The sequence below is a fragment of the Centroberyx affinis genome, unplaced genomic scaffold (genome assembly GCF_046629955.1).
Source record: "Centroberyx affinis isolate AG114_WGS23_722 - 3 ecotype Tasmania unplaced genomic scaffold, CSIRO-AGI_Caff_v1 ptg000718l_1, whole genome shotgun sequence".
NCBI classification, from domain to species: Eukaryota; Metazoa; Chordata; class Actinopteri; order Beryciformes; family Berycidae; genus Centroberyx; species Centroberyx affinis.
The window spans coordinates 535,946-596,893 of record NW_027279335.1 but is presented as its reverse complement, the minus strand read 5'-3'; the positions used below and the strand labels follow the sequence as shown (position 1 = coordinate 596,893).

Sequence of the window (60,948 nt, the reverse complement as noted above, 5' to 3'; positions counted from 1 at the left end):
GTGTTAATGGATTGAGCAAGTGGCCATTGACCCGGTATTGTGCATTATGTGTGTTTAGATGCGTGCGTCCCGCTCGGGGTGAGGGGTGCTGCTCTGGGTCAGGGGAACAGGCATCATGGTCACGGGCTACAAGGCCCACCAGGACCCCCGCGCCCCCCTCGGCGGGGACACATGGCCCGGCCCCCCCCGACAGGCCCCCGCACCACAGGGACAGAGCTCACCCACCAGCCAAGCAGCCTGACACCCAGATGGCGGCTGCATCCTCGCTCGCTGTCCAGCTTCCACCATGAAGGAGCTGATGACTGAGGGATGAACTGCCATTTGGGAATAATAAAGATCTACTCTACTCTACTCTACTCCACTCTGCTCTACTCTATTCTGCTCTACACAGATTTTGACATAATTTTGGGGGATATTCTAGACAAAATATGTTTTTTAATCTTCCTACCATCCTCCAATTCCACTGTGTACACAAGCATGTATACTCGTAACTGGGAATGATGCACACACACACACACACACACTTGCATGCACACACACGCACGGTGGCAACACTACCAGTACAATAACTTTAAAACTGCACTTGAAGAACATAGGCCTTGGGGAAAAATAAAAATGCAAATATTATGGACACAGAAACTGTACCCGCCCGGCTAAACATCCTCTGTCCTAGTGATGTGGGCAGCTGACAGCTACTATTGACCATAGGAATGTTGCAGATGGGAGAATTTGCTGGGATGCATCTCTCCGTTATTGTAGCCAAGTAAACAAGTTCCCTGTCTAGACTGTCTGGGGGCTGCGATGGTCAAATATAGTTTTACTTGGGACATCAGATGAAATACACATGGCGCACATAATGTTTCACCGCCACAAACACAACTAGTGTAAGACGATGAGTGTTCACCATCAGATGACTGCAGGCTTTTCGTCGGTAAACCACATCTCTGCACAGTCCTATTATATTTTTTGGTGCATATAAATCTTGTAAGCTGCAAAAATGTCCGTTTTAACAACTCATTTAGTCTCATATTCAGTCTCAAAATCTCGTTCCTCTTAAAAACAAGAGAAAATTTCTGCCAGTAGGGTGAGCTCCACTTTCCAATGTAGTTTACTTTTTTCTAAAAAAAAAAAAAAAAGAAATGGTAACAGCTCGAAACTAGGCAGAATAGGGGAGATCACTCCACTAGTATCAAGAAACTTCATTCAAGTAAATTCTTGAAATAAGTTGGCATTTGAAACAAATTATATTATCTCACCCCATTGGCAGATTTTTCACATTTTTATGGATCAACTCTAGACTAAATGACTTGTTAAGATATTTTTTGTAGTGCAGTCTGAAAAAGATTCCCTTCATCTGAATTTGCAAGAAAAGGTGTATATCACCGGGTTGCATGACCAAAAACATGCCACACAACTAGTCAATATTTGGTCAGTTTCTCAAATTCCGTGGGAAATTCCTGTTAAACTAATCTAAAGGTGAAGGACTTTCTCCAGTTAGTGTTTGCTCTTCTAGGGAGTTTGGTTTCTTTCTACATGGTCGATGAAAAGTTGCCCTGCCTGTCATGCCATGTGTGAGTGAATTCCCTCTTTTTCCCTGAAAGAGTTTCCCGCCCTCCAGCTCTCCGCAGCCTGGTTAATGTTTACAGTTTTATTGATTCGGCTCTTCTGAGTAATGTTAGACAAACAACTGATCAGCTCCATTAGCACATCGAGCCTCAGAAGTGGCTGTGCTCCGCTAGAGAACAATTTGGCTCTTCAGTCTCAAAGCAAAACAGAGAGCCCAAAGGTGCCATGTTTTCACACCGTCTTTGATTTATGCCTTGTCTTCAGCTGAACCTCGGGTCACGCTCCTTTCTCTCGCTCCCTCTCTTTCTCTCCTTTCCTCCCAGCCTTCCCTCCCTCCCCATTCCCATCTCGTTCCTGTTTCTCTACATATTCTTCCCTCTCCTTCTCTTTCTCTGCTTTTTCCCTCGCTGACTTTTTTTTTTTTGTCTACTTTTTAAGCACCTAAAGTCTCACAGGGCTGGAAAATGCTCCTCACACTCTTACAAAAATAAGCACAGAGCGCTGCATTTGAGAAGGGGTGTGAAACTTAAACTGCCCCCCCCCCCCCCCCCCACCCCCTTCTCTCACCCTCCAGTTCCTTATTCTATACTCTGGGGTCAGAGGTCACCAACCTACTATTCCTCAACCTCTCACCACTCTGACAGGACCATATTGATTCTCAGGCCCATTGTGGCCTTTACAAATACTAACAGCTATATCCCTAAATATTAACCACGGGTTCTAATGCCGATGCAGCAACACAGCAGGGCGTCCAAATGGAAGGAAATATTAAACTGGCTTTTTTCTCTATTAACTGATATGACAGATATCGGGTTTATATACATGACAATAGCCTCCCCTCCCCTTTGCCCCTTTACCTCTACTCTTTCTAACCCTCTGCCCTCTTTCTCTTCTCTCTATCCCCTCCTGAATTCCCCTTTTGCCCCCCAAAAACCACCCCTCTCCTCCTTTGACCCCCCCCGCCCCTTCTCTCTCTTTCTCTCAGTTTGGTGTGAAGGATCATGGGCGGTGCGTAGCGTGGCCAGTTGTTTGTTGTCACTGTGAATTACGGTGACACACTGAAAGGAGTGACAGCTCGTGCTGGGTAGGACAGGCTGGGGGTGGAGATGGGTGGGGGGGTGGAGGGTGTGTGTGTGTGTGTGTGTGTGTGTGTGGCAACCTTAACTGTGGGGCTTGCCGGGGGGGAAGAGACCGGGGAGGGGCGTTCAATGTGAACTCCGGGGTTCTCAGGCATCGGTTTACAAGGTGTGTCTCCTTGACTTTCACTGTTACAGTAATTACAAGCTGAGGTTTTCCCACAGTGCCGCGCTGCGCTGCCTCTACTTTTAATTACAGCAAACACTCTGATTCCACAGGATCATAGATTATTCATGGCTTTCCAGGCTGAAGAGGCATGTCATCCTGTTATGAGAATGCAGGCATGCTGTTACAGTTTGTTTACACTGACAAAAACACTTTTTCAGGATTTGTTTTGATGGAGTACATGGATAATGCTAGTCATTATAAATGTACTATAAGCCTATTAAAACCCTTAGAAATTATTTTTGTTAATCATTGTAAGTATATGCATGGGTGTGTGTTTGGTTAAAAGTTGCATTCAAACTTAACAAGTTAACTAAACTAAACTAAACTAAACTAAACTAAACTAAACTAAACTAAACTAAACTAAACTAAACTAAACTAAACTAAAGACTGAGTTAGAACTAAATCTTAACTCACAGTCTCTCTCTCTCACTCTCATTCTTCGTACTTCTTCATACTGCGTCTTGCAAAACAAACCACAGTCACAATCCTAATATTCTCTGCTAAAATCCTGGTCTGTTGGAACAGTGTTTTTGTGGCCAGAAAGATCCAGATCTGCCTACTGGCTTTGTCCCACATTTCCAAAGTGATTTGATCATGATTGATGGAACATGCTCTAACCGCTCTGAAAGGCAGCGTGGCGCTCGGCTTGATTAATTTATTTGTACAGTGCCGTTTTTCAACAGGGATGACTGAGGTGCACCTAAGTCCCCACATGCTCAGACACTCATGTGTGTTTACATGAAGGAAGAATTAAAAAGACTTTTCCCGGCTAGTCTCCAGGGTTAGTGTAGGCATAATCTTTTATATAAATGAATTAGTCAATAGCTCTTTTGTCTTGAGGTGCATTCAGTTCTGCAGCGTATCCTATCCAGGTGCCGTATAAGTGCCTGACTCCACGCTGGTTATTTTATAGGCCTAGTAGGAGTTTTTAATCTGCCCTGCTTTAGTTTGCACAGCTCAGGTTTTCTGCCATAGCTGTGGGCAAGAGGGTGGGAGAAGAGAGAAAATGGTACATGCTGAGAGATGGGTTTTTCATGAGATGTCATTGCACAACGGAGTGATTAAGAATTGCAAGTGCAGAACGATGTGGTAGACAACAGTGTAAATCTGTCAGTCTGTGCTCTGGAGGTAGACATGCTGCAACCTGAAGCCCGGTGCTAAGCCAGCCCGCTCACAGCCGCTCTTCTGTTGCCGAGCAGAGTTAGAGCTAGACACCATATAAATAGTTGGGCGAACGGTATGCACATATACACAGGAAGGGAAACAAAAACATGGAGGAAGTCTGAGTGCACTTTGTGTATTTGAGTGGGCGAGGGGTTATTGGTTAAGATGTTGTCTCAGGGTGTAGAGGTGTTAATAAGTCATATTTCTCTATCAGTCCCTCTCCTTTTCTTCCTCTATCTGTCTAGATGTAGTGCAGAAGCAGCTTGAGGGGTCAAAGGTCAGGGCCCTGGTGAGGAGGTTACTCCTCAGGAGACAGCTCAACTCAAATTAGGCCTCAGATTGGCGTTCACAGTCAAAATAGTTAACCCCAGCTCACCTCGTCGTCCCCTAAGAAAACATATGCTTTGCCTCAATGCCTCGGACTCATTTTAACAAACTCCTTCAAACACACAAGGGCAAACATGCTCCTCCATGCAGGACCAGTCGCACGTATCTAAACATCTCCTGGATAAACAGTTACACTCAAATAGCCTTATTGGCACATAGATAGAAAACAGAACAGAACATGTTATGCCATGTTTTCACTTGTCTGTGATCCAAGAAAATTGCACATACAGCGGTAGACATGCAGTCCCTCATCATGCATCTAACTCCTCCATTGCTGCAGCGGCCACTGTATCTCATTCAGTTTCTTAGTGTTGTAATGAAGTTAAGAGGAGAGATAGGCAGTGCAGCAGAAGTTAACTCTTGCAGGCAGTGTATGCAGTATAAATGGAAATTCTATCAAAGCAACATCTGTACAACTGTAAGATGTAAGTAATAAGAACAAATAAAACATGTTGGAGCAATTGTTTACTGCTCCCATAACTTGCTGTTTCTTGCGCTCCTGCCACTGGACACAGCAGCAAGTTGGGACACAGAGAATCAATAAACAGAGTTAATTGTGGGAGCGGGGAATGGAAAACAACACCGAGCCAAGGTCAAGTCTATAACTGCTGCCCTGTGGAGTGATTTAGGTGCTGTGGCCAGGGGCCTCGTTCAATGGCAGCTCAATAGAGTGGGTTAGGGTGGGATGGCAGAGGTGTTGACGGCCCTGCCGTTAATGACTTGCTGATGACATCAGGACATAGAGCAGAGTCTTTTCTTGGCCCTGGGGTTAAAGGTCAGACGGCCCATTCACTGACCTTGTGATTTATTCCCCGGGCCTCCCTCGATCTATAAACACAATGAAAGCTATGTGTATGCTGGGAATGCGTGGCCCTCTCTCTGAGGTGGGCCCACCAGACTAAATACTCTCGGTATGCTGCTTAGCACTCTTTAGTCCTCATTTTATCGCTGACTGCAAAAACAAACATTTTCTAAAGCTCAGCCAGACAACAGACTGTGCTCATCTTCAACTACAGACTCACAATAGGAACCAGCTGCTTTCAAAATGCAGTGAAAATCTTTCAGAAACCCCCACTGCTTAAAAAGAGAGTCCATGAGGACATCTTCAAAGATAGCATGGGTTCTCTTCATAGCAGCAGATAGTGCTGCTGGTAAGAGCAGGAGATGATACTACAAAAACGCATCCTGTGGGTCATCACTCAGTTGCTGCTGGGTGGAGGAACGGTTCGGCTCTGTGCACCATGTAATGTTTAACCTCGCTTCCTGCTGCTCCAGACAGAATGGAGTGTAGGGACCGCTGCAGTCAGCGCTAATGTCTAACTCCCTCCAACAACACGGAAACAGGACCACACTGCAAAAAAACACCCATCCTAATGAGTCATTCAAGCTAGCGCCGAGCATTAAAATCTTGTTTTTCTTAAAACAAGTGAAAAATCTGCCAATGGGGTGAGATAATTTCACTTGTTTCCAATGCAAATGAACTTGTTTCAAGAATTTTCTTGAACCGAATGCCGTTTTCTTGATAGTGGAATGCATTATATTGAAACAAGATATTGTCACTTGTTTCAAGAAAGTTCAGGTGAAACTGCACTGGAAACAAATGAAATGATCTCATCCCAGTTTTTCCACCTTTTTAAGGAAAACAAGATTTTCAAACGAGACTCAATACTAGTTACGATAGATATTTTTTTGCAGTGCAGGCTCTTACTACTGCTAATAGCATGGAGCCCTGAGTCACTGTTAGCTAATGAGTCTTTGGCTTTGCAATGACGTTGGTCTTACAGCTCATAATCAGGATGTGCAGAATTTACTTAAGGGGGAATATTGAGCTGCTGCAGTTAACTCTTCAAAGGCCCGTCAGCTTGGAGAACTAAATATCAAACTTCAACAAGGTCAGCACAGGCTGAAGTCCTGACTCGCAAAGTGTGAGTCATACTCAGAATGATCGAAGTGACCTGTTCTCAGAACCCAATGAGCTGTGCAGTGTGTGTGTGTGTGTGTGTCCCCCTGTGTGTGTAACTGTATGTGCGCAAATGCTCATGTGCTGTGTGACTGTGGAAACACGAAAAAAGAGGGAACGAAAAGCAGCATGTGTGAGAAAGAACGAGAGACATCGACAGAGAGGAGAGAGAGAGAGCGAGGCCGATCGTTGTCCCTGTTGAAACGCCAGGAAAAAGCTCTATTCATTCCTCCTTTTATATAGAGGCATAAAGTTGTCAATTTCAGTCATCATCTCTGTGTGTTTCTCCCTGGAAAAAGCCCCGTGTTATTTTTATGAGGGGTAATGGTGCCAGTCAGGTGGGAGGGAAAGCAGACATTTTGACCGGGGCTAATACAGCAAACACTGCAGCGTGCGCTATGTTTCTTAGCTACCACTGACATGTTGCTGGTTGCCGTTTCCTTTCGTCGCTTGAGGGAGTTAAAACTTCGCGGACTCCCAATTTGCGCGCTGGAACCGGCGACTTCTCCCTTTCTCCTTGTCCTCCCTTGCTCGGCCAAAGCTCGACCTGCAGGCACGCCAGCTATTTCAAACACTCCGCGGAGTACCGAGGTGGAAACATGTGAGGAATCTGGATGATTGACCCTCCACGCCCCCTCCATCCACTCCCCTGCTCTCTGTTACCTGCTGGGGGGGAGGAGAGGACGGCGGAGGCCCGGCTGGCCGTCTGGACGAGGTTTATTAAGGCGTATTAATAAAGGAAGGGGAGACTTTGCCGACTCGCTGGGGGCCGATGTCTTCGGAGCTAAAAGCGATCCGCTGTGTGAAACGGCTCGTGTCGGGAGGGTGTAGGAGGGTTCAGCAGTAAGAGCTGACCTTACAGATGGAGGGTTATTGTGGCTTAGCGGGTGAGGTGTCAGTGTGGGATTGTGTGAAACCATCCTCTCCCCACGCGATGAGAGTCCTAAGTTTCTTTCAGAACCGTCCGATAGCCAATGATTTTTCTCTCTGTGTTTGGTGCGCCCCGCCCCAAACGAACACCTACACTCTCCTCCCACTTTCTCTGTCAGCCTCCTCTTCCATCGCCACATGCTTGCAGAGAAGCTATATGGTTCAAATTAAACCCTGAGGCGCGCGTCTACTTCTTGCTTCTCTCTCCAAACCCTCCCATCCCCCACCCCACCTCCCTACCACACACACACACACACACACACACACAAGCTCCACGCATTTGTTTCATATTTTGCACAGGATATGAGTCACCCACTTTTGATGTTTTAATTATAATATGTCAGTGATATATCGGGAGGAGAGAAAAAAAAAAAGGAGGCGTCTCAGGGATTTGGGATAGAGAAGTTATAATAACATATCGCTGCCATTCACGATTAACAGCACCACCCTCGAGGAAGAAAAAAAAGAGAGATATCTTCCAATGGAGAACAAGCCTGTTTTGTACTCCAACAGTGAATATCTCCTTTAGACCTCTATAGCATTCAGCGAGACAGAGGGAGGAGTTTTTTTTTGCCGTTCTGGCCCAGTTCACTGTAAGGGAGAGGACTGTCTATGTGCCATCTCAGTAAAGAAAAAAACACAGCACCGTATAATGGTTGATTGACTCCAATAGAGGCTTACACCACAACCGCTGCCTGTGTTATCACTAATATAAGCACTGTTGGGATTAGAGAAGATGGGCTGTACTGGCTGCTCTTAAAATAGCCTCGTCTGGGCCGTGACCCTTGAGCTGCAGTACAACCGCCCCCTTAGCACCGGAGAAAAAAAGGAAAAATAGGTAGAAATGACCAGCAGCAGATAGAAAGCTATCTGGTAGTATAAAGTGATGAGGCTCAACAAGTGGGGACCGGTTAATGTGAACCAATTAGCCGCTCCGTGGACAAAGAGAAGTAACGGCCAGTTGTTGATTAGCTCACTTCAGCGGCATGTGAAATTAGCATAGCAGCAGGAGGGATCCGTAATGACCGGAGAGCGGCTCGGGCCCAAACAATGGCCGGGCCTTCAAACGTCACACGAATAACAAGTATCCTCTCTGATACTGTAAGGTTAGTGGAGAACCTTTCCAACAAGCCGCCCCCTCCTGATTTCTATCCACGATGACAAGGAATCAATATGTTCGTCTAAGATGCTGATGGCGAGCTATTAGCTTGTCACTTTCTTTCCCTCTCACTCCCATTCCCCTCATCCCAAACACCACGGCTGCCGGCGCAAGAGGGATTAAGAGAGAAAGAGGGCTAAAGAGGAGAGGAGATTGGGGGAGAGGTGGAGATGAGGACGGACAATGACAGGTTGATGGATACCACAGCGCAGGGGCATTGAGTTCATCCAATTCTCAGGCAGAAAGGCCCGTGAGACTCCCGCTTGATGAGGTTTTTCTTTCAAAAACCTGCGCCGCTCAAGCGCTGGAAAATAAATCGGGAATTGTAAATAGACTTATGTAGCGGGAGGAAAGAGAGGAGGAGGAGGAAAAAGTAGGGGAAGGGGGGGTATTTTGTACCACTCTAGAAAAATGAGTCAAACTCTCCTTCCTCACCTCTCGCTCCCTCTTTAGTTGTAGCCAAGCTGTCAGGCCGGCTGTATCTGATGGCTTTACTGGTGGAGACAGAGATGGGAGAGGAGAGAAAGAGGAGCGAAAAACGAAAGACGTAGGACTCTCCATTCACAGGCCAAACCTGCGCCTTGGGAAAAAAAAGCCTTATTAGTTCCTCTATTCAAAATGAATGGAAGCGTTTTCCCTCCCTTGTTTAAAAAAAAAAAAAAAAAAAGGGGGCTTCGCTACTGGAGGGGAGAAGAAATAAGAAGTCCGTGGAGATTAGAGTCTTCCACCCTCCCCTCGGTCTCACTCTCTTTCAGAGCCCCTGAACACCTGAACCAATGCAGGAGACAGCTTGAAGCAGCAGGGGGACGAGCCACAGGGGGCCGGTCTTCCCTCTCTCTCTCTCTCTCTCTCTCTCTGGGCAGTTGTGGATAAATCTGTTCATTTGTAGGAAAGCTGTGAACTTCTATGAATCCTGACTCAGCTATAATGCACAAGATATCATAGCAGTAAAAAACCCCATTTATCTCTTTCTTTACCTCTTATTCTGTTTCTTTTCCTAACACTTTGCTCTCATGTGATCATTCTATAGTCACAGGAATATTGTAAGGCGACCGAGGCCCTGACCTTTGCACTCTATCATATTGGTTGATTGTAATGTTTGTGATGTAGGAATTGAAGTTTATTCTACTGTTGCCCTCATTGTAAGAGCATTGGCTCAATGCCTAACATGCCAAATGTAAATGTACACATATTCCCCTGTGCAAAGATCCACATTGAATACGAGAAATAAAATGTAATAAATGTAATAAAACTTGCTCTAATTGTATTGTTATCAATGTACTGTGCAGCTTCTTGTCCCAAAACTGACTGTGGGTTAGATATCCCCTGGATCTTTATTAGATGTTTTACATAATAATACCCTGCATGCTGATATATATGTAAACATAAATACATACATGTGCATATAACATACAGATTTCTGAGCTGCTGATAATCTGTACCTACACACCCTCTGGGTCTGGGGGGCCGGTGTGCTGTGACAGGGCTTGTTGGGTGTCCCATACCCAACTATGTGGGACCCCCCCACCCCCACCCCTCCCTCTTGTGAATGCGGGTGGCGTGAGGGTGGCATGACAGCCGAATGGTTAGTGAGCCGAAGTGTCCTTAAGCAAGACTTTTAAGTCCTACCTGCTACCAAAGGTGAGAAGACAATTTCCCCTTTGTGAGATTAAATCAGTTTATTATGTCATCGATGTTGCTACTGGTTGTTTTCCTCTGTTCGCACAATATGGAATAAGAAAAATAACATGGAGCAAAGCTTGTGTATGCCTGTATGTGTGTATGTGTGTGTGTGTGTGTGCAGATGTCGTGCCTTGACCACTGAGGGGCGTCGTTACTGCGGTTTGACGGCTCCGCGGCAAGCGCGTTGAGCTGGGCCCAGTCGGGCTGATCGTCGGGCGGGCTGAGCGCAGAGAGCGGAGCGGGCGGAGGCAGAGCGAGAGAGGGAGCGCTGCAATTTGATGGGCGGGAGGAAAGGCAGGGCCCAAAGGCACTGCGGCCAGGAAGCGGCTCCGATTTCAGGGGGTGGGGTGGGGGCGGCGGGGGGTTAGTGACACCCACCGGAGTGAAGGAGGAGGGCAGTGTGTGGAGACGTAAGGAGGAGGAAAAAAAAAAAACATAGTAAACCTGACAAAGCGTCTGAGAAACAGTACCAGGACTGTCGGCGGAGTGGGGAAGAAGAAGAAGACGATCGCTAAAGACGCTCTTTGGGAGGGAACCGTATACACACTGATGGATTTTATGTCATTTTGCATCGGACATCTATCCTCTTGTACCTTTTAAAATCTCGTTCCTCCTCCTCACAAGTTGCAAGCTTTCCGTTTTAGTGGAGAAGTGCGCTGCTCCGGGAACAACTGGACATGTTTTGCGCCCGAGAAGAAACTTGGTGACGGGGGAGGAAAGTTTCGTTGTGGGGGAACAGCGGTATGGTTTTCCGAGCTGTTTTCGAAGGATAACGCGAGTAAAGTCGGATTTCTTTGCATGGCATCGGACTACCCTGCCTCTCGGCTGTGGAATATGCGCCCCGAGCTGAGTTGATGCCGGCTGATTGTGGAATAGTAAGCGGAGAAAAGGCAGCGCTTCGCAGTTTTTTGGTGCATTGGGGAGTTGGAGACATTCCTCCCTCTGGATTCAGCCCATGCACTCTCCTCCCTTATCGGTGCATGCCAAAACAGATCTCCACGATTTTAGTCCTCCCTGGTAAGTGTTTATTCTGTTTTTACAATAAAACTTTGCTGGGGAAAGTCAAGGCTTCCGTACGATCTCGCCAAATGAAATGAAATGAAATGTCAGATTTCGGCTGTCACGACAAATATGGGAATAGTTGAATGCTTTGCTCCTTTCGGTATTGTCCTGTTTTTAGTTTAACCCAACTGCATTTATTTTTTTGGCCTATTTTACTTTACAGTAGAGTACAGTAGAGTTTTCTAATTAAGCATTTATTTGGAGACTTTGCAGAAGTCTGCAGAATATGCAGAGAGTTTGTCAGTAAAATTGGTTTGGAGAAAAAAAAACCCAAAAAACTATTTGGCAATTTGTGATCCAAGACTAAAGTATTATTGTTTCGTGTTTAATTTAGATAGCCTATAGTTTTTAAAGTCATAACTCCTATTAGATTCATAACTTTATTTGGAAACATGCCTATATGTCATCACTCCAGTGAAGCCAGCCCTTATTTATTTTGTCACTTGAATACGAAGGTGAAAAAACTAAACAGCATCTTGCATCATCAGTTTAGGGCCCATTAACAAGTGTCTTAGTTATTTATTACTTTGCTTAATTTTCTACATTGCATTTATGGTGCCAATTATCCCGTGACCGCAGTTGTTTTTTCACTGCTTGGTGCCGGAGCCCTAAATCACTGAGCAGCTCCAAATGAGCCCCCATTGTGGAAAAGCCAACTGATTTGAATTTCAATAGGAATTCAATCAGTGCCAAGAAATTTCATTCAAAGCCTGGTTGAAATGAAGGCTCTGGTAATCTATGGAGGCAAAGCCCTCATGTGTCCAAGTGTCATGTCGACAGCAACATGCTAAAAGAGGCAGGTTGCAATGAAGAGCATTAAATCACCTCTTAAAACCTATTTTCATGCATTTGCTTTCATGTGATATCTTTTATTCTATTGTTTTTCAATATGATATGTTTTTTCACCATCTGTTCTTGTCTTCTTCATATTGTGTCTTCTTGTTTTTAACTGTTTTTTATTTATTTTATGAGTATTATGTTTGGGTTTACTTGACAGTTGTAAACTCAGTTTTTACAAAAGTCTTATAGGCTACACATTAAGTTGATCAATATTATTATTAAACGGATCTAGTTTTCTGGTTGATTTTGGTGTCTATTTACTCTTTTTTTCGACAGTTTTTAGACAGCGGGCACTGGTTGACTGATTTGTTTACTAACCATTAATAATTCATAGGTCTGCGCTAGTCACTATATAGAAATAGTTGCCTAAATTGTAAATACAAACCTGTGCATTTCTCTTAATATAATCAGTTCAATTACGCGCATCATGAAAATTCATGGTTCCATCCCGACATCATGTGCGCGTCCACGCCGCCCTGAGTCCGTGTAGCCCCAGAGGGGGGGCATTAGGGAGATGATACAGGATGTGGACATGTTTTAAAATGTGCCCTCTACAAGTCAAATTACATGTAGGCCTATCTTTGCGGCAAAACCAATCGATATCTCGAGCTGGAGCAGAAGGAGCGCAGGGAAGCGTGACTTCAGCAAACCTCCAGAGACAGTTCAGTGGGGTTGAACCGCAGCTGTCTGGCCAATAGATCGGCGTGTGTTCCCCAATATTGCAATACAGCATTTCAATTAAAGCCTACTTATTCTCGTAATCAAGTCACTCTAAATTGGAAATGCAATAAGCGCTCCCAGCGAATACAATTAACACAAATGGGAAGCGGGCAACAGGTTTGGCGCATCTGTTGAGCACGGCGATATAAGTGATGTCCCCCTAAGCCAAAATGATGCCATATTGGCTGATCTCTGATCGGTTCTATATGCCAGAGATATTTTCCAAAAAAGTTATGACTCACCACCTGATAATACGTTTTATGTGCCATTCAGAAGACAAATTTGAAGCACTGTAGCCTAATTGTAATATTAGGTATATTACAATTAGGCTACAGTGCTAGAGTAAAATGACACAGATTATGCTTATGTTCATATTGAGCATTATGCCACACTAGATTTGTGTGATATTCAATTTTTAGCAAATATTCAAAAGAAAATCTAGTTTTTGAATTGTATTTCAGAATTATGACTCTTAAACTTAATGTATTGTGGGACACATCTAACATGAAGCATAGGGCACCAGAAATAGGCAGCCTCTGTTAATGGGTAAATCTGACAGTATATTATAATGTATACAGCTATAGATCAGAAGCGTGCAGTGTGGCTGTGTGTTGGCTGTCAGTGCCTCACAGCTTCGGTATGTCTGTGGCACGGCTTGTTGGACAGCATTTTGAAACATGGACACAGTCTCTCTCTCTCTCTCTCTCTCTCACTTTCTCTCACTTCATAGTGTCATTGTGTCTAAAGTAAATGAAAGAAAAGCGGCACAGCGCAGAACACAGCAGATGTTCTGTGGAATCGGAAAGTAATTTTATTGTACTGATGTATGTTTTTCTTTCTGTTCTTGCTTCCTCTGCAAAACTCCCATCTCTATTCTCACTGCCTCTTCCATCATCACTCCACCACTACTTTCCCTTCCTCTCTCTCTCTCTCTCTCTCTCCCCCTCTCTATCGCTCTCTCTCTCTCACAGCCCAGGTGATTGGGTGAATTCCAGTGAGTGACAGGCCGACCAGGCAGCAGTTGATGGTTGGGCGGAGTCCCTCAGATGGGATCAGTGTCCAGGGGGAGGCGGAGGAGGGGGGTATGGGGAGCGCTGGCCCCCACTAAGGGGATGGCCTCGTGGGCCTGGCTGCTGGCCGCCGTCCTGCTGTCCCTGCTGTCCGTCAGCGTGGCCCGGCCGCCCCTCACCGCCACCAAGGAGGAGGAGGCCACTCTGGAACCTGAAGGTAAGCAAGTGGGAGGGGATGACAGCCTGGGAGGGAGAGCAAGGGGTGGGGGGGGCTATTTGTTGATCTTGTTTTCCTCAGAGAGCGGGTTGAATAGGGTTTGTTTTCCCCTTTTAACCTACCGCTACTACTGGAGTAGTGGTTCCCTAAATGGGGTCAGTGATGCTGTGATCAATAAAAAAAATGGGTAAACTCTGATCTCCAGTCAGTGATCAACTGATCATATAAGACACACCACCACTGAAAATCAATAATACTTTCACACAGGCGTATACATTTTTTCCCCTTAAAGACCCTATCCTTATATAACTTGCATCATGAGGTATACTTTGAATTTAGGTCACAGAGATATATGTGAGGTTAAAAAAGGTGAATAAACTCTTGTGCAAATAAAAAGGTAAACCGAGTATAGCTGTGTTTACCCTGGCAGTAGGAATAGTCTTATTTCTACTGTTTCACCTTTGAAGATAGTCCAGTGATAGAATAGTATAGGACTGATTCTGATCTGAGGTTTCACTGTCTCCACTGAGACTGTCTCCACCTACAGTATAAAAAAATGAATGGGGGGGTCTCCTTGAGGTGTAAAGCATTCAGGAACCTCTGCTCTTAGATTACATCCCTCCCATCCATTTAAGCCTCTCTGAAAATCAAACAAACAAGAGAGAGTGGAATTCACACAGGTTTTAGTGGGGGGAGAAGATAATGTTCCAATAAACAAAAGGGAAACAACTAACCTTGGCATGGCGAGCCTCTTGTGTGAGGCGTGTGATTCACAACTGGCTGCTATTGTTTTGTTTTTGTGTTTCTTGCCGATACTCGCGTTAGTTTAGGGTATTCCTGAGTGATAAAGGCAGGTTTGTGACCCCGCATGAGAGGACGAGGGAGGGCTGTGAAGCAGGGTGGGACAGTGTTTATGCTGGCACCGCTCTCATGCCCAGCCTGCCTGGAAAGAAACAGAGAGAAGGAGGGAGGGAGGGAGGGAAAGACTGAGCAAGATTCAGAGCTTTGCATTGTTCCTTCAAGTCACGACGGCCTGCTTCTTGCAGACGTGCACCACTTTCTGGGAAGTTTGTGAATTAAAACCTTTTGAAGCCAGAGTTTTCTTTTAATTTGCATTGTGAAAACCTTCTCGGCTTTGTGAAAGGCCTTCTTCTATAGCGCAGACAATGTTTTTTTTTGTTTTTTTTTGAGGCCTCTCCGTCTCCTTGTGTCTCCAGTCTTGGAGTCTGGTCAGAGACGAGCTAATTAGAGTTGTTGTGATGGATGGTAAGTCACATTCCAAAGCCTTTTGTTCCCAGGCTTTAATCAACATGCTAATTGTAAGTTGGGCCAACAACAGAGCATCACTTTTTTGAGCCACCTTCCCCCCCTCTCTCTACACACACACACACACACACTCATCCCCTTCTCCTGCCCTTTGCCCTCGAGGTCGGGCGTTGCTCTTACTTACCTTGACGAGGGGCCACCTCAGCTCTGCTCTCTTGTTGTTGTTTTGTTGCTCTGTCTCAGACCTCTTGGCTCCAAGCCGCTGGGTTCGGAGCCCCACATCGCCTAGACTCTATGCTACACAGCCACAGAGAAAACGGGGGGAGGGTGCAAGGGGAAGACAGACACAGAGAGAGAGAGAGAGTTTTCCAGCGGTTATCCAATCCTCCAGGAAAGTTCTAAGAGGATTTGCGCATATTTGACTTCTCCTTTAGATGGAGAGATTACGGAGCGCCGGGGAGCGGTGAAGTCATGTGACTGGGGATTAAGTGGCTAGACCCGGGGGTCACATGATGAGGGATCAACAGGGCGCAGGCTGGAGGCTCGCCGAGAACGCGGCCCGCTTATCTGATCCCCAGTCAGTTTCCCCACATGACAAACACAGGCCGAGAGCGCCGGCTCCTCGCCGCAGCTCACGCGCGATCGAATCAGTGTCCAGTTCGCTCACAGTCTACTTCAAAACGAATGCATTGAAATGGGACGGTGAGACAGATCGGCTGGTCCCGCCCTCTCTGCCCTAATGACCCCCCCCTGCAGAGATGTTTGGGATTCCCACCCCCCACCCCCCCTCCTCTCCTCCCACCTGTCTGCCCTGCAGCCGCTGTCACACCGCTGCCTGTGTATGGGAGCAGTGATTGCTGTAGATCCACCAGATTGCATATCAATGTTGTCTCCATAGAGCCTGAGCCTGCACCCCTGGTGGCCCTGCTAGTTTGTTTACCTGTGGCTGCTGTAACTGTAGAAGTGGAGCGAGCGCGCCGGTAAAGGCCTCCACAACAGGCCCATTGTTGTCGGCGTAGCCACTTAGTATCTATGGGAGTGTTTACCTTGTCCCGGCGCTCTCCGTTTGCACAGTGATTAAAATACTCAGACTGAGCAGAATAACAATGTTACCAAACACAGGAGGTGTGTGTGTGTGTGTGTGTGTGTGTGTTCTTAACACTGGTATCCTCTGCTCTGCGGTCTGTTCAGGCCCCTACCACGTATAATGATGAATAAATGTGACGCCAGGCACGTTGGAACGCAGGCTAAATGTCAGTGCAGCTGACAAAAGTCGACTCATGGTTTGGCTGTACTCTGCTGTACTGCATGCCAAACTCTATTCTTCAAAACTGCTACGGTCAGCATAGAGACAAACACTGCAAACAGTGGAGTGGTTAAATAAATAAAGGCTAAATCATCTCTTAGGGGTGAACTTTTTGTGCTCAAGGAAAGAATGGGTGCTCAGTAACAAAACACCAGGGAGATCCCTTGTCTAGAATGGGTCATGAGTACAGTATGAAATCATTCCTGCCATGTCACATCTATAGTTTTCCTTACTTTCTAAAGTGTACTGATTCCTACCAGCGATCATTCTTATTAAGTTTCCATTGGTATACCTTAACTAATAGGCTACATATGCTTGTTTTAATCCGCTGATGTAAAACAGAGCAGCAGTTGGGATAGCCTTTATTTCATAAACAGTTATGATGATGGACTGCTAATTAAGATACAGTTTACAGTACGCTGTTGGGTGTGTGTGTGTGTGTGTGTGGAGGAGGGACAGTCAAGGAGCTCGCAGGCTTATTACCTATCTGTAACACGGTGGTATCTACACAGTGGGAGTCCGGCTGTAAAAGTATAAAAGTGTCAGCTGGCCGGTTAATGACATGGTGTGTGTGCGTCTGTGTGTTCGTGTGTGTGTGGCGATGGCAATGGAAGTGAACTCTCCCTCTAAACAAATGCAGTGTGTCGGGCCAGCAGTGTGACCAGGGGGCAGTTAGCCTGAATAGGCCGCCTCCTCACAATGACTTTTATTAGCCTGCCGTTGGCTGGTGTTGATCTTGAGGTGTGTGTGTGTGTCGTTGGCTGTGTTTGTGTGTGTGTGTGTGTGTGGACTGTTATTTGCCTTGGCTGATGCTCCCAGAAAATGCCTTGTCACTCCACTGTTCAGTCTCCCACCTGTCTGATAAGAGGCTGGGAAGAGCTACTACCTGTGCCAGCTTGTGCCTCGGTGGCAGAATGGAATGGAAAGGAAGAGAGGCTAGGTGCACACTTGCAAAAATGGTGATCAAATTACTACTAATACAAACATTTGTGGATTTTTTTTGGAGCTACAGGTGTGTGACCTCTTTTAGACCAGGTAATTTAACTTGAGTGCATATTTTCTTGCTAGACTAGTTAGAGTGTTTAGGTTGACAGATCAGCCCCAGGTCTGATAGGTCACAGGTTTGATCCTTGCATCAGCTTTAGGTCCTGTAGATGTGTTTTTGTGCAAGACACTGAACCCCCTACCTGCTCACTCCTCTGGATAAAAGTGCCACTAAACATGTAAATGCACACATCCAACTTTTTTTTTACCCTTTTATTCTGAGCGATACAAAACTTTCCCCATAAGTGAGCAATCAGGAATACAGCAGGAGTCTCTCTGTGGGTCTTGTGACTCTACTCTTAAGGTCATCAAGGCTTAACCCTGCAGGATGGATGCAGATAAGGGGTGGGAAGGGGGGGGTCGCAGGGTCAGGCTGAGGTCCAGGGAATGCCTTGACGGGGGCGGGTAGGGTGTGGGACCCCAAACCGGAGGGGCCGTTGCCATGGACGCCAGCGGGAGCCAGTTGGCGGAGCGGCTCCTTTGTCATAACAAAAAAAAAAAAAAAAAAAAAGCTGAAGGGGGATTTGAATGTGAAAGGACACGAAAGGAGGGAGAGACAAAAAAAAAAGGGGGCAGCAAAGTCCTGGGATTTGCCTGCGTGAGGAGGATACAGAGGGAAGAGGAGAGGGAAAAGGAGGTATAAGAAGGGCAGCAGAGATAATGTGCTTTGGCAGTGTGTGTGTGTGTGTGTGTGTGTGTGTGTGTGTGTGTGTTTGCATGCATGCTGAGTGCGTGCCTTCAAGATGGTAGTCAGTGCATTTGGTCCACCTATTCTGTTGTGGAGAACACAACAGGGGAGAGATGGGAAGAATAGACTTGAAGCTACATGAGCTTCTGTTGCAGAAGTAGATTCATAAGATTATGATCAATTATGTGAGAAAGACTCATAGACAGACTCACAGACAGACAGACAGACAGACAACAGACAGACAGACAGACAGGCGTTTGTGAGAATTGCTTGCCGCATTTTGCCGCAGAAGAAGACTCAGTGAAGACTAATTACTGCCAGCCCAGACGGTGTGAATGAGGAAGACGAGAGAGTGAAGGAGAGCGGGAGCTAGGAGAGCGAGAGAGAGAGAGGTGTGTGAATGGACAGCCTGAATCTATCACACCTGATAGACACATTGATAGTAGCTGTCAGTGGAGATAGAGAGGGGAGAGAGTAGGGAGTAGTTTTTATATGAAATGGAGAGTGGTTCAATAGAGCGATGAAGAAAGAGGGAGGGGAGAAGAGAAAGCTGTTTGGTAGAAATTGAGCGAGGGTGCGTGTGTGTGTGTGTGTGTGTGGTTCTCCCTCCCCCTCCTGTGGTGCAGAGGAGGATGAAACTTTGCAGGGATGAAAAATCTGCAGTGACGTGTTTCAACTCTTCAGTCTGCATCCCTGGACACTTGGAAAACACTCCTGAAATGGAGCAGAGAACAAGGTGTGTGTGTGTGTGTGTGTGTGTGTGTGTGTGTGGGCCTGTATCTGCCAGCCTCTGTACACACGTGTTTGTCGACTCCTGCATTTGTTTACACAGTTCCGTTCGCGGTGGCTGTTGCTGCATTCATTGAGCGTGTGTGTGTGTGTGTGTGTGTGTGTGTGTGTGTGTGTGTGGAGGAGTTTCCCATGAACAATCGGGCATGCTGGAGGTGTCAACAGGTTTGGGATGGGGTCGGGGTTAGGTCAGCAGGGTCATGGGGGCAGAGGAGGGGGCAGGAGAGAGAGAGAGAGAGAGGGAGGGGAAGGGGAGGTGGAAGAGAGAGATGAAGGAGGAGGAGGAGGAGTTGACGGAGGGGGACAGATGGACACAGCGGAGATAAGAAAACGATGAAGGCAGAACTAACACGTGCGTGCTTTCTTAAATAAGACCCGCCATTTGGAGAGATCCTATTCCTTTCCTTTCCTTTCCTTTCCTTCCCTTATTTTCCCCTCCATCTTCCTTCCCTCCAGGTTTCCTTCAGCCAGACTTCTCCTTCTAGTGTAACCTGCACACACACACACACACAAGTCACACACTCACATATCCATGATCCACGATGATGCATGGTACTTGTCAAACTATAAGGATATCCCTTCTCAGTCTATCCCGGATCAGTTTTCTATGAAGCACCTCAGAGGCCCCCTTTTCTCTCGTATGTGCTGACAGACAGTGCAGCCTGTGTGTGTGTGTGTGTGTGTGTGTATGTGTGTGTGTGTGTTGTTCCAGGTGTTGCGTTGCTAAGACAGCCTCATGGAGGGCCCCCCCCACCCCCCACCCCCTGACCCCCGTCTTGAAGTTGTCCATGCCTGCTATAGCTTTCTAACTGAGGCCCAGGCTCTTTCGGGGCCCAGTAGCTCCCTCCATAGGCTTTAATCGAACAATGGAGGGGAAAGACAGAGTCAGTCAGTAATGCAAAAGTATGTCGTAAAAACAACAAAGGTGGTGGAGACAGCTCCCATCAATCAGCACAGGAGCTCCGCCCCCCTCACCAGACCACACACACACTCTGTCCTGGCAGGGGAGGGAGGGGTTAATTATTTCCGGAACGAAGGAAAGAGAGGAAAAAAAAAAAAAAATGACAATACCGGAACTGTACCTGTGTGTGTCTATGTGCCCAGGGGGAACGTTTAGAGGTTTGCGCACATGCTCCGTTCGCTGGCTAGAGGCGGAATGACTTTCCCTTCCTGCCGAGACCGGTGTGTGTGTGTGTGTGTGTGTATATGTAACACACACACACACAGCAACACACAATGGGGGTGGGATGTTTTTGGAGAGGTGCATTGAAGTACAGGAAAGGCTGGGAGTGCCGCTGCCTCTGTAATTATTGCTATCAGCCTTCAGCTAAACGCTGTATGTGCACCTACATCGCTGGCTTTTCCATACGCTTTTCCATTGTTGCCAGTACCCCCTCAAATCTTTTTAATCCCTCACAGTTCAGCCCCTTTCCTGCAGAGGAACACACACACACACACACACATTTTTGCACGCACATTTTTGCACCGCAATAAAAAGGGAAACTTGGAATTCCTCCCAGTTTTTTTCACAATAAAGGGTTTTTACGGAGTGTTAGGATCTATCTACGTTTGAGTTGGGAGAATGTACAGATTTGTGTGTGTGTATGTGTGTGTGTGTGTGTGCAAGAGCCTCAGGCTGACCGGAATTGGCTTCGCTATATCCAGCAAAAGCCAACTTATATTTCTGGCAGGTTTTCCCCCCTCCCCACTTGCTCAAGGTTCAGTCGTAGTCCAGATTTTGCACGGACGTGGTGGATGAAATCCCAAGTAGAACTGCAGCCTCAGCTTCGGAGCTGACTTTGATAGATTGGACGCTCACCTAGTCGACAGACACGCTTCTCTTCCACACGGTTGTACAAGTCAGAGGACACTGTGTACACACATGCGCTCACAGGAGGACTTGGAGCGTCTCCCAGAAGAGACGGTTTTATGCGCTCTGGAGTCGAGCTGGGTTTCTTGCTCTCTGCCTTTTGGCCGGCGGATCCTGCGCAAGGGGCTGAAACCAGATTCTCCATGGCCCGCCGTTACGAAAGAGAGAGGAAGGAGAGAGAGAGGGAGAGAGAGAGAGAGAGATGGAAAACAGAAGAGGCAGGCTACAGGCAGGTCAAGGTTTTCGAAGCTTAGGCACACTGTCAAAAGCAAGAGAGAAGAAGAGAACCCCCCCCCCCCCCCCCCTCACCCACCAACCCACCCACCCTCACAACCGCTTCCGTTCTAGACCTTTCTGGCTGCTTTCCTTTCTGATGGGCAGACGTACTGGAGTTTTATTACCTTTTTTTGTTCTTTTTTTTTATTCTGCGGAGATCTGTCTGTACTGCTCCTACTCACCCACCCACACACACACACACACACACTGGCTGCTTGGCATCTCTGCTGAAAGGGAGGAGGTGGAGGAGGAGGAGGGGGGCACTGTCTATCAGCGCAATGACGTTCAACCCTCACCAGCTCGCAAAGCATCGATTGTTTTTTGTTTTTTTTGGTCTTTACACACTCTGCTCTGGCTGTAACTGCATGCTCTGAATCTGTAAACAATCACACTGTACACTTGATAACAGACCAGCGGTACTTTCTGAGGGTTTCAAACGACTGACTGGGGGACTGTGATAACAACTATGTCGGTGTAGCGGTTAAAAGCGATGGGCCTCCTCTTTTCTATATTGCTCCTCCTGCATAAGTTGATTCAAGTGCATCCATTGGGGGTTATGTGGTGTTTTTTTATTTCTTACACTATGGCTTGTTTCTTCCTCTCCCACCTCTCTCTTTTCCTCTCCTTCTTGTGCACCCATCTTTCCACCCATCCGCCCCCCCCCCTCCCCTCCTCACCATTCGCTCTGCAGAGGCGTCGAACAAATACCAAATCTCTAAGCCCACGGTGTGCTCGGTGCACCCGGGGGAGGTGCTGAAGCTGAGCTGCCCTCTGCCGGCGGCGGGGACCATCACCTGGACCAAAGACGGCAGCTCGCTGGGCGCCAACAACCGCACGCTGATAGAGCAGGAGGTGCTGCAGATCCGTGACGCCACGCCCAAGGACTCGGGCCTGTACGCCTGCACCAGCGTGGGCAGGGACACGGTCTGCTTCATAGTGAACGTCACAGGTGAGTCAGGGCTCAGGACAGGGCAGGTCAGGGAGTGTGGAGGTTTAGGGCGAAGCTGGACTGAGACCGGTTGAGTCCGGGAAGCGGCCATGGAGCGGATGCAGACAGGGAGGCGAGGAGTCGGACACTGGTAGACTCTGGGTTTCTTGTGAGTGTGTGTGTTTGTACAGCATTAACATTTGGGATGTCAGCATCTCATTCCCTGAGTGTGGGTGTGTGCAATTATGCCGGCAAACGACTGTAAACAACGATTTCTTTATATAATATACACTACCAGTCAAAAGTGTGGAGACACCTGATTGAATGTCTGACAAATATAATTAGTGAAGTTGATGCCTATGCATGTATTTCTTTCCAAAATATAAGATAGTTTTGATTTGTTGAACACTTTTTTGGTCACTGCATAATTCCATTTGTGTTATTTCATAATTTTGATGTCTTCACCAGTAGCCTATTAAAAATAGTACTATTGAAAATAGTAAAAATAAAGACAAATATGGTGTGTCCAAACTTTTGACTGGTAGTGTATATGTGTGTGTGTGTGTGTGTGTGTGAGTGGAGGTGGCAGTAACCCTGGTTGCTCTGTGCAGATGCCATCTCGTCGGGGGATGACGAGGACGATACGGAGCGCTCGGAGGACACGGGGGCGGACGGAGAGCAGATCAGTGAGTATGGGGCGGTTCGGAAAAAAAAAAAAGAGGGATGAATGAGTTGAACAACGCTCTCGCTAGGTTAAAGCAGTCAGGGGCGAGAGGGGAGAGATCGACAGATGGCCCCCCGTTCTCCCTCCGCCGTCACTTCCTCTGCAGCCGCGGCTCCTAACGACATGTCAAAACACCCGAGCGGAATGCGTCGCAATAGCCGCTCAGACACTTCCAAAGACTTAATCCCCCAGCGGAGTAAATCTACTTAGCTTTGTCAGTGTTTATTAGCGCAGTAAAGACACGGCGATTATGAATAAAGGGGGAGAGAGAGAGAGAAAGCGCTCTGTCCCTATTCCTGTGGGACCGGGAGGAGACAGCTGTGTGGCAGATTCACTACAACTACTCACTCGCTCATATCGGCTCTGCCCCGCACCCACATCTCTGCTATTCTATACCTTAGCATTCCTGTCTAGGCCTATACTGTGAGTGTGTAGGTTGTGTGGGTGTTATTTTCTGAGTGTGTGTGTGTGTGTGTGTGTGTCCCAGGCGAGGCGCTCCAGGGAATACAGATTCCTTACATTCCTTCAGCTAGTGTCTCTCAGGTAGTCAGGCCCCATGGAGCCAGCCAGCCAGCCAGCCAGCCAGCCAGCCAGTCAGCTGGGCTCATCCATTATGGAAGACGCCCATCTGGACCCAGTTACCCACCCGATGGGCCTGTGTGTGTGTGTGTGTGTATGAGTGTGTATGTGTGCGTAAAGTGAGAGGGAGAGAAAGTTTTAGCTTGTGTATGTCTGTTTGTATGCAAGTATCTGGGTTAGTGATGTGTTTACGTAAGCACGTGCACACACACACACACACACACACACACACACACAAACACACACACACGCAGACATACAGTACACTCACAACAAAAAGGGCTGGAGTGAAGATGAGGGCTTCCACATCTTGTTAAAATTCTCCACACACACTGCGTTCTCACTGTGAGTCCTCCGCTCCTCCACTTTGGGTTGACTGTAATTGCCTGAAATCCATTAAATATGGGGGGGGAGGGAAAAAATCCAGCGATTATGGTGGTAATAAGCTGTTTGAAAACAAAGCGAAAGCTGTTCTGGCAGTTCAGCCGCATTTTCTCGCGGTGTGTGTGTGTTTTCTGAAAATTCAAAACCGAGATGATTATTAATAAGAGAGGGGAGGAAGGGGGGAGGAGGAGGGTGGAGGAGGAGGAGGGGGTTGAGGGGCGAGGGGCGGGGGGTGGGGGTTGGATCGGGACCAGCACTTTCTCCGAGGATGGCGTGGAGCCTTGGCCCCGGGCCGAGGACTGGGAGAGGGGGAGGAGGGCGCATGTAGAGAGTGGGAGGGAATGAGAGCGGAGAGTGCGGGGCGTAGCATTATATTCATGCCATTTTTTTTTTTGTTGTATTTTATTTTTTTTTTTTGCTGAAGCATCCAGAATGGGTTGGGTTTAGGCCACCGCTAAGCACAGAACTTTGATTTCACTCTCTTACCGTTTAAAGAGAATCGAACAACACAGAAAGAGCAGGGAGGAGAAGCTGAAGGAGAGAGTTTGTCCATCGTCAGCAGTGGGTGGCGTTATTGGAGGAGACGTGGAAGGGCCTCTCCATAGGCATCTGTGAGGGAGGCTGTGTTTTGGTGGAGTGGGTGGGTGGGGTGGGGGGGGTTAGTAGCATTGACGTCATGATGAAGTTAAAAGGCTGCGTGGAGCTTTGCTTTCTGCATTCATTTTCTGCCCTGTTGACGACTTCATCTTTGATTATGACTGGCTACTGTAGGGTCTTGCACATTCTCAGTCTTCTTAGTCTTCGCCTGTTTGAGATGCTATAGATTTGCCCTGTGTGCCCAAATTAGTTCTTGGTGTCAGGTATGGTCAGTGGCAGAAATTTGTCTCCAGAGAAAATGAAAACATTAGATCTTTTGGCTCTCTCGTTCCTTTCCTATCCTTTGATTGGTTGATGTCCCTTTATATGATTTCTGGGTATTCAAATAAAAAACTGTTTACTTTGGCATTTAGGGGCTGCCAATGTACAAAGTTGCCTAGTTCAGCTTTAATAGATCTATAGTACAGAGCGGGATTTTATATCTTAACTTGAAATCATCTTAGTTTTGAAATACTACTCAGGGATTTCGCCTGGCTCTCTGGAGGAGCAAGTCATGACTCACAGTCCAAGAGTTAGATAACCTCAGCTCACCCCAGGCCAGCTTAGGATAAACAGCCGTGAGCGGGGGGGGGGGGGGGAGGATCCGGATGCGGAGGGCTGTGGGGCCACCGGGGGTTCCTGGAGGCCGCAGCGGTCGGGCCAGCGAGAGTTTGGCCTCATCTGGACAGAGGTTGGAGGGGTCGCCTCGTTTGAAGTGCTGCCCCTCCGGAACGGGGTGGGGGGGGGCATGGGAAACAGCAGCGCTCACCTTTCATGTCCCGACCTCATCCTACCGACCCAGCTGCCGGTCCGGGGTCAGAGGTCGTTTGGTGGAGAGACAGCCTCGCGACGGGCCAGTCTCCACCTAATCTGTCTCTGTCTGAGCACTGACAGGGAGAGTGGACAGAGAGAGAGAGACAGAGAGGACTGAGCCAGCAGATAGCGAGAGTAGAAGCAGAAGAAGAAGAAGAAGGGCTAGCCTGACTAATTATAGTTCCTGCACTCAGCGTATGCATCCATTCAGGAAGGAAGAGCACTGTTTACTGACTTCACTATCTAAGTATGCGTGTCTTGTCCGGTTGTGCGTGCCAGAGAAAATGATGGGAGGTGTCTGATAGTATGCAGATTGGACAGGCGGGAAAGAAAGCGGAGGGGACGGGAGGGGGGCGGGGGCTTGAAACGAGTCTTCTCCCGGGGCTTAAGCTCATGTTTGTGGCTCATGCTGCAGGCAGTAGTGGTCCGTCAGTGGGGTTTCCACTAATCCCTCTGTTCCTTGTCCTCCTGCTACACGGAGAGGAAGTGATGGTGTGGAAGACAGTTTGGGTTTGTTGTTTGACTTTGAGTTTCTCTTCCCCTCCGAGCCCCATCTGCTTAGGCAATCACCCTCCCAGGTGCAGAGGGAAAGGGGTGGAGTGGGGAGAGAGAGGGGGGAGAGGAGGAGGAGGGGGCGGGGGGGGGGGGGGTGCTTGCAGGGAAATCCAGCTGACTGAGAGACAGAACTGGGGAGAAGAGGGAAATAGGGAGCAGAAGGAAAAAAAAAAGGGGGGGGAAGGCGATAGATTTGGGCAGGAGAGGCGATAAGCGTTTGGATTTTGATAGATTGCGGAGCTGAGCATGCGTAGAGACCCGCTGAAAATCCTACACATCTCAAGAGAAACGTGACATTCATTTTCTCCCCCGACGGCGCGTAATGGTTTTCCGAGGGCGATAAGTATCCTTGGCCCCGCCGTCCATATCTCGCCAAGTGACAGGCAGATAAACAGGGGAGCTATGGTAATTGGAGGAAGTGGAGGGAGAGAAAAAAAGCTGCTAAGTGGAATGAGATGAAATTGAATGTGATGGTCTAGTTACCCTCTTGGCAACGCCCAAGCACATTCTCCCCTCCGAGCCCGTGTCCCCCCCCCCCTCCCCTCCTGCAACACCCCGTCGAGCCTGCAGGGAAAGTGTGTGTTTTTATTTAAGCGTGTGAGCGTGGAGCTCTGGGTTGTGTTGCCGAGGGGGGGGGGGGGTCTCTGGGAGTGTTGGGAAAGGTTCGGGCTTGGCTCCTCCACAGTCATGCTTCCCCCTGTATATATCGGGCCCCCCCCCCCCCACCTTAGCACAAATTGCTGATTGATAATGCTGAGTTCAGGTTTATGAATCGCACACTGACTGAACACTGTTCTCCGGTCTGCAGGCGCTCCGTATTGGACGTCGTCGGCGAAGATGGAGAAGAAGCTGCATGCGGTGCCAGCTGCCAACACGGTCAAGTTCCGCTGCGCTGCGGGAGGCAACCCCCGGCCCAAGATGCGCTGGCTGAAAAACAGCCGGCCTTTCCGCCAAGAGGACCGCATGGGAGGGTATAAGGTAGGAAAACAACAATACATCATACTTATTTATTGCAAATGTCAAGTATCGGCCTTCTTTTTGTCATCTCCTGAAAAGCAGTATTTACCAGAAGCGTGAGGCCTGTTGCTGCCTCTGTCTTCTTCTTCTTCTTCCAATCTTTCCCCGGCTGTCCTTTAACCCCCTTTCCACCCTTCACTGGAGAGACGGGAGCAGAGAGGAGAGGAGACAGAGGAGAGGAGGGCAGGGCTGCTGGTGTGAAATTGGAATTGCTCATCCGTGCGCCTCCTCTCACCGGGACACTTTGCAGAGTCTCTCACTGTAACTTGAAATGGTTCTGCACTCCCAACAATTAGAAACCCAAGCATGTGACTTAAGGGTTAAATGCACCTAGACAGTAACGTATAGAGAAAGTGGTTAGTGCCTGAGTCGAAATGAGCTGAGATGAGAACGCTGAGGTAACTCAATCAGGGAGAACAGGTCCCACTGGCTTTGGTTGGAGGCTAGTATGTGATTCTATTGTTATGAAATGTGTAAGAGTGATTTACAAACACTATTGCTGAGCTGGTTAATGTTTAAACAGAGGGAGCAGGCTATGCTCTGCAACTTGCTGAATCTCTGTTTACATATTCTGCATACACAAAACCAAAATGACACTAGGAATGAACTTCACATAATCAATGAATGAATCACATAAGCGTGTCCAATTTTGTACCTACCTACTCTGTCCTATGTAATGGATGTACAGTACTGTGCAAAAGTCTTACGCACCCAAGAGTTTTTATATAAATTGTGTATCAGATGTTCATTTTTTTCCACATCAGGGTGTCAGTAGACTGCTCTTTATAGTACATTTTTTGATATTTAGAAACCTTTCATTTAATTGTTTTTGAAAGCATCTTCACTTTACTTTTTTTCTTTTACATGTGCCTAAGACTTTTGCACAATACTGTATATAAGGATTATAATTTGTCCTGTTTCCAGTATAAATTTCAATTTTGGGGTCATTATTTTAATTCCTTATTCAAAAAGTAGGCCAATTAGATGATTATAACATTCTGTCTAATGCACCTTATTGCTTCCAACAAAAGAGCTTTGTTTCACTTCACTTCAAAATCTTCTCACCGTAGTTCCTTCTGTATCTGGGAATTAAACGGTCTGACTTGATTTATTTGTTCTGAAAATACCTGATTCTGTATGTCATGGGAAAGTAAAGCTAGTCGCTTTTATTTCCTCTTTGTTTTAAAACGCCTCAAAACAGCCACAGCTAGTCTGAACTTGAGGAATTCCTCCCCAGTGACGGCGTCTATTTGGATTGGAGTTTAGTTATTTTGTTTTTGCTCCTAGATCCCGCTCTTTGTCCGGTAAAACAAGCATCACTTAAATCCGAGAGCTATACGTCAGCACGGGACAGATCTAATGGGATACCAGTGTAAACAGCCAGTTATGAAATGAATTGAAGAGATGATTCGGCGATGCTGAGCGAGCGCGAGCCTCTCGGTTAATGGATGACGGTTTATGAGGAAACGCTCAGCCCTGGCGGGGAAGTTTAGCAGCACATTATGTTGATGTGGCTGGGTTAGCTCCCCTTTGGCTTTCAGCAGACTCATTACAGTCAAGACAGAAAAGACAGTGCGACAGTCAGTCAGCCTTTCATATACACCGTGGGCAGCTCATCTTTTTTTTTTTTCAACAAATACTGGCCAAAAGCTGCTCTACCTGAGCCCAGCCCTCCCTTAATCTCTCTATTGTGTGAGTTGAAGGCCTGCACAAGCAGTAGCTAAGTCTTGCTTCACTCTGCAGACTGAAACACTATTGTTAACTCACACCTGTGGATTCCAGACCATAGGTGAAACAATTTCTACAAATAATTAGGAATAAGCGTGGGTTTAAAACTGGAGTACCAGATGGGTGGGGTTTACTACATAAGAAAACAGTGAAGTACCAGAAAGATTAGATGATCACTATACCTGTCTGCACTACCTTGTCCTTTTACCTGACAGTATCTGAACTGTACTCCTGCAAAGAATTATTTGAAAACTACTATGATCCAAGTCTCTGTGATTCTCACTATTCAGCACAAGGAGCATACAGTGAGACTCTTCAAAGTACTCAAAAGTAGTGGATTAGAATGAGATTTTTTTCCCCCCAGCAGTTGAAGTGAGCCGCAGGAATAAGAAAATAGTCTGGTGTTGTGGAGGCATTCCAGGGGAATCAGCCTGTCATCAGCCTCAATATTGTTTTCCTGCACTCGTCTTTCAGCCCCCCAACCAAAACCACTCTCCCTCTCTTCCTGTTCCTCTTTCACCTCCCTCCCTTAATAGCACGTTTACCGCTACCTGTTTATGCCTGCGGTCTCCTGCGTTTCTCTGTATTCGTCCGGTGTGTTTTGAGTTGTTGGTGTGTGTGTATCTGTGAGTGTGTGTTTCCACCCGCTCATACCAGTCCCTCTGTGTCTCTCGTCCCCAGGTGCGAAGCCAGCACTGGACCCTGATCATGGAGAGCGTGGTGCCGTCGGACAAGGGCAACTACACCTGCCTGGTGGAGAACCAGTATGGAGCCATCAACCACACCTACACCCTGGACGTAGTGGGTCAGTACCCCCCCCCCCCCACACACACACACACACACACACACACAAAAGGCTATCTGGACAACAAGGGAAGGGTGGAGGGATGAATAGCAGTGTGGCAGGAGAGCAAGTGGATAGCTTGGCCAGTGGCAAGGGTTCTCACGGTGAGAATAGTGTGTGTGTGTGTATGTGTGTGTGTGTGTGTGTCGTTTGATCCCCCAGGTGCACACTGTATGCAGGTGCAGGTCAAGGACCGCTGCCAAGCCTTGTGGCAGTTAAATACGCATGTGGTGTGTATGTGTCGACAGATTTAATTTAGGTTTTTATTCATTAATATCATTTTATTTATCCAGGTAAGTCCCATTGAGATCAAGGATCGCTGTCACAAGGCCTGGCATTATGCCTGGGATTATGTGTGTATGAGTTCTGCTCATAGTGACACAGTGTGTAACAGGCAGACAGACATAAAAAATCTAAGCATTTGTTTTTATGCGCTTGAAGCAGCAGTTGGGTGGGGTTTATCATACTGGGACATGTTTTCAACCACAAAAAAATATACTCAAATACTTATATAAACTTTCTGGCCCTCTGTATTGTCCTACATGCTAAACCCCACCCATCTGGTATTCCAGGTAGACTAAAGCAAACAAATTATTTCCGAACTCTATTTGACCCACGCCAGACTCAGCACTATTATATTAAGTTCAGACCCAACTCACTCAACCCCTCACTCTGACCTTTGGAGCACGCAAAGCAAAGGGCCTTTTTCTGCTCAGTTTGCAGAATCAATAGGCAGCAGTGCAGCAGGAGGAGTGGGATAAAGATAGTAGATCACTGTGTGTGTTTGTGTGTTTGTTTTGTACGTGTGTATGTGTGTGTGTGTGTGTGTGCATGCAGCAACTTTGCCCTTATTTTAATGCGAACCCGTGCTCCTTTGACCTCACCGGGCCACTATGCAAGCGATCAATAGACATCAAAGCATTTCTGACACACTTAATTCTCCTAAGGCCTGGTCAATAATCCACAGATAACCTGAAAGCTCATGCAGCAGCAGCAGCTTGATCCATAGACAGGCGTTTAGGGGCCAGCGGTCCATGTGTATTCCAAGCGTATATAAGTATGTATATATATATATCCAGGGAGTTAATTCCCCTATTGTCCCCATTGTCCTGACCTGACCTACAGTCATTACCCACTACTGTTTTGGTCCGTGTCTCCATGGTAATAGAGACTATTGTTCTCTATATGAGATGGAGATTAAATGGCTGTGGGTTTTTGCACGCTGGAAAATGTGCATGCAAACATACACATATGACTGTATGCACACACAGACAAATAAAGGCGCACACAAACTCACACAGAAGCACACACACACACACACACACACACTTATTCCCCCACTCAGGCCCCCTGCTCTGCTCCACTCTGGGGTTAGCCAAAGCTCTCCTTCAGCCTGCGTGTTTCTGTTTTTTGTTCTCTTTTATTGCAGAGCAGTAAACCCCCTCCACGTCTGGCTCCAGAGCCACTGCCCCCTGCAACCTCTTGCTTCACTCCACTCCATTTTAGTGGGGTGGAGAGAGGGGAGAAGAGGGGGAGAACGAGAAAAAGGAGGGGGACGGAGACAGAAAAGGCGGCTCTTATCAGTCTTTTGGGCCCAAATGACCCACAGGATCAGCTATTAAAACCAAGTGAAACCAGCCCTTTCTGGTTCAAACTGGCCTCTGGAGAAAGGGCTGCAGTCGGACACCCACACACACACACACACACACACACACACACACACACACACATGAACGCGAACACACAGTCAAAACACCCGCCGGCTCATTCAGTCAGAACTATGGCACCCAGTGGCCATGCGGCACTTTTGTTGGTCGCCCCATGCCATCCTGTGCCATGCCGCTCTCTTCCTGTGCCTCTACCCCTCCCTGACCCCTAGGGGCCTGGCGTGCCAAGCCACCAGGTTACCCAGAGTTCACCGGTCTCGCATGGGACGCCATGGAATGCCCCCGTCCCGCTCCTCACGCCTCTTCCTTTCTCTGTCCCACCGCCGCTGCCATAAAATTACTCCACTAATGACTTAATTGATAGATAGATTTAGATTTGAAATGGCTCACTGGATATTGGTCACAGTAAAACATAAAAACAAAAAAAAAAAGATAATAGCCTCTTTGATTGTGCAGTCTGGGTGGGTTGTAGCCTCGTCTCTGCTGCCAGCACTGTGGAGGGTCATACTGACCTTGTTAACCATTTATATTAAATTTTTGTTACTTTATGCATCTCTCACAGTCTCAACACATGAAAACAATGACTAGGCCCTGTTTGGTTTTCCTGTGGCCGTTCCGTTGCGTGTGTGTGTGTGTATGTGTGTGTTAACCCACTAGCCCAGGAACCTTTCATGTGGTGCTGCAGACAGAAAGGGAAACATGGCTGAGGTTTTCAAATGCCTCTCTCTCTCTCTCTCTCTCTCTCTCTCTCTTCCTGTCTTCCTGCATGTCTCTCAGCCGTTCCCTCGCTAAGTCTCTGCAGTTCTCTTGTGTGAGGTCGATGGGCCTTAAAGGAGCTTCTCTGCACATGCCCACACACACACACACACACACACAGAGTATCCCTTTTTCTAATTTAAACGAGAGTTGCTCCACAAACTTTTATTGTTTTGGGGTTTCTCCCTAATCATGATGTGGCCTATTTTCTCTCGCCACACACCCATTCTGTCATTTGGTTGGAGTTGTCAGCTATGCATGGCCAGCTCTAAATGCTCCAGCTAACATTTGGATCCGCTATAATGAAGGTTAGAGCGAATTCGGCCGCTCTAGATTCAAAACAACAACAACTCCAAAAACAAAAAAAAAACTTGCAATGGTCTCTCTCTGCACAATTGTTTGAATTGATTGCATTTCTGCATGATTGTGAAAGTTGATTGCATTTCCCCTGTTACCAGTTTCAGTAAATATGTTATATGTTTCATCTGGGTAAATGACAAGTAAATGTGCACAATTATGCTGGACAGCATGGTAATTGGGAAGTTTTAGAGAGAGAGAGAGAGAGAGAGAGAGGTGGAAGCATGTGTTTGCGTGCGAGGCGTCAGAGAGGGAGAGTTAACTCCCTCGCCCTCTATTCGGGAAAGATTGAGGGAGAGGGAAGGCATGTGAAAGATAGAGAGAGAGAGAGAGAGAAATAAGGGGGGGATAGAGAGAGACAATAAACATGGTGAGCCCTAGGAATGTGCAGGAAGGAGGAGGGAGAGAGAGAGGGAGGAGGGGTGGGAATCATCTGATCGGACAGATATTAGAAAGATGGAGCAGAACGACAGGCAGACGGACATATGGAAGAAGTCTCTGCCTCTCTCTCCGTCTCTTCACTCTCCATCTGCTGATCCCTTTTCTTCCCTCGCTCTTTTTCCCACCTCCTCTCTCTCCTCCCCACCATTCTCTCTCGCTTTTTTTTTTAAGTCCTCCTTCTTTAACCCGGCACACTACCCCTCATCACCCGCTGACCATCCCCCACCACCCACCCCCAACCCCTTACACACACACACACACACACACACGAAAACTGCACTGCACCTACCTTAGGGCTTTGTTTTGGAAAGGCAATGCTGTACTCTAGGCTGAGTGATGTCATTGTGTGTGTGTGTGTGTATATATATATGTGTGTGTGTGTGTGTGTGTGTGTGTGTGTGTGGTGGCGGGTGCTTGCTGTCAGAGTGGGGGTTGGTGGGCTCCTCAGTGTGGATGTGAAGGCTGGGTAGTGTGTGAAAGAGGGCATTGTTCAACAGGTCTCGCTCTGTTTGGATTCGCAGGCCAAATGTTTGCTTGCAAAAGAATGCAGAGAGTTTGAGTTGGGGGGGTTGGGGGGTTGGGGGGTTGGGGGGGTTATGAAGGTGTTTCGCTTTCCAAGACTTAGCGCATATTTTTGCTTAACCCCCTACACGCCTGCAATATATACAGCCCCAGATGCTGAATAGCTTTGTTTCGTAAAGGCTTGAGGAAAACACTCGTTGGATTCCTCCTCCTGCAGGTTTTTCTGACTTTAACCTTATCTTGTGGAGATAGCTCTTCCAGCCTCTTTGTTTTGTGTCAAGCCTCTAAACGCTGCTGTGATAACAGATAGGCCGTCCTGTCGTAACTGTACCTGTCAGGGAAACATTCACACGTACACGCACCTTATGAAGTGACGAGGACATAGACACCAAAATCGTCCATGTGTCAAACAGTGTACCAGGGGACAGGTGGATGATCGTGGTGTCTTATGTTCTCATCACTTAACAGGGAACAGTCCTCCAAAAATCATGTATATTCCTCGTATTTGCGCGGACTTTCACTTGCGACCGCTAACATTTAACCCTCCTCCCAACAGAACGCTCCCCTCACCGGCCCATTCTTCAGGCCGGACTGCCGGCCAACACCACCGTGCACGTGGGGGAGGACGCTCGCTTCGTCTGCAAGGTGTACAGCGACGCCCAGCCTCACATCCAGTGGCTGAAGCACATCATGCAGAACGGCAGCCGCTACGGCCCCGACGGACACCCCTACGTCCGCGTGCTGAAGGTACGTTCCGGTGCCCCCTCCTTTGCCTGAAGCCTTTATTTTTTTGATCTTTCCCTCTTTTTTTGTACTCAGATTTTTGTTTTCTTGGTGTTATGACCCCATTTGCAGGTATGTCCACCAGTGATTTTGCCAAAGGTGGCTAGACAGAGGAACTAATCATCACCTTTCCTCCCTTATCGAGTGATAGGTCTTTTCCATGCCGACTCTCGGTGGCGGTTCCTGCTCTCTCCTCTCCCCTGCAGCTCCATGTAGCTGTCCTCTATTTGTATTTACACGTTTGTCTGATTTTACGTGTGTCCCGGCTAAGTGTGTGTGTGTGGATTTCAGCGTTCGGGCATTAACAGCTCCGACGTGGAGGTGCTCACCCTCACCAACGTGACGGAGGACGATGCCGGAGAGTATACCTGTAAAGTCTCCAATTATATAGGGGAGGCCAACCAGTCGGGCTGGCTCACAGTCATCCCAGGTAACCCCCCCCCCCCCTCCCTCCGGTGTGGTGTCCCGGGGCTCGTCCCCGACCCCGGTGTGCTGTGGTGGTCCTGCTGCTGGTCTCTTGGTGGTCCTGGGGGCTCACAAAACCCTTCTAAGTGTTAGTTAGTTACTCCCTTGTGTTTTTCAGCTGCTCCCTCTACTGCTGAGACTGCTGCAGCCATGGAAGCGCCTGCACACCTAGACACAGGGACTGCCACAGCTGACTCTCTCTCTTTCCACCTCCCTCTGTCTCTCTCTCTCTCTCTATCTTTCCCCCCTCTTGCCAGCTGTGTCAGGGCGGTGTATGGTGCTGCAGCGCGGTGCTCTCCATGCTTCTCCTCCCTGTGGTTGTGTGTGCATGTGTTCCAGACCAGTGTGTTTCATTCACTGGGCCGGCCTGTACCGGTGGGTTCTGGTGGTACGGTGAAGGGAAACTTTTTTTTGGGGGTGTGTTTGTTTTCTCTCATGTTGTGGTGGTACAAGGGCCTCTCTCTGTGTCTCTGTTTGTTATGAAGCGCTCCCCCCCCCACCCCCACCCACGGAAACTCCCGTCATCCTTTGCTCTAGACGGGACCTCAGCGATGGACGCCATCCAGCTCCTCTTATTTCTCTCCTGGTGTTGTGGGTCTCAATTTTTTTTTCTCTCTCTCCCTCTCTCTCTCTCTCTCTCTCTCTCTGCTTCCACCTCCCTCTGTTCTCTCCTCTCCTTGTCTTTCTCTCTGATCTTCCCTCCCCATCTCCACTTTCCAATCCCCTCCTCTATCTTCAAATATCCCCCCCCCCCTCTCTGCTCTTATCTTCTGCCCACTCTTTCTTCTTTTACCATCCCTCCTCCTCCTCCTCCTCCTCCTCTTCCTCCTCTTCTCCTTCTCCCAGACCGCAGGTGTTAACACCACAGATAAGGAGATAGAAGTTCTCTACTTGCCCAATGTCACTTTCGAGGACGCTGGGGAGTATACGTGCTTGGCGGGTAATTCTATTGGGATCTCCTTTCACACTGCTTGGTTGACGGTGCTTCCAGGTATATACACTCATATACTGCCCTCTCTTTCCCTCCCTTTTCTCTCAAGTGTTGTCTAAAAATGGTTGGATTATGTCATTTCAACGACCTCTACGGAAGGCAAGCCCTCCCTCCGGAGTCCGAGACGCACAAGCTCAAATATTAGATTTCCGTGATGAACCGGCACGGTCAACATCCAAGACAGTGTAACGCAAGAGCGGGGAGCATATATTCTATAATATTATCTAGATTGGCGAGCCGCTGAAAGCTCCGGCCAGATAACGGGGGGGGTAGACGACTTAATATAACTCCGAGACGGAAGTGGAGCTCCCAGAGCAGCTCGAGTGTCTCCAGACTCCAAAGGGAGGGGAGGGTTCGTCTCCCTCCGTCTCTCTCCCCTTCTCTTCCATCTTTCCCTCGCTTCCTTGGGGGGAAAAGCCTCTCGGTGCCACGTTTTGCTTCAGACTCATCGCATGTCGAGGGAATCTGTCTGTCATGGTTTTTTTTTTACTACGATTACGGCATGTGTGTCACGCATGCCCTGTGAATGGATTCCCTCTTTCTCAAAGTGGCTTCACCCTTTTCCCTGGCTCTGATAATCGCTTCTAAGATCCTTATTTCTCCCGGAAATAAGGATCGAAAGGTAAAGCTCGACGCTCGCATCCCGTCGGCTTGCCTTTCTCAATTATCAGGGCCAAACTTCTCAGCTTATATGCGGTGAATGACTCATCGAGTTTCAATGCGTGCGAATGTTTGTGTTCCTGTGTGTGTGTGTGTGTGTGTGTGTGTGTGTATGCGCGTTCCCATGCATCTGTTTGGTTTTGTCCTATATTTGTCCTGCACTTTATGTCTGTAGGCCTGTAATGATATACGCCAAAGGACCAAATACATAAAACTTAGTGGCAGTGTTTGTAGAAGTTCACTCCAGGTCAAACAGATGAATGTTTTTGCTTAAAGTCCTAGCCGAAAGCAATAAATCCACATTCATTCAGGGTGGGCACGGTGTCTGGGTACTAAATGAGATCGATGAGAGCAGTTAGCCGTCTGAACACTGCAGCCTTAAACAGACAACCGGTACCAACCCCCCCCCCCATTAATGTTGTAACAAGATAATAGTTTTGTTTTTCCAATAAACAATGAAACATAATGATCACAGGCGAGCCATTTCCTCTGGGAGTAATATGTATTATTTATTGCCCCCGATGTGCTCTATCTGCGTCGGTGGCGCCTGCATGGCTGTGGCATCTGTGTGTTCTGCGGTTTCTGGACCAGGGGATACGAGGCAGACAGGAGAAAGGTTCCTACATGTAGTTTCACCCCACCCCCCCCACCCTCCCTCCCCCAGCTGGCCCACTGGCTGCTTGGCTGACTGTGCTGCACAAGGGCCTTGTTTGTGGTCTGGAGGGCTATGCATTATGGAACAGTCCTTTCCTATAGCCACACACACACACACACACACACACACACACGGTCCATTTCCTCGACAGGAAGTTCAGGCCATATACAACCACGAAGGACACCGCTCGCCCTTGTTTGCAGTCTGAAGCGGAGCGTGTATTGTTCCGTCCGTCGTGGGTGTGTGTTTGTATGGGTGCTCGCGTGTCTCCAGTATTAGCGCAGGACGCAGCCATATGCGAGCTTGCTTGTCCACCGGCAGAGCCAAGATTTTACAGCCCAGCAGTCTGTTAAGCCTCGTACTGAGCTGTCAGATGAAAAAAAGAGCGGTAGGCGTGAGGACACCCTGGGAAAAGAGAGCGAAAGATGCTACAAAAACATTTCTGTTTAGTTTGCCGGCCGTGGGTGATTATATTTACGCGTGAGTCATCGCCAGAGCAGCTGTCTATCTGTGTTTGTCTGACGTCCATGTGTGTTTGTTTATGTGGAGAATGTGTCTGTGTGTGTGTGTGCCACCCATATGTGTGTATCAGCGAGAGCCTCCCTCTACCTTTCTCCGCCTGACCTCCATCTCGCCGCCCCCCTTCCTCTCCCTTCAGCCAATAAGGAGGAGCAGATCACGGGGCTGATGTCGCCCGACTACGTGGAGATCGCCATCTACTGCGTGGGCGTCTTCCTCATCGCCTGCATGGTGGTCATCGTGGTGGTGTGCCGCATGAGGAACACGGCCAAGAAGCCCGACTTCGGGGGCCAGCCGGCCGTCCACAAGCTCAGCAAGCAGATCCCTCTGCGCCGCCAGGTAACAGAAAGTAGATAAAGAGTTCCAAAGGCATCTAACACCCCTAGAGGAGTAAACCACACCCCACACACACACACACACACACACACTGTACCATAAAACTTACACAGACAACAAACTCTTACAGGTACACAGAAGGGTAGCAGGGTAGTTAGAGTGACTTCCCCATAACCAGAATGTCACTAATTTTATTCTTTTCTGTTGAAGTGTCCTTGAGCAAGACATGCAACACTGTCTACTACTTACCTGCTCAATTGCTGCCTCTGCACTTTAATAAGAATTATTATTTCAGCAGAGTTAAATACAGAAGGTTGTAGAATGTTGAAAAGAACAGCAAAGGTTTGATATTTGGTTGATTTACAAGATCAGACTAGATTTCAAAAACAATAAATACTAGTTTTCTGTCGACAAAAAAAAAAAGCTTTACACCATAATGCAGACTGATATCAAAGCATTTTAGACAGTGTTACTCCTAGCATTAAGCCTCATTTAAAAGGCAAGTTAGCACCGCTGCCCCGCGCCGCTGCGGGAGTGTTCCTCTGTGTGTGCCTTTTCCCTCAAGGGAAACCAACACTCCAAAAGGTACAAAAAGTGTTGGATTACATTCCTCGGAGAGACGGATTCCTGTGTCAAGGTAAGGTTAGGGTGGAGAGGGGAGCGAGGAGCCCCGGGGACAGAGACGAGGCTCAGTGATTAACACGCATTCATCCAAATTGCTCTGGTTGCTCGCTTCTTAATGATCAAATGGAATGTAAGCTATGGCCTGGAGACAGAGATTTATCGCATTAAGTATGGAAATGAATGAGTCCGTTGCATGCATGTTAATGAGCCACACTTGCCGACATTGTTAATTTTAAATTCAATAAACAAGCTACAAGTGGGCAACCAGCTTTTTAAAAATTTGTATTCATCGTTTTTCTCTGTCAGCCTGCATCCCATTGTGCATTTTTTTTTTTTACATTTACTGTGCCATACTCTACCACACACACACTCGCACTCCTCTAGCCATGCCTTGGAGCTTTAGCCATCCTATGAACCCAGACTGCGGTGATCAGCCAGTCTCTTCTCCCCTGTAGGTGTCGGCTGACTCCAGCTCCTCCATGAACTCCAGCACGCCGCTGGTCCGCATCACCACGCGACGCAGCTCCGCCCACGACGAGCCCATCCCCGAGTACGACCTCCCCGAGGACCCCCGCTGGGAGTTTGCCCGAGACAGGTGAGGGCGACTATTCACACTGTCTGGTCCAAAAATGTCCAGCATCCTCTTGTTGCACAAGCCTACTTTGGCTGAGGGCCGTTCATTCTGCGTGTCACAGATTTTTGACAGCCAAGGAGACTTGAACACTTCAAAAATGTCCATCTATCTTAAGTCAATTCAGTCTTATTTTTCTTAAAACAAGTGAAACATTCTGCCAATGGGTTGAGCTGAATCTTGAAACAAGGCAGAGTGAGGCAAATGAATCCACTAGCGCCAAGAAAACACTTAATTAAAGAGACTTTTCATTGGAAACAAGTGGAATTATCTCACCTTTTTGGCAGATTTTTTCACAAAATTTCAGAAAAAAAGTGAGATTTTAAGACTCAGCTATATTCAGATGACTTATTAAGATTAAGACTTTTTGCAGTGAAGATACAACCTAGGTCTTATTGCAAGCCTGAACATTTTTCAGAAGCCTTAACTTCCTCTTTTTTTTCCACTTCAAATGCAAGATACAGTACATCATTATGTAGATCTGATCCAGCTCTTCCATAAAACATGAAAAAAGGCCTTTAAAGTGCTGATTTGCCAGGTTGTGTCGCTTTTATCTCAACGGTGAGTCACAATAATACATTCAGTCTTCAAGGCCTGCATACAGTAGCTACTGCATGGTATGTATGGTGATATTCAGTGTTACACCCTCAGCCTCAATTCCATTAGTATTATCTCTGTGTAACAGGGTGCATTACAGTAGCCGATAACACCTAGATTACTACACAATGACCATCTGGATGATTGTATCCCTCCTGCTAAGTGATCAGATAACTATTGTTCTGGGTGAAGTGTGCCATTAACAGTTAGAGGCAGCAGGCAGTAATGACTAACTAGTGAGTAATGGCTGTGGCGGCCGCGATAAGAGGCAGTGATTCATCTGTTGGTGCTGTAGTAGAATGACCTGAACTTGGCACCTTGCCCCCCTCCTGCCTCATCATTACCACTGCTGCGTCACCCCCCCCCCCCCCCCCCCCCCCACACACACACACACTAGTGATGGTAAGGAATGAAGCCGTGCTAATTAGTGGTTAGCAGAAGTGCTTCACCCGCGGCTTTCATCTGCATGTTTGGACGAGGAGTGTTTGCTCGGTTTCATACCAGAGGAATTAGCGCTGCTGAGGTTTCGGTTAGTCACAGTTGCAGTGGCCAGCGGTGAGCTTTAGGTTGGCTTTAATAGGACAGCTAAGGCTATAGTTGTTTAGCACTCGCTTGAGGCTTCTCGTTGGGAAAGAGCAGGGAAAACCCCAGACCATAAATGTGAAGGCCTGTCTGTTGTTAAACTGGTTGTAAAAAAAACAGTTTGGAACAAAAAACATTTCCCAGTCATCACTGAAAACTAGTTCTGATGTATTGTTAACTCCTTGTGTATGTGCAGAATGGCATGCCAGTGAAACATTTTGATTTTAAAATGAAAGGGGATTTATTGACTATATGACAGGCAACTGATGGGAGAGTGTTTCAGGGCTGAATATATCTTTGTGTATTTCTCTCTTTGGGTCTTTATCCCAGCGCCTGAGGGGTCGTGTTGGGATTGCAGAACGCTGTGGAATGCTAACATTTGCAGTTTGCGTGGAGGAAAAATAACATTGATTATGTGTGGCGGGATGGACAGAATGGATGCCATTGAGTGTGTGTGGACAGATAGGGGATTGTGTTACTGTGACAGGGCGCCGGCCTCGGGCCCTAGGCTTCGTGGCGTGCAGTGTGTGTTTACACAGCCGGGACACTGGGCCATGCGGGGGGGGGGGGGGCGGGGCCAACACCTGTCAATCAAGAAACCACCAGAGAGCACCGCTGGGTCAAGGGTCAGAGGGGTGATGGATAGTGGTGTGAGAGCATGTGTGTGTGTGTGTAAAATCTGCACCCACTCATTTCACTGTCATTCTGTGCAGTACAGTTTGGGCATAGTCTAGCTCAACAGGTATTGTGACATGGCTTACATTGTAGTGGTGCTTAAATTTCCCTCTGGTATTGTAGTCAGGCCCACCTGTATGGCAGCACAAAGCCAGCTTTCCATCCGTCAGTGGCTAATGTGTCAGGGCTAAGCTAAGCCCTGTGTAATGACTTGTAGAGAGTGTATATTGGAACATGCCAAGGCAGGGTAAACAGTTTAGAGACGAGTGCCTCTCCCTCGCTTTATCAGGTGATTATCGCTGCTGTCTCTGCCTTCCTACCTACTGCCCTGGCACAGGCTGCAGTCACCGCGCCAATAAAGCACTCACACAGACACAATCTGATTGAAAGAGAGAGAGAGAAAGAGAGAGGGAGAGAGAGAGAGAGAGTGGCAGAGAGAGAGAGATGGAGTAAAAAACACAGGGTGAGGTTGAGAAACTGGCTTGGTGCCTGGTTTCATTCCCTCTCACATTCTCTGTAACCTGTTTATTTCTGTAGTACAGTGATTCGATGCTACAGTCAGATTAAGTCAAATGGGTTTTAGTTTGTGTTTCGGCGGCTAATCGACTGCCAACTTCAGCTCTCAGCTTCCTGCCTGTTTTTTTTCCACCTCAGTGTTTCTAACCCTGTGCTGGCTGTCTTGTGCCTGCAGGTTGACCCTGGGCAAGCCGCTAGGCGAGGGCTGCTTCGGCCAGGTTGTGATGGCAGAGGCCCTGGGCATCGATAAGGACAAACCCAAGGAGGCTGTAACGGTCGCCGTCAAGATGCTCAAAGGTAAGTGTGTCCTCTGCCGTAATTGAAAGGTGGTAGTGTGCAGGTAAATACCTGGCTTAAAATCTCTTAAAATTGGGCCAGTGACTTTTGGTTAAGATGTACTTCATTATGTCTTATTGCAATTTGAGTAAATTTTATAGGTGTGTTGGGTTTTTACCGCTATTCATTACATGCAAAATGCATCCACCAGCTATGCACAGTCTTGCAGGTATATGCAAGTGGGTGTGTGTGAGCCATAAATCTGCCATGGGATCTTTCTCCTGCTCCAATGAGAGTTCAGCGAGGGGCAAGGCGGAGCCTGGGGCGGTCATTAGTATTTGTTATTGGTGGTTGCTGAGTGACGGCTGGGGTGAGGGCAGAGGGAGGAGGGGTTGGGGGGGGTGTAGGTAGGTAGGTAAGGGGACCGGTGAGGACCGGTCACATACCTGACCCCAAAGCAGCAGCTGGCTAGAGCTCAGTCAGCACCCACACAAAGAGGCGAGTCACACGAGCAGCACTGCTGTGATTAATAAAGGTAGGCGGGGGGGCAGAGGGGTGGGGGGGTCAGGTGGAGCAGCCAGCCGGTGGACCGACCTTGACAATGGAAATCTGCTCTTTAGAGCGACTCTCAATAGACAGGACCCAGGCAAGGTAATGGTGCAGAGGAATGCAGGCTATGCCATTCTGGCTGTCTGGCTACCTCTGCTCGCTCAATCAGCCCCATGAAAAAGGAGCCTGTGCTGCAGATAATGAGTCCAGATTGAGCGAACGTCTTTAATTCCCCCCCCCATCTGCAGCTGAAAGGATGCCTCTGTAGTCTGTATGAGGAGCGTCCCTCACTGCTGTAACGTTAGCCCACATTGTCTGTCAGCCGCACTTAATCACAACCACCTCCAAAACAAGCTGTTACCTGACAGGGCGGCCGGTGGGTTAAAGGGGAGAGATGACTGGGGGTGCGCTTGTTTTGCTGACCCTGTCCTCCCAACCTCCTGTCCCGCTTCTCCTGCTCCAGATGACGCCACAGAGAAGGACCTGTCTGACCTGGTGTCAGAGATGGAGATGATGAAGATGATCGGCAAACATAAGAACATCATCAATCTTCTGGGGGCCTGTACGCAAGACGGTGAGTAGAGCATGTCATCATACAGAACCACTTCAACAAGTGTCTTATTAGTGTCTTAATATGTTGATCTCAGAATACAATAAGCTCTGATCAATTTACAAGAAAATTGGTATCAGTTTCACCTTTGTATGTCCAACATTTAGTGCGATGCAATGTTTTTGAGATGATAAAAAGGTAGCTTGTAATAGCCCAGTAAACATACACATTGTGCTGAAGCATGAGCATGAACTGTAGTGAGCCAAATGAATACTGGACACACAGAGGTGAAACTGACCCTTAATTGTGTATTCTCATCTGTGATTATAGCATGTAAAACTGAGGCTGAATTCAGTGCAGTGACATTCCCTATAATAGGGATTAGTAAATGACCAAGTTCCAGAAGTGACCCGGGTCTTGCCCCTGTGCAGGTCCTCTGTATGTGATAGTGGAGTACGCCTCCAAGGGCAACCTGAGGGAGTACCTGCGAGCCCGCCGGCCCCCCGGCATGGAATATTCCTACGACATCGCCCGCGTCTCCGACGAACAGCTCACCTTCAAAGACCTGGTCTCCTGCACTTACCAGGTGGCACGGGGCATGGAGTACCTGGCATCACAGAAGGTAAGACACACGCACACACACGCACACACACACACGCACACACACACACTCACACTCACACTCACACTCACACTCACACTCACAAAATTTTCCTTTCTCACATCCACACCCCCCTGGCTGCCTAGACAGATTTCCGTGCCAGTGCACCGGCCGTTTGATGTGCTGTATCCAGGAAGGTTTTACGTAGAAAGCCTGCTTGTGCGTCACTGTGGGAATATTGTCTCCTAAAAACACTATTCTGACCCTCCGTCCAATCCCTGCATTGTCTCTCATTCCACCACAAAAGCCCCTCTGTGCAGACAACTGAAGAATTGTGAAGTTTTCACAATGGGGAACGTTTGGCCACGTTGGCCAAACGCACCCTCACGCTCCCTCTCACTGTTGGAATGTGACAGAGCATACACGCACACACACACACACACGCACATGCTTGCACATGCGCACCTAGGCACACAAACAACTCCGACCATATGTCTGACAAAGTATTCAAGGAATCTGTACTTATCCAGGCATGTTCATCATGCAAACACTATGGCGTCATGCTGCTCAGTCAAGCGCTGCCTCTGTGCAGTAGATTTCTGGATGATTACACGCGCCACAAACACCATTACAAGCAAAGCATACACCTGTTTCAGTGTTTACTGTGGAATGAGGTAACTGTCTTATTCTTCCCTTCCCTTCACTTTTTCCACTCCTCGACCTGTCCCTCTATTCTCCCTCCATTTGACACTTTCTCATTCTCTCCATCCCAGTGTATACACAGAGACCTGGCAGCCAGAAACGTCCTGGTCACCGAGAGCAACTTCATGAAGATCGCCGACTTCGGCCTGGCCCGGGACGTCCACAACATCGATTACTACAAAAAGACGACCAACGTGAGTCCTCGAACACACGGAGCCGGTGCGCTTTGAGGGAGCGGAATGTTTTTGAAGGCCGCGGCGTGAGATTAGTCCGGCCCGTCTCTCTCTCTTTTTCTCTAATTCCCTCCCTCCCCTCATCTTTCTCTTTCCCTCTCTCCCTCGGCTGGTGTCTTGGCAGAAGCCGCGGGTTCCCAGGCAGCCTGTGAATGTAGTGCTTCTGGAGACTCTGCCTTGTTTATCCCTCAGTCTCTTGTTCCTTTAGTTCCATAGACACTTATACAATTAGCCAGAAAGAGAGACAGGGAGTAAGAGGGAGAGGGAGAGGGCTTAAAGATAATTGACATCTCCATAGCGGGGCAGTGGTATCTTTCTTTCCCACCGCAGAGCAGCATTGCCGGCCCATCCTCATTTAGTATGCATGGCTGCCTTTTCATCACACGCACAATCATGCTGAGAACTAGCTGACAACAACAACAGCAACAATACGCGGTGATGCTGATGGTAATGATGATGAGGACAATGACAGCAGCGACGATGATGATTACTTACATTAGACCGCTCCTAACAGCATCACTGTTGCTACATTTCTTTTTTTTTATTTATTTAGCCTTCATTTAATCAGGCAGATCGCTTACAAAGAAATTCTTATCTACAAAATGGGAAATGTATCTTGAAAGGAAAAGGATAGGGAAAATAAACACTTACTTACACTTTATAGTGGCCTTATTCCAGTGTATTAACCTGGGTATTAAGTTATAAAACTATTGTATTGTATTTATTGAATGAAAATCTCCCTAATACATAATATTATATACTTATGTGTTTCCTGAGTGATTCTGGTATATTCATGTTATACATTTTTTGGTAGTTGCCAGTTGGTTGCCCAATATGATTTAAGGCTACATCATCAAATGGAAATCTAATTTACACATACTTATTTAAGTGTTACCCCTCCATTTACCAGTGTACCCTCCATTCACCAATACACAGTGTCTGATGAGATTATCCCTGCTATTAAACTACCACAGAGATATTGACCAGGGTCGCCTTGTCAGCTGCACTCAGCTTCCCAGCCCAGTGTTTTAACGGCGCACAGAGATAAACTCTCTCATTTATCTGTGACCCTGTTTATCAGCTCTAGTGCTTTAACAGCGTAAATGTTCCTCTGGGAAATCCAGCTCCCAGACAGTCGATCTAGGCCCTTATTCCCTTAGGCTGCCTTCACCTATTGGCCTCTCCAAGAGTAATGAAATCCCCCAGCAGTGAATGAATTAAAACATGCTGATCAGATGAGAAATTAAGGGTGCCAGGGGTGTTTTTGTGTATATGTTTAAGTGTTACTGTATGACCCAGTTTGACCTCTGACCTGTGTGTGTGTGTGTGTCCCCAGGGTCGTCTCCCGGTGAAATGGATGGCTCCAGAGGCGCTGTTTGACCGAGTCTACACACACCAGAGTGACGTGTAAGTATTGAACCAGCTCATACATACTCAATCTCTCTCATACACACTCTGTTTGCATCCCTCACACACACACACATACACGCTCATACAGTTACACACATCAGCGACACAAATTTCTTCATTCTCTCTATCCCTCGCACACAAAAACACACAATCGTTGCACCCACAATTTTTTTTACATTTTAATGTGGCTCTCAGCTGCTTTCCTATAGCCAGTGGTCCAATTCTGAGAGTTGTTTTTCCAGGGGTATAGGGAGGTGCAGGGAGTCAGTGAGGTGTTTTGGTGGAGAGTTGGTGTGTGTCGGGTGGGAGGGGGTGGCTGGGCTTTAGGGGGGCCAGCGCTGGCCGGTCTGTGGCGAAAGTGAGGATTTCACGCTAGACTTGTAGCCAATGCCGTGTTACTAATCTGGCCGGCTTCAAAGGGGCCTGGAAGGAGCCGGAGCCCACCAGCGCCTCCTCCTCCTCCTCCTCCTCCTCCTCCTCCCCGCCGCCTCGCCCTTCGCTCCTCCGGCTCGGCTCGGAAGTCTTCCCCTCCTCCTCGGGCCTTCACACATGTCTGAACGCAACAAAGCCGCCGCCCTCCAGCCCGGGCCTCATCCTCAGCCTTCCATCCATCCCTCCATCCCTCCTGCGTTCGCCCCCTCTGTGCCGTACCCTCTGCGCTCTCCTCTCTTCATTCAGCAACACTTTGAACATGTGGCTCATCTTTCTGGAGCCGTTCCACGATCAAAATAATCCCCCTCCTTTCACCCCTCCGTCCTTATTTTCATTCATCTGGTATGTGAATGGCTGACCCGTCTCTGTCTCTCTCTCTCTCTCTTTCTCTCTTCTTCTTTTTTTTTTTTTTTTTTTTTTTTAAAGTTCAAGAGTACTCATTCTAAAAACAGAACAAAGGGATAGCGTCCCTCTCTTTTCGGTGTTTGAGTCTCATGCGCTCTGACAGTGTTGTTTGAAGTTTCGGCTCCAGACACTGGCGGCAGAAAGTGTGTGTGGCAATTAGATAAATGCCTTGCGTGCTGACCCCTGGGAAAGGAGATTTTGCGTGTGTGTGTGTGTGTGTGTGTGTGTGTACCGATGAGTCATACACCAGTAGCACACACAACACAGCACTCAGGTGCTCGAATAGAGGGAATCGCTCCCCTGTGCGTGTCCACGTGTGTGCATATGTGTGCACATGAATATGTTTATGTACGCGTGATGCCCTTCATGTTCCATAGCGCAGCCCCAATCAATAACCTGCCAGGGAGGGGGGGGAGGGAGGGGGGTTGTGGTAGTCCTTTGTGCCGCGCTCACCACTAATTACGTTTCATCACTCACTTTTAGTAATTGGCTTTTTCACATAGGGTATGAAGAGGGGAAGAGGAAGGGAGGAATGCGGCGAGGTGGAGTGGGTGGAGGGGAGGAGGGCTTCCACCCAAACCTCACTAGAAGCCCAGCCGATCCATACATGACATCAGATTAAATGAATATATGAATTCCAATGAAACACCGCCCCTTGTGGTTTTTGACAAATGGGCCCGGGGGACTCGGTGCTAGGTGGGCCACAGGCGGGCTTAGGTAGAGAGTTGTTGCACTGGGCCCAGGGAGACTGCATCGTGGCCAGGCTTGGCTGAGGCAATGTGGGGGGTCTGATCCAGTGGGCTGGAGAAAGGGTGGGGGGGTGGGGTGGATTAACCCTAAAAAAACCCTCAGCTCCAGCTCCTCCCCTTACCTTGAGCTGCTCTGCAGGCCCTTGAATCATCGTGTTTTGATCGGACCCACTGATGTATGTGTATCGATTGGCTTTCTGACATTCATATTCATGTTGTTTTCAGTCAATACCATAAACATCTGCAGTGGACCGACATAAAACCTAAGTGCTTGAGATATGAATGTAATATGAGTGAGACGGACAGAGCAAATTGTAATGGAAATGTTCAGCTTGCTAGTAAAGAGTTGCTTTTCTGTACTGATTCGTGATGTAAAAATGTTGTTTTGACATTCTTAGTTATTAATTTATTTGAGGACAGTCGAGTTTATTTATGTATCTAGTTGGGCTGTATAAAGGACACTAATAAGGTTGGATGCCAGGTCAGTAGAAGTGACCCGCAGCGTGTTTGTGTGTGTGTGTGTTTGTTAAGTGAGTCATGGGTGGGTGCAGGTGTGTGTGTGTGTGTGTGTGAACCTGCGCGGGGAGCGCCTGAATGACAAGTGCTGAGCGACGGATAACAAAGTGGCATGGAAAGGAGCAGATGAGTGTGTCAACAAACGGATAGATACAACCAGAGAGATAGAGGAGAGGACAAACCCCGGGGCTGGTTGTGTAAACAGATGGAAGGAGTGATAAACCTTCAACCTGCCTGTCCATGCTGCCAGCCTGGTTGGGCCACTAACATGGCCATGTGCCTGTGGCGTGTGTGTGTGTGTGTGTGTGTGTGTGTTTTAGCATCTCTGCGTGTTATAATACACCCTTTGTTATGGACACAAACCACGCATGCTTTCAGTGCGAGAATGATTCATTTGATGCACTGCTGAGATACTAGTCACATTGCATCCACAGTCTCCTCTATAAACATGCAGCCTGACACTGATGGATATCAGCGGCATGGAATCATTGATAGTTAATGACCAGACACTGTGCAATGAGGAAGTAGTTAATAGTTAATAGCAATCTCCGGAACCACCTCCCCTCCTCCCCTGTCCCTTTTGTCTGCTGTGGGTGGTCCACTGTTTGTTTTGGTATGGTGTGACTGGACAATGCCAACCAGTGTGACTGTCCAGCCAGGCACAAAAGCCATCATTGAGATCAGGGCCAGAGTGGCACTGGGAGCGGCTCCGTGCCACAAGCCACCGGGCGGCAGAAAGAGGGCATTGACACCGCCACAGTCACGCTGTTGTTGTCTCCACCTTTCGGCCACGCGGCCATATGGGAATTATCTATATAACTGTTAAAGGAAAGTGTATTGCGTTACACTCATTAGGCGCAATATTATTTCGGTCTGAGGACTGATGTTTGTGCTGAGGCCGTATAGGACCGGGAGCTCTTGGACTTTTTATTATCATGTTTGCCATATTGCTGCCATTACTGTATATTATAATGTAACTGATGTGTTTCTCTCTCACCAGCTGGTCATTTGGGGTGCTGATGTGGGAGATCTTCACCCTGGGGGGCTCCCCCTACCCCGGCATCCCTGTTGAAGAGCTCTTCAAGTTGCTCAAAGAGGGCCATCGCATGGACAAGCCTGGCAACTGCACCAATGAGCTGTAAGTGACTTGATTTCTCTCTTTTTCCCAAAATATGTAAGGTACAACCACAAGGACTTGTTGCAAGTATCTCCCTGTTGTGTTGTACCCTGTTGTGAGATACTGTAGTTTCCATGGATCAACCCATGTACATGGTGTAGAGATCGAACCAGCAGCCTCCCTAACCAATCTTCCACCCGAATACACACCAACTCTTCTACCCAGTCTCTTGTGCCATCCCAGTCTCCATCAGATCCATGACTCCGTGGCTCTGTGTCCACTCTCTCAGCTCTCCACACAGCTGTAACTGGCTGCTATCAATGTCCTCATTCACAATAGCTCCTCTCCAGTCAGCAGACAATGGCGCAGCCCCGCCACGGTGCCACACTGAGAAGGCTGATGGAGAACACTGGAGACAAAGTAGAGCCAGACACAAATGGCAAATGCATGACACACACACATACACTCATTACAGCATTTAAAAAAAGCCAAAGCACTGGGAGGCATGTTTGTGATCAGCAGCGGGCCATCAGGTTGTGAGAAAGTGAAATGGTGTCAGACGCAGCCTGCTGTTTGGATTCACTCTTTGATATGGAGACACCTGGGTCCAGAGGCATAAATCATTTCAGACAGGCAATCTTTGAAACTTGAAGACAGGGCAGATGAGGAGTTGAACAGTGGAGCCTGGCATAGCATAGCTTGTATTTGGACAGAGAGAATAATGCCGACATCACTTTGCTGAACTGCTCTCGCCTCCCAAAACTCTTTTCTCTCAGAGTAAAACTGATCCTGATTCTCTCTCCCTCTGTTAGGTACATGATGATGAAAGACTGCTGGCATGCCATCTCATCCCACAGACCCACCTTCAAGCAGCTAGTGGAGGATCTGGATCGCATCCTCACCCTCAGCACCAATGAGGTGAGCGCCTCACTGTCATTCTTGTTCACACTTAACAACAGTCCAGAGTCCATCTAGTATTCCTTGGATGTATTCAAGGTGGTCAGAAAGACAGCGCTACACAAACCACGCCAGGATTTCCTGGCAAACGAGAGTCTGGCATTTCAAAACAAGAAAATGGAATAATATGATGCATTCCTACACACAGTAACATATTTCCCAATCCAAACCAAATCACACTCTTGCCAGAGCAGGCAAGGTTCAGCCGAATGTTGTTGAAAGCTTTAGGAGCATTAGAGGCAACGTTGCTGACACACGACCTTAATGGTGACCAAAAAAAATGGCCGGTTGATTTGATCCAGGCCCAACGTGGCCGACACGGCCCAGTGAAGTTGCCCAATCATCACAGCCATGCCTCGCTCCCCATAATGGCTTGTGTTTCTTTCCATTCCCTCCCTGTCTTGTGTGATATCCGTGCGCGGGCCTGAAAAGAGGCCGTGGATGGAAATCTGTCAAGACTCGTCTGCTCTCGGACTGGGACTTCATGAATTTATGCCAAAAAGCCCAACTTTGAGTTTGAACTTTTGAAATGTAATAAAGCGCCTTTTTCTTGTCTTTTTTCCCCCTCCCTTTCCCTCTGCCCCAAACCGCTGGCAGATGTGGAGGTCTTTAGTAATGTGAGCCTCCTCGTGTTGAGCTGGGAAAATGGAAGCCAGCGCTCATTTTCTACAAAAAGCCCGAGAACTCGTCCTCCTCACAACTAGTCCCAATAACTGCCATGAAAGACAAGGGGTGAAAAAAAGGGTGCCTCAGCCCAGATGAAAAGACCAAAACAACCACAGAACACTGGACCCAGTCAAAAATTAATAACAGAATTTCTTGGGGTTTTCATTTTTCCTCTGTTTTTTTGGGTGAGCGCTGAATCCTGCCAGATCGCTGGTCTATTTGTTTAGCCGCATTTTTTGGTGTTTTTTTTCCAGCCATCTCACAGCGCTGGTGCTGGGCGTTCCAATGTCAGATGTCAGGTTTGTTTGGACTGCGCTGGAGAGTGATGTGAAGCGGAGCTATGAAAGCCGGGGTGCCATGTCTCTCCCCCAGCTCTCTGCTCTCCACCTCCCCAGCTTCCCAAACACATTGAACCACTTTGTAGTGGACTGAGACCGCAACTAGGTCAATCCCGCTATGCTGAAGCCACGCTGGATCATCCAGCCGTCCAACGCGCAATTTATTACCTATTATTCTTGCAAATATTTTCATACAGTATCCGATTTTAAGATTATTTTCTCTGTCGGTCCGGCCAGCGTTGCATAAATCCTTCCAGGGTGATTTGGTATGGTTTACATAAATATCATAATGAAGGTGATACTCTCTCACCCGGCTCCGGAAAGTCCCTGTTCTCGTTGTCTGGGTCTCAGCACTGTATTTATGCTCTCCCGCTTGCTCCTCTCATTCTTTCTCTGTGTGTTTTTCCCCACTTTAACGTACGGGCGCGTGTGTGTTTGTGTGTAAATCATCTCACCCAGCTCTTCTCTCTCTCTCCCCACAGGACTATCTGGACCTGTGCGCCCCAGCAGAGCAGTATTCTCCCAGCTTCCCCGACACCCGCAGCTCCTGCTCCTCCGGCGACGACTCGGTGTTTTCCCACGACCCCCTGCCGGACGAGCCGTGCCTCCCCAAGTACCAGCACATCAACGGGGGCGTCAAAACATGAGCCTCCCCCTCCTCTACTACCACCACCACCTCCTCCTCTACCCCAGCCCCTTGCTTCCAAAACCCCAGCCTGACCTACCCCATCCCTCACTCCCCAATACACACACACAGCACAGAGACACTTCCATAGCACCCCTTCACATCCTCCCACCTCTCCTGCCCCCCCATCACCCCCTCTGGACTCCCAATGGACTAATGGACCCGGACGGGACGACTGGGCTGGTGGCAGCGCTGCTGTCACACCACACACAGACTGTGTCAAACTGACACACACACACACACACACACACACACACAAATGAATGCTCACACAAGGTCTTAAGGAGAGGGCAGGGAGCCTGCAGGAGCTCTTTTTTTTACTGACTGAACAAATTGATGTTCCCAGGGGGCCCTCCTCCTCTCCCTCCACACACACACACACACACACGTTTTTGGTTCTCATGTTTTTTTACCCAGAGGTTTTTGCAATCGACAACAAATACTTGTCCGGTAATCCCATTCCAGTGGCTGGCATTCCAAGACTGTTATTTGTTCCTGGAGGAATGTATGGACCGTTGTGAACTTAAAACAAGGGACTAGAAGAGGATGACAAATAGGAAAAGGACTGAGAGAAAGAGCGGCGACTAACACAACAGAGGAATAGGAGGAGAGCGCACAGACACTGCCCTCTTGTTTATTTTGTAATATTGTTGCATTTCTTTTTTCATTCTCTTGATAAGCCCTTGCAATTATTATGGAGAAAAAAAACAATACACAGTATACTGTATAGTGCTGGGTATATTTGTAAATATATTCAAATATGTATAAATATATATTATATATTTACAGTGAATTATTTTTTGTATGGACTCCAGAATAACCCCAACCGCCCCCCCACCCCCACTCCTTCTTCGAGCTTGAGGCAGGTGTGCTAACAGGTTATGTGTCCTATATTTCTCTTCACACACACACACACGTACACACACACTCACACACACGCATACACACACACACACGGACATACATACACACAATGATATTCACAAACACCTGTCTCGCTCTCACTCAGTAACACAGTTGAGTATTGGCTTTCAGGGACTGAGGTAGCATGTTAATTTATTGACTTATGTTTTTTGAAAATGAATCAAAAAGTCTGAAAAAAGAAAAAAAACAGTATGGAAGAAATGATGATATTAATGATGCTGATAATACATAAATAATCCATTAAGTTTATGGTAATTTAAGATGATCTTTCAGCAGTAACAGAAAAAAGCTATTTTTAGTGGGTTTGAAAGATCCAGGTTTTGTAAGTTTTATATATGAATGTGAATATTAAGTTAAATTTTAAAAACTGTACATTTTATAGTCAGCTAATCCCTTTCTTATGTAGATGATGCCGTTTCTATCCAGTCATTTTACTCTTTCTTAGCTTTGCATTAGGAAACGAGATGATTTCTGGATATTTATATATGATTGAAAGAAAAAGATTTTGGAAATACCCACTAGCAATCTGCTCCTTCATTTTAGACTAAATATAGACTCCAAATTTACTTGACAGAATTGAAAGCTGAAAAACAAAGTATTAAATCATTCAAGTGTTTTTCTTTTTTTTCTACTGGACCAACTTTAAGATGTTCTTTGCAAGTGTTCATGCCACATTTGCAAAATAAATGATGGAAAAATATGTCTTTGTCCTAATCCTTGGCTTTGTATTAAAGCTGTACTAGGCAACTTTTCACGTTGGCACCCATCTGTTTGAAGTTTTGAAAGTTTGAAGGACTTCATTACCCAGAAATTATATAACGTGACGTCAATAAGGTATAAACAATTTTTTTTGCGGAGGGCTCAACTATCATTGGTAAGTCCAGTCCGCTCACTGCTGTTTACGGGAAAGTTTTGTGTTTTGTTTTGAGTTTTGAGTTCTGATTCTTCACTTGCTGTGCATATCTGAAATTAATTTAGGCAAATAGGGTGAATCTATAGCATCTCAATTAGTGAGGATGGGTTTTTCTTCTCTGTTGCGCAACCAATTTGTCATTTAGACTGATAAGACAAATGTGTTTTTACATAAAAATCTCGGCTAGTGCGACTTTACACTTTGGTTGTCCTTATATGCCCAGTCGTCATGCAAAAGTGCTAAGCTCAGCAACAACACAGAGCAAATGTGATCAAGTTAGATGTTGGAATTTATGTCAGTGGTAAAGCAATTTGTTAATGAATAGGGATCTCATCATTGTCATGACAGAGTGGCTCTGTGTCTGGATCTGTCTGACTTCGATCAGACAAAGGGGCTTTGTTAGCCTCCTGGCAGACTGATAGGCCTCCTGATTAGTTGATTGATTTCCCCTTTTCTCTTATCAGACCAGATTTAATTCAGCAGATTGACTGGTTGATTTATCTGATAATATGTAAGTTAATCAAAGCTGATTTATTAGCAAGTGTGATTGATAATGGCAGCTTTGGCTGTGGTCATATTTAGTAATGGGGGTTTATGCATATCAACCACAGCAATAACATTCTCGCAGCATTCTTATAGTGTGACAATGACGTAGCCACCCAAAGAGTTTATGGCATTATGAAGAGTTTCTCCAATTACAATTGTATTGGTATTAATCACAGAATTTTACACATGATTTTTTCTGATGCAGGTTCATATAAGAGGATGCACAACATTGAAAGTAAAAGAGGATTTGAGCAGGTATTCTTGTTGTGTAACATTAATCTGGAAAGTAACCAGCATTTATGATGATAGACTAGTCAAATAACAGCACAGTATGGATTCCTGGCAGGGCGAGTCTATTCAGTGGAAAAAAAAAATCTTTGTGTTCCTCAACATAAATCTGGATTCCCTCAATTACCAGGCTTCAACTTGCTCTGAATCATCACACACACACACACACACACACACACACACACACACACACACACTTCCATTCCAAGTCTTCCTCCAATAGACGTGTCCTCTCATGTCTCCGGAACCTGAAAAGGCTTGGAGGGAAAAGTCAGTCAGAAAACATTCCCCTTTTTCCATAGAATGAGGGGAAGAAAGCACCAAGAGCCCTGGAGGATTGGAGGAGGATTGGAAAGAAAGAGCGGCAGGATAAACCACAGCACCATACACCCCTCATTAAAGGGGGGGGCGGAGAGAAAGGCAGCCGGATATCCACACTGGCTATTGCACACTTTTATCAGAATGGCTCTCCATTGTGCTGTAGGCTGATCGCACACACAGGCAGAGGCCAGGGAGGGGTGAACTCCAGGGAGACCAAATAGAGGATTAGATTGTTCTATCTTGACAAATACCCTCAGATCTCCCGTTGCTTCTGTGAGTGAAGACAAACACACTTTAGATGATGCCTGTAATGTGATGTAATGCATGCTGACTTATGACCAAAAACCTCTTCTTTTAAGAGATACATTAATATTGATAATGATGCTGTGGTCAATAAACAGGTGGGTAAGGTGTGCCTCCAGTCAGTGATAATCATAAGGAAAACAACCACCAATGTGAACAAAAATCAATTATATTCTCAGAAAACCATGAATTTATGCTTTTTCTTTTTCCATAAAAACCCAATCCTCATATAACACAAATCCACAAATAAAAAGGTGGGCAAACCCTCCATTACACCCCTGAATATGTTTTATATTCTGCACAGTTCCCTTGGCACAATATGTACCTTTCATAGTGCAAGCTACTAGTTCACTCAAACATTTATGATTACACATTCCCTCACATAGTTTTGCGGCGTTTTGATAAATCTACCTAAAACCTAACACTGTTAGTTGGCTGCATGGGCTTGCTGTCACATATTCATCGCAGTATGAATGCCTTCTAACGTTGTTTTTCTCGACTGCCCCTGGGGCTCATGGAGCAGCGAGGCTTTCTTGCCCTCCATAGATAAAGACGGCCCACCACGGCCCGTCAAAGCCCTAAATGAGTTTTTCATTTAGGGGGCTTTCTTCTTCTTTGGATTCCTAACACTCTGAAGATTAACCCAGCGACCCTCAGATATGAGCTTTGACTGGCTTTGGGGGAGACGAGGGAGAGGCTATTGGAGACTTGAAGGAGGGGGACACAAGAGGAACACTTTAGGTTCAGGACAATGTGTTGCACTGTATGTGAGATGCTGCTGTCCTTGCACTGTGAGCATATGCACTCTGTTGCTGAGATTGAACCTGCGCCCATCCGGCAACAGGACAGACTCTTGAACCACCGGGGTATCCTGACATTTACAGTCCTTGGCGATTGAAGTGATTTTCATTCCCAGCGTATTGTTGCTTCCGGCGCCTCCTGGTCCTCGTCCTCCTCTCTCTCTGCGTCCTTAGTCCTAGCCCTCTCCTCCCTCGCCTAGCCATCTGGTGGGGGCTGGTGTGTTTGCACAAGGCTTGGTCCTCTGGAATGTCAACATGGGGCTTTGTGTGAAGCCAGAGGAGCCCACATCCACTGGAGATAAGACCCCACCAACCCAGGCAGTGGAGGGGGGGCAGACGGGGTGCAGGGTCGGAGGGCAGGAGGCTGGTGGCGGTAGTTAGAGGGTGACCTAAAGTTTAACAATGCTTAATTTTTACCACCAGTGACCGCCAAACCCACAACTTAATCCTTCCCATAACTCTCTCTCTCTCTTTCTCTCACCAAATTCCAGCTTTGCCTGAAAAGCGAGGCTGTTACGAGGCAATCACAGCCACATTTTTGGGTTTAAGACATTTGGCCCCCTCCCCTCCCCTCCTCTCCCCACCTTTGTCTTATTGTTTTATTTTCTGCATTTGAACCAGATATTTCACTCGCCATCGGCCAAGGTGGGTCATTGTACGCTGTATCCATCAAGGCCGCGTTCCTCAACCTACCATTTGTATTGAGTAGCAGATAATGAATGGTTCATCGCTGGGTCAGCGCTCGTGGGAGGGAGGGGTCTACTTGTGTTTGATTAAGGGTTTGCAAGGCACCGTGTCTGGTTCCGCATGGAAGGATAAACAAGACGAGTGTGTGTTTGTGTGTGGGACTGTTTGTGAGCGAGGGCATGTGTGTGGTTTGTTGCCCCGTGGGATCTTCTAAACATTTGCTAATGGCGCAATTGTGTCTGAGTGACTGTAATTCAAAGATTCCACTTTCCTTCAGTTTATGTGCTGACTTTGCTATGTCTAGGGTCTAAAGGTAAAAGCTCTTGGAGAGTGGAACCAGTGGAAAAGAAGAGTTGAATCTAAATTGTTTAGAGTGAGATAATCGAGTAGAATTGACAGAACTAAAAAACTAACATATTTAAGCAAAGTTTAGACTGCTTTCGTTTGTTGACTGATGGGAGAAGATGGGAGATTTCATTTGCCTCATTTAATAGAGTTTAGTCCGTTTTAAAACATTGCACACAACAGGAAAATGCCAATCTATATGCACAATGTATATGCTCTATATGCACTCTATATGCACATATATGCCACATTGCAAAGTGAGAAGTTCCACTGTAAAACTGTGCATTTTGTTACATTAGGCTTGCATGGCTTGTTTTACAGCATTGGGTGTGTGTGTTCTATAAATGAGTGTAGATTTAGTCATCATGTTCCCTGCCCAGTGATGCCAATCACAACAGTCAGCACATCGGTCAGCCCAATTCCCCTATGTCTTGTCTTGCAGTGATGATGTCATCGGTGACAGCCATGAACCCTGACGCATGCTAATGATGTCCTGCCAAGGTGTGAAACATGGGCTTCCAATGGTGGGAATTTTTTTCTGCACAAACAAGTGAGGTTCTTTATTTAGAAAAGGTTTATTTGTGCTTATGGACCAAGTTCAAGCCAAAGTTGTCATTTATGAGACATTGACCTTAATGCAAAAATCAATGGGTTACAAGGATTTTCTTCAATTTTGTGGAGCACCAAACCTTAAAACTATGCATGTCTTATAATTAGTGTTTTATTCCATAACACTATATATCCATTGTAGAAAAAAAAATCCGACTTGAAATTCATCAGTCACTATTTCGAAACACAAATAATTCTGTCCTCAAAATATATCTATTTAGTATGTAAAAGTCTTAAGAAGACTTGTAATAGAGAAATGTAATAGTGGGCTTTCATGCTAGCAGAAACTCCTCAATTCTAATTTATTTCCATTATTATGCTCTTTCAAATTACTATAATTTGGAATTACATACTTGTTTATAAACAGAGTGCCTGAAATCCATTGCAAAAAAGTAGGAAATATGATGCACTGCTGCATATTGCAGTTTTAAAGGGAGCTGCTATCCAGTTCTTCTCCCACACCAGTTTGAACTGAACTGAAAGGCCAGAGTTTGAGTGACAGGAGGACAGAGAGGCGGCTGTTAGTGTACAGTACACAGTGAAGAGTCTGTGTCATGAGACAGGCAGGATGGAGATATATGACAGTGTGCATGCAGGACAGTTAACCACTCCTGAACTGTTACTGTCATGAGTAAACACAGGCCCAGGCCAATAAAAACCCTAGTAAAAAAAAAAAAGAGTGCCCATAAATGATGTTTAATTGAAACTGTGCAGAGGGGCAGTTCATCGGAGCTATGGCTCCCAGGGGTCCACACATACTGCGTCTGGAGGAGGAGGAGGAGGGGGAGGACTAGGCAGAGGGGAAGTGGAATAGGGGGGAGGTTAGTATTGTTTTAGCCCCCAAGAGTGAAGTGGAGGAGAAACAGGTCACATTTGTGATTCATACTGAGAGCTGCCTCTGTCTGAGCACTGCTTCTTCAAAAGTCATTACAGATTTTTTTTTCAAGATTTAAGGTTTAAGATTAAATTTTTGGGACATTTAACTCCCATTCATTTCTGAAAGGAGGCAGTAGTGGAAAAAGTACTCAAATCCTTTACTTAAGTAAAAGTAGCAATACCTATGGAAAAATTAGCAGTATCAAAAGTAAATACTCATTCTTTCAGAGTGTTAAATTATTGATGCTTTAACCTGTAAGACGTATTGTTGTAGGTCTAACTGCTCCATATACTGTTGGCTAGTTAAAAGTCTAACAATGCAACATATTTTATGAGCTTATCATGCTTTGCATGTAAAACTTTATTCTGCAATTAACTAGCAACTATACAGCCAAAAGGTATACAAAAGTATAAAGTCTCACAAAATGGAAATACTGTGCCAGTACCTCAAAATTGTACTTAAGTACAGTACTTGAGTAAATGTACTTAGTTACTTTCCACCTCTGAAAGAAGATTACTATTTTCCTCTCTTTCCTGGTTTTTCAGATCACATCCCTGAAAATGCATACTAGTTACATACCACAACACTGATGTTCTCCCTATGGTAGTTCAACATTTCTAACTAAACACTATTGTACGTAGCCTACTGCAGTGCTCTAACAGAGTTCAGTAGTAAAGTGAATGCATACTCAGCTGCAAGCGTTGGCGCCTACCTTTGTCAGGTGGACTGTTTTCATAATCTAAATGATGAATGATCACCATGACAATGCCATGGTGACAGACGAGGGATATAAATCACAATATAGGGCCCTCCTCCCTTCTTCACCTACATCACTCTTTCCAGCTAACAAGGAAGCCAGTGTTTCTCTGAATGCGAAGGCCGCTCACTCCCCTCCACCCCTCCCTACTCAATTTGTCAATTTCAAATATGCTTTCAGCGTTTGTTGGTTCTCTTTCTGCCTGTGTTTGTGTCTCCCTACTTCTTTTCCCCCCTCACTCTTTATTCTTGGTTGATCCCAAGCCCCCCCCCCCTCCCAATGCCCCAGCCCTCTCTTTAACTTTGAATGGCTGGGTGAAGTTCCTTTTTTCTGGGGTAATTGTGTGTTTCTGAGACTTTGAGGGCAGGTAAAGGGAAAATGTCTCTCTGAGTGCTGTGAAATGTCTCTCTCTCTCTCTCGCTCTCTCTCTCTGTCTCTCTCTCTCTCTCTTTCTCTACAGTAAGGAGGTCATTAAAGAAAAGTGTTCAGTGAGTGACGTGCCTCTATACCTGCTCTGCTGCTCAGCAACAACAAGAGTGCGCTCTGTCCTGCCCAGGCAAGACGGGATAATAACAGCTCCTGACTTAATCACTTACCTCAAAGCTCTTCACCGCTGCAGCTCTTTGCCTGTCTTTCTCTCTCCGTCTCTCTCTCTCTCTCTCTCTCTCTCTCTTTTGCTGCCGACTGCCAATAGTCAAGTGGTGGTGTAACGTTATGGATTGTTACTTTTTTCAGTCTGAAAACAATAAAGGGCGTGGGGAGAGTGTTGAGGTATAGTTCTGACACGCAGAGAGGTGCAAACAGTTCAAAGTATGCTGCAGGCTTATACTCAAAGACACACTTCATTGCGGGTTCACTTGCAGGTTAGTATCTATCTCCTTTAGGCTCAACACATTTGTCCATTCCTCACAGTTACGAGGGAAAGAATTTGTGTTGTTCTTCAGTGAACTGAAACTGCTGTAGCCAGACCAGCTCAATGTCATGATCAATACTCATTGATACGTTGCTGTTTTGCTCCCGCCCAGAACATTGAACATGTCTCTTGTATATTCTAAAATAGAGTATACACAATCCATGAATTGATTAAAGTCTCTCTGGTCGTCTCCTGTCTGTCTGAGTTGGGAAAATATGAATCTGCAAGGCTGAACCTCAGCCTAATTTCTGCTGTGAATGCATTCCCTCCCAGGCTCTATGAGGTGGCTGGCCCCTGGCTGAGCAGAGAGGGGGGGTGGAAAGGGAAGAGAGGGCCCCTGAAAAGGTGCTTTGTGCTGGGTTAGACCGGCCCGAGCCCGAGCCTGTCAGAGGTTGTGGTTCTAGGCCAGCAGCCAGGCCTTCAGACCCTCTCGCTGGCACCGGCCGAGCTACCATCTGGAGTGACGGGCCCTTCCTGAACTGCTCCGTGAGCCGCGCCGGGCCAGGCCAGGGCTGAGCCGGCTAGGCCGGGCTGAGCCACACCACGGAGGGCTGGAAAAATAAACCGTCGGTGCTTCTCTGAAATTCCTTGGCGCTGCAGCCTTGACGCTGAAGCTCATTCCCATGGGAGAGGAGCAGAAGGCCCCCATGCTGAGCAACGGAGCACAGAACAAAACTACTGAGAGAAACCACACTGGACAGACCTCTGCATCACATCTATGAATATGATTTGGCTTGTTGATGATTGTATTGGATGATTATTTTGATGCTGATGAAGTTTGAATTGCACTTAAAAACCTGCTCTAAACTCAGTTCGCATTTAGCTGCCTGTGGTCAATGCTTTGACAATTACTGAAAAGAAAAAGAAAAAGTGCAAATGGTGTGAGATGAGTCACTATCATCAAAAGTGATTTATTATGTTTATGCAACGCTGTGCCTTGGCTGTCAACAGCACAGGCAAGTGGGAATGTTCTGCACACCACTTGGTGCTGCAAACACAATTAAGTAAAACAACAGAGACAGGCAGACTCCTGACTCGCTCGTTCTTTCGTGGGGTTTGTTTACCTTTTGGATCCAGATCTACTGGAGCACAGGAGGAGTAGGTCTGAAGGAGCAGTGAACAGCGTAAAGTGCAACTGGAAGGCGACCCATGCAGTCTGTGGGTCGGCCTGGCAGCCAGACCTTGTCAGATTTGTTCCATGGTGTGCGCGCAGATCTCAGTGCTGTATTTCAGCCCCACTGATACACAGGAG

At 47.1% G+C, this 60,948-nt stretch overlaps 1 protein-coding gene across 2 annotated transcripts; it reads left to right on the top strand.

Moving 5' to 3' along the window:
* Positions 1-10,594: 10,594 nt before the first annotated feature.
* Positions 10,595-53,053, top strand: fgfr2 (fibroblast growth factor receptor 2). Of its 2 annotated transcripts, none has more exons than XM_071519631.1 (18): positions 10,595-11,171; positions 13,748-14,003; positions 21,934-22,191; positions 22,782-22,856; positions 26,670-26,839; positions 29,288-29,411; positions 33,750-33,940; positions 35,288-35,432; positions 37,406-37,605; positions 38,682-38,821; positions 41,403-41,524; positions 42,516-42,626; positions 43,034-43,224; positions 43,977-44,099; positions 45,475-45,545; positions 48,651-48,788; positions 49,580-49,685; positions 51,211-53,053. In XM_071519631.1, exons 2-18 carry the CDS (start codon positions 13,823-13,825, stop codon positions 51,373-51,375), a joined length of 2,511 nt encoding a protein of 836 aa, XP_071375732.1. In that variant the 5' UTR covers positions 10,595-11,171; positions 13,748-13,822; the 3' UTR covers positions 51,376-53,053. The 2 variants fall into 2 exon arrangements, with proteins under 2 accessions (XP_071375732.1, XP_071375733.1); XM_071519632.1 differs by lacking the exon at positions 35,288-35,432 and adding an exon at positions 34,268-34,406.
* The last annotated feature ends 7,895 nt before the right edge of the window (positions 53,054-60,948 follow it).

Bases quoted from the DNA above. Each gene is read 5' to 3' on its own strand.
- fgfr2 (XM_071519631.1), top strand. From the start codon at position 13,823: ATGGGATCAGTGTCCAGGGGGAGGCGGAGGAGGGGGGTATGGGGAGCG. The intron at 33,941-35,287 runs GTACGTTCCGGT...TCCTTCTCCCAG, and splicing joins CCTACGTCCGCGTGCTGAAG to ACCGCAGGTGTTAACACCAC. The intron at 48,789-49,579 runs GTAAGTGACTTG...TCCCTCTGTTAG, and splicing joins GGCAACTGCACCAATGAGCT to GTACATGATGATGAAAGACT.